General features: G+C 41.8%; 2 protein-coding genes across 3 annotated transcripts; one reads left to right on the top strand and one right to left on the bottom strand.

The window, feature by feature from the left end:
- Window positions 1-6,726: 6,726 nt before the first annotated feature.
- On the bottom strand, window positions 6,727-30,521 carry LOC123773884 (MTOR-associated protein MEAK7). Its single transcript, XM_045767814.2, has 11 exons — window positions 30,500-30,521; window positions 29,448-29,844; window positions 26,784-26,934; window positions 24,971-25,180; window positions 23,581-23,727; window positions 22,575-22,745; window positions 21,620-21,754; window positions 20,392-20,494; window positions 16,018-16,139; window positions 13,647-13,826; window positions 6,727-9,404 (listed from the first exon to the last, which is right to left on the bottom strand). Exons 3-11 carry the CDS (start codon window positions 26,907-26,909, stop codon window positions 9,282-9,284), a joined length of 1,317 nt encoding a protein of 438 aa, XP_045623770.1. The 5' UTR covers window positions 26,910-26,934; window positions 29,448-29,844; window positions 30,500-30,521; the 3' UTR covers window positions 6,727-9,281.
- A 6,375-nt stretch (window positions 30,522-36,896) lies between these two features.
- Window positions 36,897-54,640, top strand: LOC123773883 (mucin-17). 2 transcript variants are annotated; one of them, XM_045767813.2, is made up of 5 exons: window positions 36,897-37,077; window positions 39,190-39,252; window positions 40,816-40,884; window positions 45,083-45,321; window positions 53,601-54,640. In XM_045767813.2, the coding sequence occupies exons 1-5, from the start codon at window positions 36,987-36,989 to the stop codon at window positions 54,507-54,509; spliced, it is 1,371 nt and encodes a 456-aa protein (XP_045623769.1). In that variant the 5' UTR covers window positions 36,897-36,986; the 3' UTR covers window positions 54,510-54,640. The 2 variants fall into 2 exon arrangements, with proteins under 2 accessions (XP_045623769.1, XP_069174707.1); XM_069318606.1 differs by lacking the exon at window positions 39,190-39,252.
- The last annotated feature ends 496 nt before the right edge of the window (window positions 54,641-55,136 follow it).

The following is a 55,136-nucleotide window of genomic DNA, read 5'->3' as shown; positions in this document are numbered from 1 at the left end:
ATATACATTCACCATCAACACTCAGAATACTGCGAGTGTGCGTGTGAGCAGCAACACCCAGCCAGCCCTCCCTCACTCCAACATCTTACTTAGCCAACATTGCTCCTCCCACCATACTGTTATTGTAATTATTACACAATTTACACACGTTATATATACCTATCTACATGTTTTATTTACCAGAACTATGCAAGTAAGCCGGTATTGTGTCCAAACAGTACAGTGGCCACCATACACTGCATGACAAATCACAGAGCAGACAGCAGACGACGCCACGATTACAACGTCACCTCCCTCACCAAAATAGCTCCTCACAACATACTCCTGGTGCTGTTATTACACTATTCCACACACACTGTATATACCCATGTACATGTGTGTTCCCCATAGCGAACCACGAAGCTAGTATGGTGAGCAAAACAAGAGTTATTGCCACACAGTGAGGCTACCTCAATTCTCTTCCTTCCTCACCAAAATTTCTCCTTCCTACGCACAACGCTCATTATGACCACAATCCTGGTCACTAATACCTGTAAATGAATAATTGAGCACAAGTTTATTTTGAAAAGGAACCTAAAAAGTCGTTTGAAGATTCCTAGATGGACGAAATAATGCTGTGGCTAACGATATGAACATCGTGAACATCATTGAATCACTGATATTTGAACATTGTACCCAGTCATTATCACACTCGGGCTCTTCTATAATACTATCATGGCTAAATAAAACAGATTATATATAAATTTTGACAATATTAGGCAATGCTGTGGTCACACGCTGAACAGCAGTGCTGTGCGCTCATGCTGCGAGCACCAGCCTTGGTTGCTCACTCACTACTGAGGCTCTGACACCCGGCAATGTGGACCATGATTTTTTTTTAAGATGGCATCTGTTTACAAGACCCCTGGGTAAGCTGATGTGAACCCCATGTAGCCGCAGGAGTTTTGAATGGAACGTGAAAAATAAAAACACCCGGGGGCGCATTGCGCACCCTAAGCCTGGGCCTGCAGGCGCGTTGCGCAGTTAAAGGGTTAATAGGACTGATCCTGACCAGCCTATGTCCATCCAGTACCCCAGACTATTTGACCTGCAAAATTAGGTGAGCCTAGTAGCCCCAAGTGTCTAGCCTCCAATCTTGGACACACACACACACTTATACAGTATACATGTACAGATAAGTATTGGAAACTTAATTGGTGAAGTAGAAATTAATATAGTATAGATGAGATACCGTATATGTAGAAATTATTAGAGAGAGAAAGGAATGGCATGGGTATAGAGAAGTGGTCAGAAAACATAAGAAAGTACAGTGTAGTGTTATGCTATATGATTAGAAATAAAAATGATCCGTGGTTGTATTTTCATTGAAAACTAAAGTTGAATATGGCATGCGTTAAACTATAGAGCCATTACTCTAAGTGTAATGGACTAGGTGTATAATTGAATAGTGAATGGAAGACATTAGATTTTATGGTTTGCAGTTCGAGGCTACTATGGTCCAAGTGAATTTAATGTTATTATCCATGATATAGTGGTTAGCAATTTATATGACTAGGATGTGGATCACCTAATACCTTCATGCTCAAATAGCACCCCAGGGAAGGTCTAAAGTTCCAGTTGCATTCCTTATGGTGGGTGCATGTGGCCTAGTTGGTAGGATTGCAAGCTGCTGCTTTTGTGGTCCATAGTTTGAGGCTCCAATGGTCTAAGTGAATGAAATATTATTCATGATATGGTGTTAGCAAAATATTATACAGTATATTTATATATTTATATATATATATATTATATATATATATATATATATATATATATATATATATATAATATATATATATATATATATATATATATATATATATTATATATTATATATATATATATTATGTCGTACCTAATAGCCAGAACGCACTTCTCAGCCTACTATTCAAGGCCCGATTTGCCTAATAAGCCAAGTTTTCCTGAATTAATGTTTTTTCGTCTACCTAACCTACCTAACCTAACCTAACCTAGCTTTTTTTGGCTACCTAACCTAACCTTACCTATAAATATAGGTTAGGTTAGGTTAGGTAGGGTTGGTTAGGTTCGGTCATATATCTACGTTAATTTTAACTCTACTAAAAAAAATTGACCTCATACATAGAGAAAAGGGTTGCTTTATCATGTCATAAGAAAAAAATTATAGTAAATATATTAATTCAGGAAAACTTGGCTTATTAGGCAAATCGGGTCTTGAATAGTAGGCTGAGAAGTGAGTTCTGGCTACTAGGTACGACATATATATATATATATATATACACACAGTATATATATATATATATATATATATATATATATATTATATATATATATATATATATATATATACATACATACATACAGTATATATATATATATATTATATATATATATATTATATATATATATATAATATATATATATTTATATATTTATTTATTTTTTTATTTATTTTGTACAGTTGGGTTTGTTCTTGACTCTCAATTGAGAATTCCAAGTTCATACCCCAGGCAGAAGTTTTGGGGCGCATTTCCTATCACCTGTTCACCTTCTTGAGGTTATCTTGAGATGATTTTGGGGCTTTTTTTAGTGTCCCCGCGGCCCGGTCCTTGACCAGGCCTCCACCCCCAGGAAGCAGCCCGTGACAGCTGACTAACTCCCAGGTACCTATTTACTGCTAGGTAACGGGGGCATTCAGGGTGAAAGAAACTTTAGCCCATTTGTTTCTGCCTCGTGCGGGAATCGAACCCGCGCCACAGAATTACGAATCCTGCGCGCTATCCACCAGGCTACGAGGCCCCTAAACCTAGCAGTAAATAGGTACCCAAGAGTTAGGTTCTTGTGGGGTTGTATACTGTATCATGTGTGTATATATATATACACAGGTTTCCTACCCCTGAGAGACAATTAAATTATATTTGGTGTATGGAGCATACACATGTGTCCTAACAGGAAATGTGGAGATAAATTTAAGTTATAAATTTGGTTCATATGTGAAGACATCTAGAAGTGAATGCGGACAAAAGCACAGTAATGTAATGTAATGTGGTGGAAAGTGGAAGAAACTGTGAGAATTAGAAGACTTTCTGGAAATGGTTAAATTGTTTAAATACTGTACCTGATGTCTGCATGAATGAGTGGTAGAGCCTAATGCTTGTAAGGCATGAGCATCAACACTCAACGTATGTGCCATTAGTAAAATATTTTATTTTTTATAAAATGTACAAAATGTTACGGAAACTATTATCGTGGTATAAAAAGTGGAACAGAGCCCTAATTGCCCCAACTGAAGGAATAAAATCAAAGTAAAAGTTGCATCATTATGTACAGGTACAGTCACTGATCTATTATTTGGCCAAACTGGACTGAGGTGCCTGGGGGAATATAAACCTTATATTTAGACACAAACTGATAGAATAATGGGAGACATCACTCGTTTCTATTGTGCTACTGAATGTTAATTTAATTTAATAATAATTTTCTAATATTGTACTCATAATAGAGGAACTAAATTAATTTTACTATATACAGTAACAAAACTATATATACAGTACTGTAACTCATAAAAATTAGAATTAAATGAATTTTTCCTTTGTGTACCTATAACTTGGTAGTTGGGTGGGAAGGCTAATATCTGATCATTGTCAAGGATCCTTGTATCATAACGGAGAGATGGTTTCTTTCTTCAGTTTCTCATTATGAGTACTTTTTATTTATTTATTTTACAGCATTGTTCCTCCAATTTGTTATGGAATCACACGTTACAATGAAATATTGCAAATACTTAATCGTCTTCAGGTATTTTGTACTAGTTATATAATTAAACAGTAAATTTAGCATGACTCGTTTTGCTTGTCACAAATAACTTTTTTGTTTATGATGGCTGTAAGCAAATTTTTATTAGGTCTTACTAATATTTGTTTCGTACAGTTCATTTAAATACATAACTCATTTGCCTTGAATACAACCAAGAAAATATATGATATTTTTATGTATACAGTTTGTAAGTTACAAATTATCCAACAATTTTTATTACATGATTTTAACTTGACAACCCATGTTAATTATAATGCAAAATAAACATTTAATTTCTGTTCATATTACTATTATTCTGACCTAGGTACTGCACATAAATTTTTTTTGTTAAATTTGCTTTCTTGTCATGGGTGTAGGTGGTGTTTCTGGAGAGGCTTAATGGAGGCACCCTGTGGATAGCTACAGAGAGATGGCTCCGCACACAAGTCAAATCAGCCACATCAGCCCAGGATCCATAATAACCTACACGAGACTATAATCAGAACCTGGCAACCCCTCACAGAGCCACAGGGAGCAGGGGATTCTTTACAATCATCTTCGCCAAAGGAAACATCAGGAAAGCAAGCGAAACAAAACATTCAACTGCTAAGTTCACACAGACGACTCTGCAAGCAATCCACCAATTATTTAGTTCCAACTCCTCTGGTTGGTAACCACTCCTTCTCCCCGTCCCATCCCAAATCCTTATCCTGACCCCTTCCAAGTGCTATATAGTCACAATGGCTTGGTGCTTTCCCTGTGATAATTCCCTCCCTTCCTCCTCAAGTTGTAGCTGTTAGCCATCAGGTGGCAGCACCCCAGGAGCTTTTGGCTCTCATGTCAAATTTAGTCAGTCCTTCATCTGTGTCTGAAGTTACTTTTCTTGGATCACCTCTGTGTACAATAATGGCATTGCAGTATGGCCACTCACAGTACCGTATCAACAATACAGTAGTGAAAAGCTTAAGAACAACAACACGGCAATCAAAATTAATTATACCATATGATTTCTCATGTCTAACTCAACCTGTTAAGGAGGGAACTAGGGTATCAGTTCATTTAAATTTTATTTTGACTTATGGCTAGTAATGATATGGTTCCCTTTAATGGGAATGACAGTTTTATATTTGAAGTACGTATCATTGATACAATCACGTGTCAAAGTACAGTAACTAGTTTCTCACCCTTAATCCTACGTACATGGTTTGGGAACCGACTTTATTCTATGAAGAATTATATACAAAACTAAGCTCATCCTCAAACAAAAGGCCAAAGTCCATTCCCATGCACCCGCCAAACCCCGTTTATGAATGAAAAATGATTTACACACGACTCAACTGATGAAGTTCGAACACTTCTCGAACAAGTGCTTCGCTGACGACTTTTGTTCAAACCACAACGCTGTAAATGCTTCACCCACTTACTGCAACTACAGTACAAATAATCACCAATAGAACAGAAATGTGTACACATGATCAGTCTACATCACTGTACAGTATAATGAAAACACACATAACTTTCATACTTTTCCAGCAGGTAATTTGCAAAGTAATGACTACTCTCAGTTATCTGGATTATATAGAAACCACCTCTCACTGTATAAGCCAGACATCTGGATAAGCAGGAATACTTACTGGGAAGGTCCATAAATGAATATATTAAAACATTTTTAATACCACAACTAACATAATTCGTATTTCTATACACACCATACATAGTTAGGGGAGGATTGAAAGATTGTAATGACAACAAAAATCTCATCTTACCTTGTCGGAGACCGTCTGCTTCATTGATGGAGATCTTGATAATGTTCATTTATGTAACCTAATAACACTAAAATTCAGAGTTTTTTAAAATAAAAAATGAAAAGATGACAAATTTACCACAACTCTACAGAAAACAAGTCCACAATTTCAGACTCCATCAAAAATTACAAGGGTAGCTGTAGGAGGCTGAGATTTCTTAAACGGAGGCAATGTGGTCGACTTCGGACCAGCCTATGACAGTCACATACCACCCACAGGTCATCTTGAAAAGTTAGGTATTGCCAGCCCCGAGTATCTGGCTTCCAATCTTGACAGACAAGGCTGCTTGGAGAATGTATGTACTGTACTGTATGAAGGTTTCCCATCTGTTCCAATGCGGTTTTTCTTGCAAATTTGAGGTCAAGTGTTCCATTACTTTTTGCATGTATACTTCCAAGTAAGCCTCTGATGACGTATTGTTGAACATGATAGCATTGAATCATTCTTTGGGGTTGTTAATGAGGATGTTTACCTGGTTTTCCAATTCAATTTATTGAAAATGTAAAGCCATGAAGATTTGTCGTTTCCGGGGATGCAATATGAGATTAGAACACAAAAGAGGTCAGTTAAATGGTGGCATTTCAAAAGTTATGATAAAATTATCTATTGATAGACCATAATGTGTTGCAGCTAGATTATGAGACTATTACTGCTTTTGACTGCAAGAAGCATGTACAGTATGCTGTTTTCATGCAAATATGCGCACACTACAAAGATCCTGAATAAAACTAAATATAAAAACAATTGACAAATAAATGATGGGTGAAATACAAAATAAAAACCTTACTGCATATATCCTGGCACAGCAAAGAAATAATATGCCAGGAGTGGTAAAATGTGCATGTAGTACTATGCATGCAAAATCTTCTATGACATCCCATGAACTCAAAACACTGTACATATACTATAGCATACACATAAAAGAAACCATTTATAAATCACGACAAACAGGAAAACGTTATGGTTTGGCACATTGACAAATTAATAATAAAGGACTATGACAAGGATGAGTGTATACAAAACGTAAAGGTTCTATGACCTTGTAATAACCAGAGACCAGGAGAATAATTGAGAATCAAATCTGAGAAGGTTGGAAACATAAATGCAATGCAATAAAAATGCTTTATTCAGAACATGTCGTTACAAAGAGTTCCCACGGACAAGCCTGGTCTGAACAACAATGCAGCTTGAACTTATAATGATCACACCTCTGAGAATTTATATACAAAAGACAAAACCACTAGAGATGCACCTTTGATACTTTGAAGTTAACTTGAGTTTACATTGTACTGTAATGTCTTCACATCTTCACTAATAAATAAAAACTACCTCAGCAGTATTCATATTTCCCCCCATGACTTGCCAACTCCAAGTATACACTTACATATAAGTATACAGTTACATATACCAAGAACAGTATAAACTCACTTTTGCCTGGAATACATTCATATACTGTACTGTATGCCAAGCATACACTACATACACCAAGTACACACTCTACATACACTAGTATACAAGCACACAGTTGTATAAACCAAGTACACACTTGTATATACCAAGTATACATTTGATGTCCAAAAAAGACATTAGAAAATGAAGAAATAATGAAGTTAGAGTCCACCCTGGACCATTATCAACTTGTGTAATTATCATGACATGATAATGGTCCAGGACAGATTGAAACATCGTCGTTTCCTTGTTTTCCGACGTCTGCTTTGGATATCATATCTTTAGCCGTGTTATTGTGACTCGATGTCTGCAAGTACACACTTATATGCCCTTGCACATACCAAATATACATTAATATACACCAGGTATACAGTTACACTTACCAAATATGCACTCGCATATCACAAGTATACATTTTAATATTCCAAGTACAGTACACTTTCACATAAAACAATACAAGCTACACTGTTTAGAGCTTGACACTAGTAGTACAGTCAGGTTCTTTCTCGACTCATAATTGGGAATTCCGAGTTCGAATCCCGGGCAGGACAAATATATTGGTGCATTTTCTATCATCTAATGCCCATGTTCACCTAGCAGTAAATTGGTACCCAACAGTTAGTCAGCTTGTTGTGGGGTTGCATCCTGGGGAGAATCAGTAATTTGACCTTGAACAGACCTCAACATAAGCATAACATGTACTTTATATATATACGCTGGCTACCCGTCTCCTGACACGGTAAATTATTATTATAATAATTGTGATACACACAACATAAACAACATTGAGGTTATGTCTACAACATCTACATTGCTGAGGAACAACATGTTTGGAGTTATGAATGAGCACAAGACTGGCAGACTCACGAGGAGAGAGTAGCATCCTAGTAATGTCAGACATTTCTCTAAAGCAGCGATACTTAACCTTTTTTTTCCTTGTTTACACCCCTTCTAAACTGCCTAGCCATTCTTGCACACCCTCCTTCTGGGTTAAAAGAACATACTGTTATGAGGATTGATGGCAGATCCATCACGTTTTTTTTTTAATATATAGTAGTGACAAATGTTGAGGAATGCCCTCTTTCAGGCATTCCTCCAGTTTCCCATACTGGCAACTCTGCACATGACTGAGGGGTGTAGGTCCATCTCTTGGAAATGAAGTCCAGGCATTTACTGTGATCAATACGGTAGTCACATGTACACGAATCCTATGTATTCGGCTTTGTGATGACATCACGCCAACACGTCTCCTTTATAGTGCTGCTTCTAAAGTAAGTCTGCCATAAAATCTCTGCACTTTCTTGAGCATTGCTAATTTTGCCTTTGATATTATTCCTGTCTCATTTGTGGCTCTCTTTTCAAAATGACTCCACCTGCTGAACAGATTGGTATTGAGGACATTGCTCCTTCTGGTTTTCTCATCAAGGACATATTTATATCTTAGGATGAAAGCAGAAGACTCCACTTTCCCACATGTTACCAACACAAGGCATCACAAGTATTTGACTTAAACTTTTCTCTTTGATTCCTGCAATTTAGTTCTCAATTCTGCACAGCCGAGAGAGGATTTGGAATGTTTTGAGCTTTTATGAATGCACTTCTGTTTGACATTCTTGACCATATTGTGACCCCTGTATGGATGATTTAAAATACCATGAGGTGCTGGTGTACAAATGTTGTCCTGTTTGACAACTCATGATCTGCATAATGCACACTGTGAATCTTGACATAAAGGGTAACAGAATGTGATAGTTCAGACAGAAAATTTCTTTGAGATCTCTGGAACACATTCTCAATACACTACAGTACTGCAATTTTTAATTCAACTGTGTGAATTTTACATTTATAGATGGTTTACAGAAATGTACTCATCAAATATTCAGGCCTTACTGTAAATATTATCTTATACCACAAAAGTACATAACCTTGTGCCTATGTGTAATTTTTGTGCCACATGTATGCCTCACTTTGCACGTGTATGAAATATCCATTCGACTACGTGATATTTTTATGAGACACGTAGACAACTCAGTTGAGGATACAGTTAAAGAGAATCTAAGAAATAATATATATACGGTAAATAAATCCAGAGATGACAGCAGTATGCTCTACCTCTATCTAGCAGTTTGAAAGCTGCTCCCATGACAAAAACTATTAACATCATTTTACTTATACTTTAGATTCTTGTTCAACACCCAATATAGTCTCAACATTTTAGTCTGAATCATCTGGTTTTTCCCTAAGGCCCTCACTAACTCTCTCTTTGCCCATAATGTCCAACATGGCTCGGGCCTCAGGATGTGCATCTAATGCACTTTTCTTCTTTCGGGTTCCTTCCTGAAACCATAAGAGAAAACAATAGCATAAAAACTTACACATTATATAATTTCATTGATATAACGGCTTCTTGTACTCTTTCAATGCAAAAAGCCAAAACCTGAATATAACATTAACTTCTCAAAGCTATACAACAACTTTGCGAGCAAGTTAACCTATTTTGCTCAAATTTGTGCAATAAACATTTTGCTAAACTGCACATGCAAATCCTTTAACCATACTAATGTATGATTTTTACACAACCTTGTTTATGCCCTAATCAAAATACAGTACACACAGTATACTTAGGTATACTGTATTTAATTTCTGGGAAAATTCTAGCCAAAAGAATAGTGAGCAAAAACAGCTAGTTAATGTGTCTGCGAACACTGACCTTGGCATGCTATGTAAAACAAGCATGCCAATCCCAGCACACTTCAATCAACTGAAACATTCGGGCCTAACCACAGGTGTAGACAGGGGATTTAAAAGGACCCTTGGAATACCCAGGTACAGTAAGGCATCCCACTGTAACGGTTCTATTGTTACGTAAAGTATGGTGACAAATAAACACAGACACTAAGATACTATATATATATTTGGTCGAATATACAGAAGTACACAGGTGATACTTTGGTGTGAGTTGAGCGCACTGAGTACAGTATCTCGCAAGTGTCTGCTCTAGACCACACTTGAAAGTTGACTCTGGTTAATGTGATGATGATGAAGATTAAGCCACCCAAAAGGTGGCACGGGCATGAATAGCCCGTAAGTGGTGGCCATTTTAAGCCATTACCAGTATCAAGAGCTGATACTGGAGATCTGTGGAGGTGCGAATGCACCCTGCATGATGGGAGATGTCTCCCTTGTGAATGTGTTAAGATGAAGATGAAGCCACCCAATAGGTGGCACGGGCATGAATTGGTAAGTGGTGGCCCTTTTGAGCCATCACCAGTATCAATAGATGATACTGGAGATCTGTGGAGGTGCGACTGCACCCAGCGTGACGGGAGATGTCTCCCGTGTTTTAAACAACGGACGATCCTGTGCGACCTCCCACCCTACGACCCCAGTTAGATGACATCAGCGAAGAGGAGGAAGTTAACTTTGATGGTTATGTAACGCGAGCAGGGCGTACAATTCGCCGACCAGCTAAGTTCCTTGATCAAGTATTTTTCCTTTCATCCCCTGGGAGGGGGAGTTCTGTAGCGAGTAGATTATCCCAATAATATACTCGCTCCAAATATAGTGTTAATGTTCCTGTCAACCTTTGGAGATGAATGAGGTGAGGCGTTGCCCGGGCAACATAGCGAGTAGATTATCCCAATAATATACTCGCTCCAAATATAGTGTTAATGTTCCTGTCAACCTTTGGAGATGAATGAGGTGAGGCGTTGCCCGGGCAACATGGTGAGATGCCCGAGCAATATAAGCAGCGGTGTAGCGAACATTAACTAGTCTACTTTCAAGTGTGGTCTAGAGCAGACACTTGCGAGATACTGTACCGACGCTCAGTGCGCTCAACTCACACCAAAGTATCACCTGTGTACTTCTGTATATTCGACCAAATATATATATAGTATCTTAGTGTCTGTGTTTATTTGTCACCATACTTTACGTAACAATAGGACCGTTACATTGGTGACCCAGTGAGTGACAAAGAACACCTAGTCACAAACTAGATCTTCGCCATGGATTTATCTACCAGGTTTCCAGCATACAACGCAGATGAGCCAGAATTTTGGTTCATGCAGATGGAGGCTATTTTCGACCTTCACGAAATTTCGACTGAGAAAGCCCGATATGCCTGTACCCTGCCAACACTTACCTCGGAGGCTATGCACACTGCCTCCGCTGTCATCACCGCGCCATCACCGGACACCAGGACGTACACTGCATTGAAGGCCGCTCTTCTACGGGCAGCAATGAAACGCCGCATTCAACAAAGGGACCAACTCCTCACTGACAAAAGGTTAGTAGACAAAACACCAGCCCAGCTTACGACCCCAGTTAGATGACATCAGCGAAGAGGAGGAAGTTAACTTTGATGGTTATGTAACGCGAGCAGGGCGTACAATTCGCCGACCAGCTAAGTTCCTTGATCAAGTATTTTTCCTTTCATCCCCTGGGAGGGGAGTTCTGTAGCGAGTAGATTATCCCAATAATATACTCGCTCCAAATATAGTGTTAATGTTCCTGTCAACCTTTGGAGATGAATGAGGTGAGGCGTTGCCCGGGCCAACATAGCGAGTAGATTATCCCAATAATATACTCGCTCCAAATATAGTGTTTAATGTTCCTGTCAACCTTTGGAGATGAATGAGGTGAGGCGTTGCCCGGGCAACACGGTGAGATGCCCGAGCAATATAAGCAGCGGTGTAGCGAACATTAACTAGTCTACTTTCAAGTGTGGTCTAGAGCAGACACTTGCGAGATACTGTACCGACGCTCAGTGTGATGATGATGAAGATTAAGCCACCCAAAAGGTGGCACGGGCATGAATAGCCCGTAAGTGGTGGCCATTTTAAAGCCATTACCAGTATCAAGAGCTGATACTGGAGATCTGTGGAGGTGCGAATGCACCCTGCATGATGGGAGATGTCTCCCTTGTGAATGTGTTAAGATGAAGATGAAGCCACCCAATAGGTGGCACGGGCATGAATTGGTAAGTGGTGGCCCTTTTGAGCCATCACCAGTATCAATTAGATGATACTGGAGATCTGTGGAGGTGCGACTGCACCCAGCGTGACGGGAGATGTCTCCCGTGTTTAAACAACGGACGATCCTGTGCGACCTCCCACCCTACGACCCCAGTTAGATGACATCAGCGAAGAGGAGGAAGTTAACTTTGATGGTTATGTAACGCGAGCAGGGCGTACAATTCGCCGACCAGCTAAGTTCCTTGATCAAGTATTTTTCCTTTCATCCCCTGGGAGGGGGAGTTCTGTAGCGAGTAGATTATCCCAATAATATACTCGCTCCAAATATAGTGTTAATGTTCCTGTCAACCTTTGGAGATGAATGAGGTGAGGCGTTGCCCGGGCAACACGGTGAGATGCCCGAGCAATATAAGCAGCGGTGTAGCGAACATTAACTAGTCTACTTTCAAGTGTGGTCTAGAGGCAGACACTTGCGAGATACTGTACCGACGCTCAGTGCGCTCAACTCACACCAAAGTATCACCTGTGTACTTCTGTATATTCGACCAAATATATATATAGTATCTTAGTGTCTGTGTTTATTTGTCACCATACTTTACGTAACAATAGGACCGTTACACCACCCTGGTGGTCTGGCCTCAAAAGACCAAAATCCGAACACACCAGAAAAGTAACACCGTCACTGCAAGGGCAGTGACACTTGGCACAGTGTCTGGTTGGCAACCTAGGAGCACTACAGTGGACAATCAGAGTTGATCACATCAGCAACAAAACTGACTCGATGGTTTGGGGAGCTCTGGGGCTTGAGGCACCTGGTGGGGGAAGTTTGGTACTAACAACTTTGAGCTAATTTCAAGTGTCGATCATTTGTTTATATGTACATAGTTTAGGGAGTTTGTTTGGCAATTTTTGAGGCTTTGGTTCTTTTGAACCCAGCAGTGGTCTGTACTGGTGCACTAACTTCTGAATGCTTTCAGAGTGGAGTGGCAGTGTCACCCACTCTGCATCTCTGAGGGGGGGGGGGGGGGCTAAGTTCTGGCTCTGGTTCCCAGTAGGTCAAACAGAATTCCGCAACTGATGTGACCGAGTAGTTGGGAGCAATCTTAGCAAGAGAGCTTCAGGGAGCCACAAGAGGGCTTCCCCAGAAAAACCAGACAGTAATATTTTAAATCAATGTGTGATGATATCCAAAGTACCCCATGAATCAACACATGAAGATAACCACATTATAAGGGGTTAATGGTTAAACATTTTGTATTTGCTATCAAAAAGTCATTTTCCTTGTAATTCTCACAAGTAACATGCACTATTATGCCAAAAATGGTCACAAAAATTTTTCCAATAATTTTATCTGTGGACATCTACCATATTAGCATAGGTCTTTTATGCTATACATGTAGATGGTCTGGCGATTTATTTTGGTGTGGTTTGTTGAACAATACTGGAATTTATGGTTTTTATAATTTGCTGATGTCCAATGACCATCGACTGTGAGTACAGGTGCCATAAGCTAGGGAAGCTACCGAAGTGCTCCTCAGAAAGGGAGCGTTATTGCACCCCCTTGAAAATGAACATTTTAATTTAAAAATCTATTATACTGTACCTCTTCATCCGAGTCCTCTTCCTCAGGTCCTAGTGCCCAGACCTCTATACCACGCACCTCCAGCTTCTGGTGAGGGGAAAGTGAAGGGCTGCGAAAGGTGGAACATGAAGGTGCCACTGACCCTTTACCAAAGTCATAGTCGAGCCAAAATCCAAATAATTCCTCTCGGCCTCCCATGCCCTGCAAAGAAAAAAATGAACGTGCTACAATATTCTTGCTTAGTTTCTCTCAGACATACACACACACACACACACACACACATGACTATATCTTGACAAGAGATATAGAAGCCACGCTACTTTGTGATTTGTCAATAATCTAACTGTTTACAAATTGAAGACTGACAGGACAAGTGGCACTTTGAAGAGCAACTTCAGAAGGACAAGAGCCACTGCAGAAGGACAAGAGCCACTGCAGAAGGACAAGAGCCACTGCAGAAGGACAAGAGCCACTGCAGAAGGACAAGAGCCACTGCAGAAGAACAACAGCCATCTTGTTATGAAAGGCTCATTTTTTTCCATTGATCATGTTACAACAATAAAAAAAGAGAGAGTAATTACACTAACATGACTGTATCAGTGAGAAAATTCGAAGGAGCCATGATGAGGGTTCGAGCCTATATGGTGGGTGTTCCCATGCACTCTCTCTAGCGATAGATCACGACTAATATTAGACACAGCTTTGTGTCATCCTTTGCAGACGATACAAAAATCAGCATGAAAATTGGCACTGTAGAAGACACCGAAAAACTACAGGCAGATATAAATAAAGCATTCAATTGAGCAACTGAAAATAACATGATGTTTAACAAGTTCCAGGTACTAAGGTATGGTGGAAACAAGGAACAAACAAAACACAGGGTACAGGACACAAATCAGACCTACTCAGAAGAAGAGCAACATGTAAAGGACCTATGATGTCTGATAACCTGACATTTAGTGAACACAACTATGCAAATATAATGGCGACCAGGAAAATAATAGGATGGATTATGAGAACGTTCAAATCCAGAGACCCCACAGCAATGCTAACACTACAGTATTTAAATCACTAGTGCTGTCCTGTCTTGAGTATTGCTCGGTACTCACTTTCCCTTTCAGAGCAGGAGAGATCTCTGAAATAGAGGAAATATAGAGAACATATACAGCATGCATAGAAATGATAGAACATCTAAATCATTGGGATCATCTCAAAGCTCACAAAATGTACTCTCTGGAAAGGACATGAGAAAGGTATCAAATATATACATGGAAGATACTGGAAGGCCAGGTCCCAAATGTGCACAGTAGAATAAAAACATACTGGAGCGAAAGATATGGAAGGAAATGTAGAATAAAACAAGTGAGGAGTAGAGGTGCCATAGGCACAATCAGAGAACACTGTCTGAACATCAGGGGTCCACAGCTGTTTAACACCCTCCCAGCAAGCATTAAAATATTGCCAGAACGAAGGTGGATGTATTCATGAGACACTTGAACAGGTTCTTGCAAGAAGTGCCGGACCAACCAGACTGTAGTGGATATGTGGGGCCTGCGGGTCATTCCAAACAAAAGCTTGTTGGACCAAGTTATCAAGTTGAGCCTGGCCCGGACCGAGCTCGAGGAGTAGAAGAACTCCCAAAACCCTCTCCAGGTATGGTATAAAGATTGAAACCTGGAGTTCTACTGAACACACAAGGATTTCCTGAGGCTTCTACTGAAGCCAGAACAGACTTTTCACACAATCCCCCCATGCACTTTGGCTCTGTCATCTATTTTCTTACTGATGCACTCATGTTAGTGTTATTACTATCTCTGTATTGAAAGAGGAGCATCAGAAGTAGAAAATTCCTAGATCAGTAGTATTATTCGTTAAAAGAAAACATTTACATTTATAATTACTGTAAAAGAAATCTCTTCACATTTACGTCACTAACAATTATAATGGTAACTAATTCCTGAAAAGGAAGTAATTATTCCTGTTGGATTTACACCTCCCACATTGGGTGATGTTTTCCTTTGTCATCACCAAATGCATGCAACTACCATGTCCAAACTTCTTCTGAATGTCAGATGTACAGACAATCATTTCCGAATGTTGAAACTGTTTCTTTGATACAGTTGGCAATCTCGCAATTTGCAGTGAACACTTTCTTGTTGCTGTTCGACCGTACCCACGAATCTCGGGACAACAGTTAATCAACACACTGTAAATCCCATTCTTGAAATAATCATAACATTGTATTTTCATTTCCTGTCCAATCCCCTTACTCCTTTTTCTTTTGTCTTACCATGTCAGATATTTATTATCAAAAAATAATTAAATTAACCAAAGAATTTTGGTCAAGACAAAAGAATTACTTATAGAAGTTACACTCAATTTAAAGACTTACCAGTCCATTGGGCATTGTATTTTTCTCCAAGTAATTTAAATACATAAAGTTCTTATTATAGCCTGTGCTGTGGAAGATTCCTGCCTGAGGCTCCAATGCAAACAAAAAGCATTCAGGTGTACCTGCAACATAGGGAAATTAACAATTATTAACAACTAGCATGAAAGTTTTTATGTAGACTATCAATAAACTCACTCTCTCTCATATATACACACACACACACACACACCTAGGTAAGCTTCTAACATGGATGAAAAATTTTCCGATACAGAAAAATGAGGACAGTAATCAGAGGCACTGTATCGGATTGAAGAAATGTCATGAGTGGAATACCACAGGGTTCAGTTCTTGCACCGGTAATGTTCATTTTCTACATAAATGATCTACTAGATGGAATAAAGAATTATATGAACATGTTTGCTGATGATGCTAAGATAACAGGGAAGATAAGAAACTTAGATGATTGTCATGCCCTTCAAGAAAACCTGGACAAAATAAGTGTATGGAGCACCACTTGGCAAATAGAATTGAATGTGAATAAATGCCATGTTATGGAATGTGGAATAGGAGACCATAGACCCCACACAACCTATAAATTATGGAGAAATCTTTAAAGAATTTTGATCTAGGGGGGGTGGTTCTAGATAGAAAACTATCACCTGAGGACACAAAGAACATCATGTGCAGAGCCTATGCTACATTTTCTAACTTCAAAACTGCTTTTAAATACATGGATGGCAAAATACTAGACTTGTAAAGTTCATGACTTGTTAGAAGACCAAAGCTAGAATATGCAGCAGTTGTATGGTGCCCATATCTTAAGAAGCACATCAACAAACTGGAAAAGGTGCAAAGACATGCAACAAAGTGGCTCCCAGAACTGAAGGACAAGAGCTACGAGGAGACGCTAGAAGCATTAAATATGCCAAAATTTGAAGATTGAAGTAAAGAGGTGATATGATCACTACGTACAAAATAGTAACAGCAATGGATAAAAATGATGGGAACAAATTCTCAAGACCTGGAACTTCAAGAACAAGAGGTCACAAATTTATAACTAAACAATGCTGCCGAAGAAATATAAGAAAATTCACTTTCACAAACAGAATGGTAGACGGTTGGAACAAGTTAGATGAGAAGGTGGTGGAGGCCAAAACCGTCAGTAATTTCAAAGCGTTATATGACAAAGAGTGTTGGGAAGATGGGACACCACAAGCATAGCTCTTATCCTGTAATTACACTTAGGTAATTACTGTACAAGTACAACAAGGCTAGTAGGTGGGCATAAAGAACTAGACCTCACTTCCCCATTGCCACTGATATTTAAGTACAGATAGGTCAATATACTCAACCTATAAAGAAGGAAATATACAAGAAACATATTTTTATAACGTGAGGAACAATAAATGTGTCGAGTTATATTAAAGCGTGTAAGCAAGAGCGTGTAAAGCAAGAGCGTGAGCGAGAGACGGCGAGGGAGGGGGGGGGGGAGAGAGAGGCTCTTGCTCCTCCCTTGCTGCTGAACAGCAGTTGTAAATATACCGACTCATTAAACTAACCATGCTTTTTTAAAAAATGATTTATTAATATGAAAAACAAATACTGAAAGTACCAAAGGCCCTAAAAAGAACAAAGCTGGTTTTGGCAAGTACTTTTTCCTTATTTGTACAAATTTGGGGAAGGGAAGACGATGCTCTCTCACTGGTTGCTGTTTTCGTTCAGTCCTATCCCAGAGGGCAATGAATGTTATATCTTTGACTGTATGACCCCCCTCAGGATCTGGGTCTCTGGAACCAAATAATTTGTTTTTAAGAACTTTGACACAATGATTTATGATTCAGAGAAACTTAGATGATTGTCATGCCCTTCAAGAAAACCTGGACAAAATAGACATCTTGACAATTCAAGATGTCTGCATTAACATAACTTCACTAACATGCATCAACCTTAAGATTAATGGAAGAAACACACATCATGAAGGTTAAAATAATAGCCCAATACTTGTACAACATTTAACACCTTGAGTTAGTAACTTTTCTGTGACTATAAGCGAGTTACCTGCCTATTTTGGAATCTTAAAATATTTATGGTGGACATGATATTTTTATTTTCCTGGTTGTTTATCCTCATTAGCTTCCCTGAGTTTATGGTAATGGCACACTAGCAACATACTGTGTATGCCAGGCCCACATGACTTTTCTCTACTCACAAGGATCACCACCTAACCTAACCATCTTGTCCATTTCACATGGCTTGGAGAGCACTCATCAGTGAACCCACTAACAAGGCAAACTGTCCGCTAAAAAGTAAAGAAGAAGTCACAACAAACTTGCCGCAGTTGGTTAACATCCACAAAACCTTGATTTAATTCCCACAGAGGATGGAGATTATGGACACATTTGCTATAGCAGTAAGTGATTGTGCTATCATTCAGCTCAAGCAAATGGTGAAGCTCTGTAACCTTTGCCAGAATTTCACTTGTGATAAGTGTTAAATAATAAATTAATATTTTTTCCATGACTCCTTTCACCCTTCACCAAAATACTATGGGGGTTGGGTGTTAAAAATATGCTTGCCTTACCTTAAGCCTTGTTCAGTGTAGACATCCCAGTTTTCCTATGCTTTAAGGAGGTCATTTACCTCGTTTCTATATAGGTTGGGATGCAATGGTTCTCATACCCAGTTCATAGCCGAACTCCAGCCTACAGCTTTTCCAGGTGTTATACGGTGTACTGTATTTTAATGCTGTTGGACACCCGGGAATGCCTCCACCCTTCTGCAAATGTTTTTCCCATCATTGGTTGTGCACTGTGTGTTTCATTATGTGGCTGGTGTGCTGGTCTTGCTGCTTTCTTGAGTGTTTGCCTTTCAGGCCACAGCATAGCTCTGAGCTCAGACCAAGCATTTCACTCATTTGCAGACCTGAGCTGTTATTGGTATAATTATGGAGAGCAGTACTCTGTACATGATAGAGGCTTTGTGGTAATAGTCTGTCTTTTTTAGCCGTTTCTTCTAGTTTTGAAAAAACTTGGGATGATACATCCCAATCTAGATGTGGATCCTTTGCCGGTTCAATATCCGTGTTCCCTGGTTCCTGTCGGCATTGGTCTTTTTTTGCTCAAAAGATCTGGTAAGAGTTGGCAGAGATGCTCAATTTCTCTTAATATGTTCTGGAGTTTTATGCTGCACAGCTGCATGCTGAGTTAGTGTGTCTGGCTATGGTCACCGATTGCATGTACCACTAGTTCTTTGCTCAAGCTGTTCACACTTTCTGTGGAAAACTGTCAATATTCTGTGTGGCTCTCCATGATTGCAGGCAATTTGGTAATTTGGCACTTATCAAAACACTTTTGAAAGAAAGTCAAGGGTTTTGTGGCCTACTTTTGATGCTTTTATGAGTGGTTCACTTCAGTATTGGGTTTATCTCAGATTTGAATGTAATATTACCATGTAGAACGGGCATGGGGAATTTGAAATAACCCTCGTTTCTTTGGTTGGTAGTGTGTTTAACAGATGCCTGGCATGCTAGATTTGTCTAGTGTGTAAGCTGAGGGAAGCTACTCAGGGAAGCTGTCAAGAAATACTTGTGCACAATGCAGGTAGTCAAAAAAAATGAAATGCACCAAACAAAGTTGTTGTTGTTAAAGAATCTCCATCCTCAGTTTCAATGCAATACATTTAAAAGCAGTTTGCATGTATCTTCTATATAAAACTCAAATTATTGTATTGTCCAGTAGAGAAGATGAGAAAGAAAATTATTCTATGTCTGCTTTTGTGCCATGTCTGCTTTTGAGCCATGTCTGCTTTTGAGCCATGTCTGCTTTTGTGCCATGTCTGCTTTTGAGCCATGTCTGCTTTTGAGCCATGTCTGCTTTTGTGCCATGTCTGCTTTATTCATACATCCATAGGTCTTACATTCATACAAGTTGGTTCCAACATAATCAAAATGTAACCAAGTCTCAAATGTTTATATGACCATGAAATTTAAATTTTAAGCGTATTTGTCTTACTCTCGGACAATTATGGGTGCAAGCACCACTGTCTGGTTTAGAGTGGAGTACATATAACAGGTATGCTCCAATATCTAAACTTTGTTGTTTATGATGTCAGTCTAACAAGTCTGGCAAAATGTCTGAATAGTCATGTTTCCTTAAATGTTATCACTACACATTGCATTTATGAATGGGTTTAACCAGCCAAAATTGTTCTATGGTTACCAAACACCACTCTGGAAACATGTCTCTTCTGTCATGCACAAGTCTGCTAACAAGGGCTCAAGAAATACGAAAAAAATGTGTAGGATTTCACAAATGGAGATAAAGGAAGAATTAACAATATATTACCAAGCACAGCATACTGTTCACATCTACTCACCCTGAAACTGTGGTCTGACCTCCCATGATACTGCTGCAAAACCTCCAAATTTATTTCTTGACTGATCCTCCACTATGATGAGTGTGGGACCTTTTCCCATAATCTGAAATAAGTACATCATTTCAATTAATATTGTAATCTCATTACAGTGGACAATATACATCAAGAAATGAATGTGATGAAATGGCTTTTTCTGGTCGACCCCACAGTACTTTCCCAGAACTTACCTGGTTGATGGGGTTCTGGGAGTTCTTCTACTCCCCAAGCCCGGCCTGAGGGCAGACTTGACTTGAGCATTGTAATCACTAAGCCTTCAGGTTGTACCAGGCCTCCGAGACTTATACAGGCTTTACGGGAACCAGGACCAGAATTTAGTTCTCTTGGCAGGATGTGGAGAATGAAGGATCAGAGACCGACTCAGAAAACTAAAGAAAACCAACCAGAAAGTCCAAACAAAATGAAACGAACCACTGCTTAGAAGAAAAAGAAATAAGGAAAACAATGGAAAAGATAGTTTTGCGGCGGGGTGAGCAATTCATTCAGTTTATTCAATGATTCATTCCGCAGCCACCAGACAGCAGCCCAGGCAAACTGGGATCCTGATGCACCAACCACCTACTTCACAAGCCATCAGAACCGAACCACAAAACCCAACAGGAAGGAAGGAAAGAAATGGACAGGAATGGAGTTTGAAGGAGTTGACCAGAAAGTTTGTTTAATTACATTCTCCGAGCTTACTCACAGCAGCTTCTTTGAATGGAAGATAGCACTGCTTAAAACTTAATATTGAGTGGTCCCCACCCCAGGATTAGGAGCAGCTGATAGCTTGTTCCAAAGCACTTTATTTTACCAAATGAGTTTGTAATGAAAATGCATAGGAAAGAATGTTCAATTGCATGTACAGTATTATTTGTATTGTACAGTATTATACAGTATTTGTCTGAAATGCTATGCGTACTAGTTACTTTAGGTATTGTATGTACTACCTCTATCTTTAAATCAAACAGAATGTTTGTACTGTAACTCTGCAACTATGTATGTACTTTTCCTAAATAAATTGTTATTATTATTATTATTATTATTATTAAAATAATGTTAGGTATATTGGTACAAAACTGAAAAAACATTAAATTTCAAAAGCAATGGGACCCCCAGTTACAGCAGAAGGATCTGCGTATTCGAGTGGGAGTACACTGCATTATGTAAAATGCTTAACAATCTTACGTACCTGCTTCATAAATATACTGAAGCTCCACCCATGCGTGACTGTAGAAAACAAGAATCTCCACTCTGATTGCATGAGCGGTGGCAGGGCATTGTTGAGGAAGAGTACTTGGGCAGCAGTCAACATGCAAGGAAATGACTGAAAAAAAATAAAATTCTAAATGAAAATTCTATGTACTGTACAGTATACAAACTATGATAATAAATTTAAGACAACAACAGAAAGACCAGACACAAAGATTGGAGGAGAAGCTCTGACTGGTACTGGTGCCAGTGTCTCCCCCCTGCCTGACTGTGGTACTGGTGCCAGTGTCTCCCCCTGCCTGACTGTGGTACTGGTGGCAGTGTCTCCCCCCTGCCTGACTGTGGTACTGGTGCCAGTGTCTCCCTGCCTGACTGTGGTACTGGTGCCAGTGTCCCCCCCTGCCTGACTGTGGTACTGGTGCCAGTGTCTCCCCCCCTGCCTGACTGTGGTACTGGTGCCAGTGTCTCCCCCTGCCTGACTGTGGTACTGGTGCCAGTGTCTCCCCCTGCCTGACTGTGGTACTGGTGCCAGTGTCTCCCCCTGCCTGACTGTGGTACTGGTGCCAGTGTCTCCCCCTGCCTGACTGTGGTACTGGTGCCAGTGTCTCCCCCTGCCTGACTGTGGTACTGGTGCCAGGGTCTCCCCCTGCCTGACTGTGGTACTGGTGCCAGTGTCTCCCTGCCTGACTGTGGTACTGGTGCCAGTGTCTCCCTGCCTGACTGTCCAAGAACACAATGTGCACTTACTTTTAGGAGCAGAGAAATGTGTTAGCTAAAAATACAAAATGTTCGATAATTGCATTATTAATTAATTAAACACTCAAATATGTATTTCTGAAACAAAATAATATGCCCCAAGGAAGATTAAATGATGACTCCACCACAGTTTATTTTGGAGAAGTAACAAGTATTCATATGGCAGTCATCATGTTTACCTTAGGAAGTTGAGTAGGTTGAGGCATGAGTGCATTATAGTCAATAGGAGAGAGGGAGAAGCAATTCTTGAGAACTTCTGTCTCCAGTGTGGTAAAGATCGAGTGACCCAAGCACCACTTTTCAAAGTTGTCATAAGAAAATCGAACTTTAGGAGGAGGCTTGCCCCATACCTAGTTGAAAAAGTAGAGTATAATAAAATTTGATTAAACACAAACATTACAATAATAAAAGATAGGCCAATTTTATAAGCAGCTGCACTCTTCTATAAGCAAGATATATTAGAAATATTAAACTATTAATAACTCAAAATGTATGCATATTATATTTTTGAACAAGTTATTGCCAAGTTGCCCACTCAGCATTGCATAGCCCCAAGAGAAGAAAATACCAGCATTGAATGTAATGAAATGCCATTTTTCTGGGTGAGCCCCAGAGGCTTTGTGGAGCTATTCAGCTAATGTGTGATATATTAGACCAGGGCATTAGTCTATGGAGTTCAACCTACCAGGGACCACTAGCCTAGAACCTGGCCCCCTCAGAGAGGATGCAAGGAGCAATGGCCCTGGAAAAAACCCATGGTTGGGGGTCTTCCTTATCTGCCATCGACTGGGGTTAGGCCCCCAGAAAGGTAGGCATAACAAAAACACCACATGGTAAGAAAAGTACAAAGGAAAACCAATGAGAGGTAGAACTCCCTCCAATCCCAAGGAAACAAGCAAACGTCACACTCCACGCTGTGCCGCTCGTCTGCGCAGCTCTTCCCTTCCCAGGAATGGTTGGGGTGGGGGGGGGGGAGCCCAGGACCAAAAATTCTGTAACTTATGTGACTTGTAGTATGGATCAATCTCAGCAAGATAACTAGAGAATGCCACTGGAGCTCTTCCAGAAATAAGCATTTCATTATATTCAATGCTGGATTTTTACCCGACATAATAACATTGCATTATCATCCATCACACACGAGCAAATGAAGTTCAATACAAGGTAATGAATACAAACTCTTACCTCCTTAGGACTCTCACCAGCATGCATCAAATCATGTAATAAGGCTTGTGATACAGCTGCTTCAGTACTTGCTGATGACTTCCACCCTCTGTATCCAGGCTGACTGGTTATCATACGCAGGTATGCACACACAATTACCTCAGTATACTGAAAGACACAATTTTATTTATTTCTGCACTCTGGAAGTAAAATGCAATACATGTACTGTATAAAATGTTTTATGTCCAGTGTCCCTTAAAGTGTAGGAATGTGGTGACCAAACAACTAACAATGGGATGATATCTGCCCTCCATCTTTTGCATTAAAAAAAACAGCGTTGAATGTAATGAAACACCATTTTCTGGCTGAGCCCTGGAGGCTCCCTGGAGCTGTCGGGCTAACATGCAATCTTTAAACCAGGGCAACAGTCAATGGAGTTCTGCCTACCGGGGACCACTAACTAGAACATGGCCCCCTCAGAAAGGCACAGGGAGCAATGGCCCTGGAAAACTCCAGGTGGTGGGTGCACCAGAGACTTATACAATTGAATGACTACTGTACCTTTTTTTTCTTCAAGGTGAGCCCAACCACTTGGGCTGGATGGGTAAGTGACAGTCTTGCTTCATGCAGGTCGCTGTTCATTCCCCGACTGTCCAAGTGCTTGGGCACCAATCCTTTCCCCAGTCCCATCCCAAATCCTTATCCTGATCTCATCCAAATGCTACATAGCCGTAATGGTTTGGCGTTTTCCCCTGAAAATTCCCTCCCTCCTTAAAGGTGAAGGTATGCTTGATTATTTCCAGAGTTTGATTAGCTTTTTTTTTTTACTGCCACAATTGCTTGTTGTGCAAATTTTAGTGAATGAATGATTCTGACTCCAAGGTCCTTTGCATCATCTATCTGTTGCAAAGTGGTGCTGTTAATTTGGAAATTGTGACGTGGGTTGTTATACCCCACGTGCAAGGTCTTGCATTTATCGACATTAAAAAGCATTTGCCAGTCATCTGACCATTTATGGAGTTCATATAGATCTCTTTGTAAGGTCTCAATATCTCTCTCACTTCCCACTTTAACACAGATCTTTGTGTCATCTGCAAATTTGATGATGTGATTTGTAACACTCATCTATATCATTGATATATATGACAAAATAGGTTGGGCCCCAAAATGGACCCCTGTGGCACACCACTAGTGGAGGCGTAGTGGTAACAGACTCCTCAAGCACCTTTAACAGCTCTGCAGAGACCATTTTAATAGTTATCTATGGTGCTGGTGTCTAGATGTCTCCTGCTTGAATGTCCAAGATGCTTAGCCAGAGGACAGAATGGTTCCTACCTTAATGGTCAACTGAATGCCAACTTCAAAACAATGCTCTGCATTACATAAATATAAACTGATAACATATGCTTACCTTAATAATACGATCACAGTCTACTCCTTCTTGGCCTCCACCAGCTAATGTTAGGGTCAAGAACAGGTGCTCTTCCATTGAGCCTTTAAGAAGAGGTCCTAAGCTGTCCACTACTGCTGAACATGGCAAGGATGGAACACTTCTGTTTTTCGTTAAAATTCCGACAAATTTTGTCGTCATTTCTGCATTAAGGTGACTGGAGATATATTTCTGCAATATATTGCTATAATTATTAAGTATTCACCTAATACAATGCATTCAATTAATATATTTAGATGGGCCTAACCATAATATTCCAGAAAATTATAATTCATAAACTATCCTCATTCCTAACTTAAACACATAACACAAACAAAGGCCTCTATAGCAGTGTGAAATATGTAGAATCTTTCCTACATATTCTCATTCTTGTCTGGAATATCATAAAGAAATCAAATGTTGAATGTAATAAAATGCCCTTCTCTGGTGGGCCACTCAGTAGGATACTGCAACCCATCCTCACACTAGCTGAGGTAAACAAATCTCCTGGAGGCAAAGGGAACTGGCTGCCCAAACCATTATGCTAACTAATAGACAAGGGTGTTGTTAGTAAATTGCAAACCAAACCATATCCTAGCATGTGAGGGACTGCATACAAAGCCATGAAAAAAATTAGGAATCAATGTTACAAGCAAACACCAGGAAAACACGCGCAAGAAATAGGACCAGGGGCGTCATGAACAAACATACAGCTAATTGCTTCAACTTTACATCAACAAGCCTCACTGTTGGAGAGCATGTCCCATGTGCTACCTGTAAACAAAGTGACTCAAGGTGAACCAATTCAAAGAATAGAAATTAGAACACATCAAACAGGTACAATATCTATGGTGGAGCAACAAAAATGCTAGCCAGCCACCAGGGAAGAGCAATCTGACTCACTGTTAGAGCAAAATTCATGTTCTTTCAAGCCAGGGAACAGCGATGCGAGTTATTCAAAGCACACTTATTAAAACATAAATGGAACAAAAACAAATGGCTCTTCATGGTACAGATGTTTCACGAATAACAAACACTACAGTTGACTGACATATTCCATACCTAACTTCAGCATCATCATAGTTGATATGCTACCCTGGGCCACCTTTTCAATGTCTTCTTCCTTCCCATCACCCTTGTCCCTGTTTCCATGGCATGCTGTTTCCACATTTTTATATGAGGTCTGTTTTTGTCACCAATGAGGCTTTGCTTAAAAAATGATATCGAGTGGAATATTTTAACCCTTTCTGAGCAGCACCTTGGTAGCTCCCAATTCATGCCCTTTAAGTTCATTCTTACTGAAGTTCACTTGGGAGAGAAGGGTGTCCTAGTGACAGTCAATGTAGTTAGCTGATGGGTGCTTAGTAGTTAAAACAAAAAAAATTGTTCTGAAGTTGCCAAGGATTATTAGGAAGGAGTTTTAGAGTGATTTAAAGAGGTTCTGTACAACAGCGAATGGTTAATTCTGGGTGGATTGAGGTAAGCTTTCCACTAAACTCACTGCCTCTCTGTTCAGGGGGGACGGGGGAATAAGAAATTCTGAAAAGATAGGAGTCCTTCTGAGGATTAACATCACTCAGAGCCAGGTGCACTGCCAGTGTCATGGATGGCTTCAGTGCCAAAACAGAGAAGTTACTGAGGTCCTGCTTACAAGGCAGGACAGCTTAACTTGTGGCTCTATCTTGAATTCTACAGTATACGAGTTTGTATTTACATCTGAATGAATACAGTAACTCCAAAACAGTAATATTTCTTCTTTACTGCTTGAAATTAAGAAGTAAAATTAAAATCTTACCTCTAATGCAGCAATAGCCACAGTATCACCCCCTTTGGCAAGTTTTTGTATGGTACGCAGAACACGCTGACGCTCTTCTCCAGTAAAATATTCCTTTCGGATAGTCTTGCTGGTTTCTGCTCCCATTTTTGGTTTGTGTGTGTGTTGTACTCTATCAATGAAAGCCAAAATAACTATAAGAAATTGATCTAAACAATAAATTATATTGAAGCAAAATCATAAAGCAAATATCTTAAATGTATAGAAGGGAGGGGGGGGGGGGGGGGGGGGGGTGGAGGAGGAGGAGGAGGAGGAAAAAAAAAAAAAAAAAAAAAGAGAGAGAGGAGAGAGAGAGAGAGAGAGAGAGAGAGAGAGAGAGAGAGAGAGAGAGAGAGAGAGAGAGAGAGAGAGAGAGAGAGAGAGAGAGAGAGAGAGAGAGAGAGAGAGAGAGAGAGAGAGAGAGAGAGAGAGAGAGAGAGAGAGAGAGAGAGAGAGAGAGAGAGAGAGAGAGAGAGAGAGAGAGAGAGAGAGAGAGAGAGAGAGAGAGAGAGAGAGAGAGAGAGAGAGAGAGAGAGAGAGAGAGAGAGAGAGAGAGAGAGAGAGAGAGAGAGAGAGAGAGAGAGAGAGAGAGAGAGAGAGAGAGAGAGAGAGAGAGAGAGAGAGAGAGAGAGAGAGAGAGAGAGAGAGAGAGAGAGAGAGAGAGAGAGAGAGAGAGAGAGAGAGAGAGAGAGAGAGAGAGAGAGAGAGAGAGAGAGAGAGAGAGAGAGAGAGAGAGAGAGAGAGAGAGAGAGAGAGAGAGAGAGAGAGAGAGAGAGAGAGAGAGAGAGAGAGAGAGAGAGAGAGAGAGAGAGAGAGAGAGAGAGAGAGAGAGAGAGAGAGAGAGAGAGAGAGAGAGAGAGAGAGAGAGAGAGAGAGAGAGAGAGAGAGAGAGAGAGAGAGAGAGAGAGAGAGAGAGAGAGAGAGAGAGAGAGAGAGAGAGAGAGAGAGAGAGAGAGAGAGAGAGAGAGAGAGAGAGAGAGAGAGAGAGAGAGAGAGAGAGAGAGAGAGAGAGAGAGAGAGAGAGAGAGAGAGAGAGAGAGAGAGAGAGAGAGAGAGAGAGAGAGAGAGAGAGAGAGAGAGAGAGAGAGAGAGAGAGAGAGAGAGAGAGAGAGAGAGAGAGAGAGAGAGAGAGAGAGAGAGAGAGAGAGAGAGAGAGAGAGAGAGAGAGAGAGAGAGAGAGAGAGAGAGAGAGAGAGAGAGAGAGAGAGAGAGAGAGAGAGAGAGAGAGAGAGAGAGAGAGAGAGAGAGAGAGAGAGAGAGAGAGAGAGAGAGAGAGAGAGAGAGAGAGAGAGAGAGAGAGAGAGAGAGAGAGAGAGAGAGAGAGAGAGAGAGAGAGAGAGAGAGAGAGAGAGAGAGAGAGAGAGAGAGAGAGAGAGAGAGAGAGAGAGAGAGAGAGAGAGAGAGAGAGAGAGAGAGAGAGAGAGAGAGAGAGAGAGAGAGAGAGAGAGAGAGAGAGAGAGAGAGAGAGAGAGAGAGAGAGAGAGAGAGAGAGAGAGAGAGAGAGAGAGAGAGAGAGAGAGAGAGAGAGAGAGAGAGAGAGAGAGAGAGAGAGAGAGAGAGAGAGAGAGAGAGAGAGAGAGAGAGAGAGAGAGAGAGAGAGAGAGAGAGAGAGAGAGAGAGAGAGAGAGAGAGAGAGAGAGAGAGAGAGAGAGAGAGAGAGGAGAGAGAGAGAGAGAGAGAGAGAGAGAGAGAGAGAGAGAGAGAGAGAGAGAGAGAGAGAGAGAGAGAGAGAGAGAGAGAGAGAGAGAGAGCACAAAGGAGAAAGTGAAAGAGAAAAAATGCAATGCTAAAAACTATTAACCATAAAACTAACTTTGTACATACTTTCTAATGACCTGTATTTAATTAATCTCATTATATATTTAGTTTTCATAGAAAAAATATTTTCTATGGTTATCAGTGAAATATTAAATAAATACTTAAAATGAGTCAATTTCTTTCAACTGTAACTTAAAACATAGGTAAAACGCTAGACATTTTTATGGTACAAAATGGCAAAACTCTCTGGAATACAAAAATCACATTTCTTCTACACATTCTACATTCTGGATTAAAAGTGACCAAAATATTTAATAACTGTGATAGAGCAGACACCCATTTTCTGTACTCTAACTACAGGTGCTCATGAATAGTACAATAAAAGGCAGAACATTACTTTGAAAGCACATCAACTAGCAGATACTTTTATGCACCTATCATATCACCTAGGGAGAGAGTGGGGAGTCACAGCGGCTCGAGTGGGTGTGTGCACGTGACAACGAGGCTAAATGTTGGAGCCGCATCCCCTAAACGTGTGACGTTGAGCCCCTCTCCAAGAGCCAGAAGCGCCAAGGGTGATCTCCTAGTATAAGCACTCTACCGAGTTGTGGGTTGGGTTGTCCGTAGAGAAGGATCAACGACGACAACACCAACCAACCCACGAGTCTATAAAAATATATACTATAAAAACTCACTTCCCTCCTCTTGTGATACAGGCACAAGTTATGTACAGTACCTGTGGATTTCAAAATCTACCCAATTTAATCCAACCTAACTTAACCCAACCCAGCCTAACCCAACAGAACCTAACCTAACCTAATATAGTCTAACAATATAGAATATTGTAATAATTAGAAAATGATCTTTGTACACCTGAAGCACACCAACCTGGTCTTAGGTGCAGGTCTTAGGACTCTGGTCCTAAGTATAGATTTGGCACTTTGGTCTGTGGCAGGGTCTGGTCCTCTGGTCTGTGGCAGGGTCTGGTCCTCTGGTCTGTGGCAGGGTCTGGTCTTCTGATCTATGGGAGAGTCTGGTCCCCTGTCTGTGGCAGGGTCTGGTCCCCGGGTCTATGGCAGAGTCTGGCCCTCTGGTCTGTGGCAGAGATGGCACAAGTCTATAGAGTGTGGCACAGGTTGGGCACTGTACACAGACGGCGGGAATGTCACTCAGGTACTTGGTCTTCTCTATGGCGGTAATGTCGCGAGACGCATCACTGTGGCGCATCAATTTTGATGATTTGACATTCAGGTACTGCTGCTGTTGTTGTTGTTATTCCGCTCAGCTGTTCACATTCGAAGATGACAAAATGTAAGACCGTAATTATCTATTATACGTCATTTAAGAAGAAAAAATAACAATTACCTTCTAGAAACTGTAAAAAATATCAAATTAGTAAATATAAACCTTTTTGCAGCTGCTCATTGGACTTTTAACAATTGTTACAATACACTTTTTTGTTATTATTATTATTTTTTATATATATACAAAAGCTCTTACATTCTTGTAAAGCCACTAGCATGCATAGCGTTTTGGACAAGTCTTTAATCTTAATTTTCACCGGAATACGACCCGCCAAATCGATTAACAGTACCCATTCACTGCTGAGTGAACAAAGGCTACAGTTAAGGATTGGGGCCCAGTCAATCCTCCCCGGCCAGGATACGAACCCAGGACAAATCGCTCTCGAAGCGCTGGGCGAGTGTCTTACCACTGTGCCACGGGGACTGCAAAATTGAAACTCTTATCTAATTAAAAATTGATTTCATTGAAACTTAAAATACTGAACAAGTTAACAAATGTTGATCCGGACAATTTCTTCAAGAGGTCAGCTGTAACACAAACAAGGAGCAACTGTTTCTAGTTCAACAAGCCACAATGTAGGACTGAGAACAGATGCTTTTTCACCCAGAGGGTGAAAACTCTATGGAACCGCTTACCCGCCGAAGCCTTAAATGTCAAGACGCTGTTACATTTCAAAATCCAACTGGAAAAGATTATTAAGGAAAATCGTGGGGGGGGGGGGTGACCAAACCCCACATTAGACGAGGACACGACGACATTTAGGTCCGTCCTGACCATTATCACGTTGATTGTCTTAATAATGGACTTGATAATGATCCAGGACGGACAGACGCGTCGTGGTCTCGTCAGCTTCTGGTGTGTGGGGAGCACAAGCGACCACTTACCAATAATAATGACGCTATCAACTAACCCTATTCAGAAACCTTCACCACCAAGACTTCAATACACTAAAACTGACTGGGAGGCGTTCAAAAGCAGTGCACAGCAAGGAATCAGTGTCACAGACTTTACTGGACACGAAACATGATGCATAAACACAGAGCTAAGTACATGGATTAGCACCATAGAAAACTGCATGAACGATCATATCCCCGTAGCTCACCACACAACGCTTCAACACCCACTGACACACTCACAACGTTGTTATGCTGTTATAGATTCAGCTACTCGGAACAAGTTCCAAGTAGCACGGGCTATGGTGAGCCCGTAACTTACCTGGTACAAGAGCGGGCAAGTAGCACGGGCTATGGTGAGCCCGTAACTTACCTGGTACAAGAGCGGGCAAGTAGCACGGGCTATGGTGAGCCCGTAGGGGACTTACCTGGCACAGGAGCGGGGCTTTGAATGTAAGAACACTTGTATATATAAATAAATACATAAAAATGTGGGAGGTGCTCCTCCGGAACCCCCAAAGACTTCCACTTGTGGCTGGAGCCTTGGTTTACACAGCTTGATTAACTGCTTTAATTCATCTAGCACATAATTATTTAATACCATGATTATAATGTTTACCAAGCACACATTCACTGCACCAATGAGTTAGGACGAGAATCTACGCTGGCTGGGTACATGCAGATGGCCAAGACACTGGGTATATATAATTGTACAACCCGTTCTCGCACTTTCTTACAGTCAATATTGACTTATTAAATGCGTGCATATGTGACATACTAAACATACTAGTTTACCTTGAAAAGCTTTTTTTAGCTTTTCTTTTTAGAAAAAGCTTAATTACTGATGGTAAATTCATTCAAGTGTAAATTTAAATAAAGGAACATTTAATTACTAATTATAAATGTAGTTATTATTTGTAATTGAATTAATAAATTATTATAGATTTAATAAGTTATATTATGATTATTATTATTATAATAATATTTAATAATAATATTAATAAATTATAATTTTATTATTAAGTTAACCCCCCCTAAGTTGAGGAAGGGAAGGGAACTATCAGGGGTAAAGTGCCAAGCCATCACGACTATATAGCACTGGGAAGGGGTCAGGATAAGGATTTTGGATCGGACGGGGAAGGGAAGGAATGGTGCCCAACCACTTGGACGGTCGGGGATTGAACGCCGACCTGCATGAAGCTAGACCATCGCTCTACCAGTCCAGCCCCCAGTTGAGGAGCGGGCAGCAATTGAGGGCGATCAGAGGTCGTGACCTCCGCTGGCGTTACCCTTAAACGCGTGCAGCTTTGAAGCTACTTGTTAGTCAGATGTTTTCTTCCCACAGAAATTTCACCGCTCTTGTCAAGCAGTGTCAATATCCCCCAGTACCACTACACACCATAAGAAAACTAACATGCAAATACTACAAGCAGTACAAAATAAGGCGCTAAGGAGAGCAGCAAAACACCGTCCACCATACAATCAGACAATCCAGGAGCACCAAGAACTCCTGAACAGCCACTAAACATCAAATTGCAGCACCAAGCCATCAGGGTGTGGAACACCATCGAAATATTAGAGGACCCAATGTTAGAAAGATTACTCCAAGATAAGACGCCCCACTCCCACAGCTGGTGGCCTAAGATGAGACGCCCCACTCCCACAGCTGGTGGCCCAAGATGAGACGCCCCACTCCCACAGCTGGTGGTTCAAGATGAGACGCCCCGCTCCCACAGCTGGTGACCCAAGATGAGACGCCCCGCTCCCACAGCTGGTGGCCTAAGATGAGACGCCCCACTCCCACAGCTGGTGGCCCAAGATGAGACGCCCCACTTCCACAGCTGGTGGCCCAAGATAAGACGCCCCACTCCCACAGCTGGTGGCCCAAGATGAGACGCCCCACTCCCACAGCTGGTGGCCCAAGATGAGACGCCCCACTCCCACAGCTGGTGGTTCAAGATGAGACGCCCCGCTCCCACAGCTGGTGACCCAAGATGAGACGCCCCGCTCCCACAGCTGGTGGCCTAAGATGAGACGCCCCACTCCCACAGATGGTGGCCCAAGATGAGACGCCCCACTTCCACAGCTGGTGGCCCAAGATGAGACGCCCCGCTCCCACAGCTGGTGGTCCAAGACGAGACGCCCCGCTCCCATAGCTGGTGGCCCAAGATGAGACGCCCCACTCCCACAGCTGGTGACCCAAGATGAGACGCCCCGCTCCCACAGCTGGTGGCCCAAGATGAGACGCCCCACTCCCACAGCTGGTGACCCAAGATGAGACGCCCCGCTCCCATAGCTGGTGGCCCAAGATGAGACGCCCCACTCCCACAGCTGGTGGCCCAAGATGAGACGTCCCGCTCCCACAGCTGATGGCCCAAGAGCCGCGATTTATTAGATGCAAACCCCGCCCCACAGTACATAATTCCCAGATGAAATACTGACCAGAAATCCTTCCCCCAATAATTGGAAAAAATTGAAAATAATATATATATATATTAGTGAGGGTACTGGGTATATAGGTGTGAAGGTACCACCTCTGGTGCAATTGTAGGGACCCATAACCTCGGAGAAGAAAATAAAGAGTATTCAGAGAAAACCGTGTGGATTCTCACTGAACACCAATATTTTCTTCTCTTACCACCTTACCTTACCCTGAGGTGACCTTGAGGTGTTTTCGGGGCTTAGCGTCCCCTCGGCCCGGTCATCAACCAGGCCTCCTCGTTGCTGGACTGGTCAACCAGGCTGTTGGACGAGGCTGTCGCAGCCTGACGTATGAATCACAGCCTGGTTGCTCAGGTATCCTTTGGAGGTGCTTATCCAGTTCTCTTGAACACTGTGAGGGGTCGGCCAGTTATGTCCCTTATGTGTAGTGGAAGCGTGTTGAACAGTCTCGGGCCTCTGATGTTGATAGTTCTCTCTTGAACACTGTGAGGGGTCGGCCAGTTATGCCCCTTATGTGTAGTGGAAGCGTGTTGAACAGTCTCGGGCCTCTGATGTTGATAGTTCTCTCTTGAACACTGTGAGGGGTCGGCCAGTTATGTCCCTTATGTGTAGTGGAAGCGTGTTGAACAGTCTCGGGCCTCTGATGTTGATAGTTCTCTCTCAGACCTATTCTTTTGTATAAATATAAATGTATATTTGTTTTATTTAAACTTTGTTACAAAAAAAGGAGTTACATATGGGGTACAAAGATGATTATCATAAGTTGTCGAGTTCCTCCAGCTCCTCAGATGGCGGGCAGGAACCCTGAATGCAGTGTGCATTTCCCCTCTTTATTGCCACGCTGAGGCGCTGGAAAAGGAAGCTGGCAGCTCTAGGGTCTCTCGTTGTTTCAATTAGCCTAGAACCCAGTTTCTTAAAAAAATATTATATAAATATATATATGTATATATAAATCAGTAAATAATAATAGTCTTAAACAGACCAACATTGCATGTGTGGAAGCATCGGAGTGTATAATATATATATATATATATATATATATATATATATATATATATATATATATGAATGCTACACAGTATTCATCTATAGACATCCATATATGGTGAAACACATGTGAAGAATCTCTCTCACACTCACAGCTCCCTGACAAGAGGGAGCCAGCTTAGCTTAGCTGCCAACACCCACACATGGTGTCAGCAAGGCGGACAGCCCGCCTGCTTTCATACTTTCATAACTCTCACTGTATTTCCCACTTTTAAACTTTCTTTCACCTATGCCTCTCCATCTTTACTCCCCCTAAAAAAGGAGAGGGCGCAAGAGAGAGAGAGAGAGAGAGAGAGAGAGAGAGAGAGAGAGAGAGAGAGAGAGAGAGAGAGAGAGAGAGAGAGAGAGAGAGAGAGAGAGAGAGAGAGAGACAGAGAGAGACAGAGAGCGAAAGACAGACAGCAAGAGAAAGAGATAGAAATTAAGAGAGCAAAGCTCAACGCCTTAAGCCATATTGATGCTCTGTCCACAGAGCATTCTCTCTCTCAAATTATATATACTGATGGTTCCCTACACCGCACCACGGGTGCAGCTGGAAGTGCAGTTGTCCTGACAATGGGCGATGGCCTATACTTTGAGTGGGGAGTCCGTATAAACAACTGGGCCTCTACCCTTCAGACTGAACTATTTGCCTTGATCCTTGCACTGAAATGTGTACAAGTCTCAAAACTTGATACATTAATTGTAAGTGACTCCTTATCATCCTTAAATGCTCTCAACTCTTTAAGACATAACTGTAACATGCTCGTGTCCGAAGCTAGACACAAATACAACAAAATTATTAAGGATGGTAACAGAGTCCATTTCATGTGGTCTCCATCTCATGTTGGCCTCCGAATGCATGATAGAGCTGATAAGTTAGCCAAAGAATCTGCCTTTAAAGGAGCCGTTGAGTGTAACCTTGGATTGTCAATGAGCAATCTGAGAGCAGCTGTACACCGAGAACTTCAACAAGATCTTGTAGATCTGAGGCAAAGTGAAATTGACACCAGTAATTCCATCTATCATCATACTATCATGCAAGAGGAGCCACACATCTATGGATCATCCAATAAAATCAGCAGACTTCTAGATGTTACTACTGCTCGGCTTAGACTCGGTTACAAGTATCTCTGGGAATTCTCATTATCTGCTGATGTAGACCTGACCAAATGTAAACTGTGTCAACAAAATTATTCGCACACCCTCCGTCACTATGTGATGGAGTGCGAAAAGATACGTGAATTTAGAGACAATTCTATAACCAATGTTCCAGCGATGTGTCAATATTTCATTCAAAATGATCTGTTACCAGAAATTTTAGCCAAATATCCCCAGTTTGCTAACTGTAGGTAGTAACTAAGTGATTGTAACCTATCCACCGCTGCCCACTGGATGGGGGGCGGTGTGCAGGACAAACATATAAATTTTGACACTAGCTCTCCACATATGTCAGTTGCTTAATTTAGAACCTGTACTTGAGGTCGATCTCGAACCCATTGTTGATGTGATGACTTATATTGAATTTTGTAACTAGCTCATCAAGATTGTAACTTGCTTAGCTAAATGAATTGTGGGGTTCAGTCCCTGAGCCCATTATGTGCCTCTGTAACCCTTTCCACTACCGCCCACAGGATGGGTATGGGGTGCATAATAAATGAACTAAACTAACTAAACTAAACAAGAGAGAGAGATGGAAAGAGAGCAAGAGAGAGAGATAGAAAGAGAGCAAGAGAGAGAGATAGAAAGAGAGCAAGAGAGAGAGAGAGATAGAAAGAGAGCAAGAGATAGAAAGAGAGCAAGAGAGAGATAGAAAGAGAGCAAGAGAGAGATAGAAAGAGAGCGAGAGATACAGAGAGAGAGAGAGAGAGAGAGAGAGAGAGAGAGAGAGAGAGAGAGAGAGAGAGAGAGAGAGAGAGAGAGAGAGCTAATAGACGAAGGGTAACCGGGATAAAAGAGGGGCGAGGGAAGACAAAGGCAGAGAGGGAGAGGAGAGCGTGCGAGAGAAGGGAAGAGAAAAGGAAAGAGAGGGAGCCGAATTAACTATAAAGAGAACTGGTTCAATGCAAAACATGTTCAATATTACCTTGACTACATATATATATTTAACAATTATAATAGTCTTTAAATAATGCGGTACTATAGACCTATGTATATATTCGTCATATATTCTCCCGCCTCTATTTTTCTAGTATTGAAAGGGTGGAAAAAGTCTCAGCTCTTTGTCCCAATAAGGAATTTAAGAGGGGAAATATAGAGCTGTTCCCGGCACATACTGACGTTTTAATTTAATTGAACTCAATTGCTGTACATAGACAATTAATTTAAACAAATAATGTAGCAAATGCAAGCTATCACGAATTGGTTATCGATGCATATACAATGTGTTTAGCGAGTATGGTGTATAGTGGCAACTGTGGCGAGCAGCTGCAATGATCGGGGAGTAGCGGATGTCTGGCCACTGGGGGGGGGGGGGACGAGATGCCATTTCGTGCAACATTATCAAATACACAACATATATATATATGCATCTTTGAGGTAAATATGTATATAAAAGATTATTCTAAATATCATTTAAACCTGGCGGGTATGTGTACCGTGTACATGACGGTCCAGAGGAGGTTTGTAAGGGGTGTGATGATGTTTGAGGTGGGGAGAGGTGGCAGGAGCGCGGGAGGGTGAGGAGTTGCCTCGCGTGGTGAGGGAGGTGAGGCACGTCCCTCACAACACACCAGCGGCGGGAGATAAACAAACTGCCAGGATGAGCTACACCCGCAGGACGGTCCTCTCAGACGGGCTCACCAACGTTGTCGTCGATCTCCCGGAGAAGGAAATCGAGCGGATCCAGACAGGTGGGTAGGGCGAGGCTGGGCCCAGGAGACATGTCACAGTACTTTAGTGTGGCTCTGGTCACTGGGCGCTGGTTCAGCCCTCCCAGCCCCCCTCCCACCAAACGATTATCTGATAATTAGTTAAAAATGGCCTTTATTGAAGCTACCGATTGTTTATTGAAGCACAGATTATTTATATTTAAAGTAAAACATTATATAATGGTATGTAATATGGCAGGATGCTGATCTAAGAGGGATAAACCCTACAGTTGGGGGCCTCAAACCCCCCTGATGACATGTTAGGCAGGCCACACTCCGCCCCCCCCCCCTCTAGTGGTCTGCCACCTCCTCCATGGCTCACTTGTCTCCATCTTTAATCACAATTTACTATTCTTTCAATCTTCTATTTTATATTATCTTATTTTATCTTTAGTTGTCACATGATAGGCTGGGAAGCTGGGATTTTTTTTTTCCATGGGGTATAGTTAGAAATAAATTGACACCAAGTTTAAAATGTGTACTTGCCATGTTGAACCAGAACTTTATGGTATATTTTTGAAGTGTGGCTGAAGATAGGTGGAGGATGGCAATCCATTTATGTTACAACATAAGAATCTGTCATCAACAAATCTATCTGTTTGCGGTTTATTAATGTCTACAGCAAACAGCTACAGATAATACTGTACAACAAACAACAGTGGGGCACAACAAAAGCCATTTACTATAGTACACTCTCTGATATTTTAATTAACAGTTGTTAAACCTCATTTGTACTGGGATCGTAGAGCCTTAGGAATAAATCGGAATTTACATGTAAACAGCTCTCTTATCCCTGATCCAGAAAGTGATATTTGTATGTGTGTGTGTGTCTTTACAAGAATTTCATTTTGTAAATTTTTCTACAAAAGTGTAATTTTAATTTTCAACAGAATGTCATTTTCAGAAATTGATTTTGGACATGCCAGTGAATACACTGTACTAACATAAAATGCAATTCACTTTATAGCATGTTTAGTTTTGGACTGTTAATAGATATATTGTAGTTTTATTTATAATACACTAAAAACCTATAATACAGTACAGCATATTGTAAAAGTTAAATATACTATAATAAGAAAAAAAGACTAATAATTTGCATATTATTTTGTGAATTAGTTTTATAATTTTAATTTTGTTTATCATGCACACCACCTTGCTGGCCACTAGATGGGAGAGGGCGGGTCGTGTGCATGATAAACAAATCAGATTATATAACTAGCTCAGCACAAATATAAGCCGCTTAGATTAGAAACTGTACTGGTGTTCATTCTCAAACTTATTATTGATATAATAAATACATTAACATGTGAAACTATTTTCTCAATATTGTGACTTGCTTAGCTAAATGAGTTTTGGAGCTAAATGTTCCTGAATACATTGTGCCCTTTTTTTTTCCCTTTTCCTCTAACACCCACAAGATAGGTATGGGGTGCATATTAACTGAAATATACGAAAAATTATACGCTGATGAATTTAATTACATTGTTTAACTGTTAAATTGTTTCACAGATTGCACAGTAATTTTTATACATTTATAAAGTTCCATTTTTATTGCATTTTAAATTTATACATATTTTTTATTTTCATTAATTTATAGTACAGTAATAATAATACTAATTTATTAATATTAAGAAAATCAGTAGGAGCCATGATAAGGATTCGAACCTATGCTCTGGGTGCTCCCAAGCAAATGCCTTAGACCAATAGGCCACGACATGGTCATCACAGCTCCTGATTTTCTCATTGATACACCATGTTAATGTGATTTCTCTGTGCAATATTATTATTATTGCTGTATTATTATTATTATTATTATTGCGGCTGTATTATTATTATTAAATCTATATTAACAAATTTAGCAACTGAAAACCAGGCTTAAGTAATTTTCAGTAAATTTCCTGCATAATTTAGCATTATAGTCCATTCTACTCATTGTCTGTGGTGTTTGAATGAAGGGTTCTTATAAAAGAGGCAGTTCATGTAAAAATTGTATAATGTATGTAAGTACTGTACAGAAGAATATAAATATTTATTGAACAGCTGATAGTAGTTATTGTTTTCCTTATTTGTATTTAACAATTTGGTGGCTTTCAGATGCAGTGTATTGTCAACAAGTTTTTGACAAGCATGCCAACAGTGATGGGTCCCCAGAAGAAGGTAATGAATAAAAGGGGATTCTGAGTATTTTATCATTTACTAAGTCTTCAAAAACCAGATATTGAGTGTTACAAAAATCTGTATTTTACATTATATTAAATGTTTAAATAACTAAAATGTTACTCAAAGTGTAGAATGTTAATGCATGCTTATGTTCATAATACAGTATACTCACTTGTAGCCCGAGATGATAATTTATTTGCAAGAAAGTACAATGGGTTTGTGAGATTACACATTAATGACATTTTTACATTCTTGTAAAGCATTTTGGGCAGGTCCTTAATCTTACATTTATTTCATTTATTTATTTATTAAATAATATGACCATTTATTAAATATACGACCATCATGATCTCATCTCTTAACCAGCTTCATGGGAAAATCCAGTGTCTTAGTTGAAGCCAAGAAGGTACAGCAACTTTATGCAAATTATATAACATACAGTAAAGGCATCAGTTCTTGGCTGGTCACCGGTTGTAGGCTACTGGTGACAGACAAATCCTTGTAGCATCTGCATTGTTGGATAAAACTTACTACAAAAGTTCCACAAACTTCAAGTATAGTATAACAACTTCATGAAATATAAGATATCTAAAAACATCAACTGGATTAAAAATAACATTTATGTAAAGTTCTCTGTGTATACTGTACTTATAAAAATAATGGAAAATACAGAGGCTTGTGGATGGTGGATTGATTTGATCAAGATCCTTTGATGCTCCTGTGGCCAGCGTCTATGTCATCTGTGTCAAGTGTCTACTTCTGGCAGGTCCCTCAGTAGCTCCTCGAGCTACAGCCTAGGTAATGTCCAAGTAAACCACATTAGGCCTCTAGTGAATCCAGCTCACCAAAATCCAGGACCAAAATCTGGCACTGTCAGAGACTAAGGGGAGCCTGGGAATCTGGGATCACCACAGTACAATGAGAATTAACCACCAGAAAGGAAGTGCGCTCCAAAACAAGCAACTGTATGGAAAAACTTGTAACCCTGCTACTATGCCAACACTCATTATCAGAACAAATATACTGCTTAGCTACACCAGTTCACAACTTAATGGCAGTCCCAGTAGCCCAGGGCCCTTGTCAGCCAAACAGCTCTGTCTCGTGCCTGATGTAATCTAAGTGAAACAGCTCTACTGGGCCCTCTATCTACTGTTAACACACATGGAGTTGCTATGTGGGAGCCTGTGCTTGTTCCTCTTATGCTTCATGCATATTCTGAACTCCCACTTTGTGGGCTCTGAGACCTAGTTTGAAACCGGATAGGGTTTGCATCCCTGTTAGTAAGATGTATTTAACCAAGGCTTGGCAATACTAGAGCTAAGTTTAGAGAGCTATTTGGGGCCCACAAAAAAAATTTAGGTAATAATAATCAAGCATTGAAATTAGTGATAGTGTAAGTACAGAATTTAAATATGCTGCAGATTACTTGGATAGCTCATGTTGCAGTTTTTTAAATCTCAACTAGAAGGCTGTGATGTGCTGTGATTTTTTTTAGTTAAATTCATAACTATTATTGCACTTGGGCTATACAGTACTCTATTAAGAATAATTATTTTACAGAAACAACAAGTGAGGACATGCGAAGTGGTTCCGAGGGGCCATTTGATCGACGTCGAAAGTCTTTTAAAGGTTTGTAGTAACATTTCACGTGATATTCATTAATATAGTATTATGAACAAAAATATAACCAGTTTGCACTGATTTTTATGAATGATATTGGAAATAATGTGTTAAATATTCATTTGGAATACGGTAGTAATATATAATAATAACAATAATAATAATTTTTATTTAGGCAAAGGTACATACATAAAGAGATTTTACAAAGTTTGTTGGCTTTATAGATAAGAGCTAGTACATACAATGCCTAAAGCCACTATTACGCAAAGCGTTTCGGGCAGGAAAAAACACTACTGACTAAAGCTTAAAACTAATGGGTAAAAAGAAAAAAATGCGTTGAGTACAAATAAAAATAGAGGTAAAAGAGGGGGGAACATTGTTGAAAAAACAGCACAAATACAATTACAAATTATTACAGAAAATTACATTAAAACAGCGTTGATTTGAAAAACAAAAAAAAAACAAAAAACATACATGGTTTGACAATAGAGGGGTAAGGTAGGTTACAGGGAATTTATTAGGTATAGCTTCGTTTTTAACTTAAACTGGTTGAGAGAGGTACTGTCCTTAACATGGTTGGGAAGGTCATTCCACATTCTGGGCCCCTTGATTTGTAGAGCATTTCTGGTTTGATTAAGTCGTACTCTAGGAATATCAAAACTGTATTTATTTCTGGTGTGGTGCTCATGGGTTCTGTTACAACCTTCTATGAAGCTTTTGAGATCAGGATTGGCATTACAGTTTAGCGTTTTATATATGTATAGTACACATGAGAGAATGTGCAGTGACTTAATGTCTAACATATTCAGGGATTTGAGTAGGGGTACCGAGTGATGTCTGGGGCCAGAATTGGATATTGTCCTAATAGCAGCTTTGTGTTGAGTAATTAGAGGACGTAAGTGATTTTGGGTAGTAGAGCCCCAAGCACAAATACCATAGTTGAGATATGGATAGATAAGGGAGTAATAGAGAGTCACCAGGGCAGGGCGTGGTACATAATATCTGATCTTAGAAAGAATGCCCACAGTTTTTGAAACTTTTTTTGATATGTTTAGAATGTGTCCCTGGAAATTCAGCTTGTGGTCAATGAGAATGCCAAGGAATTTGCCATCTAATTTGTTACAAATTTGGGTATTGTTTATTTTGAGATTTATTTGATTAGAGGATTTATTGCCAAACAGAATATAGAAAGTTTTGTCAATGTTAAGGGTGAGTTTGTTGGCAGTTAGCCACAGATGGACTTTATTTAGCTCAGTATTTACTGTGGCATTTAGAGCAAGGGGATCAGGACTGGAGTAAATGAAGGTTGTGTCGTCAGCAAATAGGATTGGTTTGAGGTGTTGGGAGACATTTGGAAGGTCATTAATGTAGATGAGAAAGAGGAGAGGGCCAAGTATGCTGCCCTGGGGAACACCAATGTTGATGGGTAGGGTGGGAGAAATTGTATTATTCACAGAAACACATTGGAGCCTGTCAGTAAGGTAGGATTTGAGGTATTGTAGGGAGTGTCCTCTGACACCATAATGATGTAATTTAAGAAGAAGGTTTTGGTGGTTGACAGTATCGAAAGCTTTACGCAGGTCCACAAATAACCCAACAGGGAACTCATTTTTATCAAGAGCTGTATGAATCGAGTTAAGCATACTAATAAGTGCATCGTTAGTGCTTTTTTTGGGCCTGAAGCCATATTGGCAAGGGCTAAGTATATTGAGTTTGGCTAGATATGAGTAAAGCTGCTTATAGATTAGTTTTTCAAAAATTTTTGACAAGTTTGGCAGGATTGATATAGGTCTGTAGTTGTTAACATCTGTGAGATCACCACATTTGTGGACAGGCGTTACTCTCGCTTTTTTTAGAATATCTGGAAAGGTTTGGAGTTCAAGTGACTTGTTGAAGAGCAAAGCAATAGCAGGGGCTAAAGATCTGGAGGCTTTTTTGTAAAGTTGGTATCTCCTCAAGGGCACCAGACTTGGTTTTAAGGGAAAGGATTTTCTCATTGACGTCAATGGAATTAATAGGCTTTAGGTACAGAGACTGGGGATAGTTCCCTGTAAGATAGTCCTTAATGTCAGTACTGGAAGATGGAATATCATTAGCAAGGGATGAACCAATGGAAGAGAAGAACCTATTGAACTCAATAGCAGAATCAGAGGCTGAAAGCTGACCATCGTTATTAGACAGGAGAGTCGGTTTGTTATTTAAAGACTTCTTTAATCCCAATATTTGTGAAATTGTTCTCCATGTTTGTTTAATGTTGTTCTTTATTTGGGTAAATTTATCTTCGTAGTATTTAGTTTTGGCTCGTCTAATTATCTTAGATAGCAATAATGAGTAATTCTTTGAGAATTCTTTGGAGACAATTCCTAACGTATACTTTTTCTCAAGGTCATATTTTTTATTAATAGATTTAAGTATTCCCTTTGTAAGCCAGGGATTGTTAAGCCTTTTGGTTGTGACTTGTTTTGTAAGCATAGGACAGTGGGTATTATAAAGGCTAAGAGTTTTTTGAAGAAAAGATTGAACTGCTAGGTTGATGTCCTCTATGTTACCTAACTCGGACTCCCAGTTGACATTATCAGTAGCAGTTATAAAATTGTCTATAGCAGTTTCATTGTGTAGTCTAAAACGTATCTCTCTTGACTCAAGAGGTGGTTTGCTAATGTTAGTCAAGAGAAATGTGGGGTAATGGTCTGTAGCGCTATCGGTGATTATACCTGAAGTAAGCGGAGAGGTTATATTTGTCCAGATGTGATCTAGAGTCGTGGCAGTGCTATCAGTAATTCTAGTAGGTCTAGTGATTAAGGGTATGAGGAAGCAGGAATTCATACAGTTGAGAAGCAGGAATTCATACAGTTGAGCCATATAAGATGCTTGGAGCCTGTCTTGCCCAACATGAAGCTTGTGGGGTATGGGAATGCCATAGACCCATTGGGGTCAGCTCCAATGCCACACTTTAAGAAACACTGAGGTCTAACCAAATCCTCTATTGGTTGTGTTCTTCACACTTATTTCAGTTTATTATATACTTTTTCTTTAAGAGGGGGGGAAAGAGGGAAGAAGGGTCAAAATGGGGGATACTTGAAGAAAGGAAACGAGAGGGGAGGGGAGATAGCAAAAGAGAATTGAGAAGAGGGGAAAGTGGGGGGGGGGGGGGGAAGAGACCCAGGTATAGCTGGGTACTCTAGTGTGTATGTGTAATTATACACACAGTATATACACACGTATGTATAATATGTCATATATATATATATACAGTATTACACAATGGAGTGAAAGATATATTACACAAAAAGTCTAGATATACAAAAGACTTGTATGCCAATACAAGATCCGAATTTTGTAATTTTTTGGTGTGCACAAGAAGCATTCCAAATAAGCGTGAGACCAATACACAGTGAAAACAGTCTTAAAGAATTAATACAAGTCACATAACTAAATTCTGATCTCCACCTAGCATTCTGACTTGGGGCAGTCAAGAAGAGTGAACAATAAAGAGGTCCGTGGCAGAAAACCTGATGGTATTATAGGTGCTGCAGGTGGAGGCAGTAGATTGTTCACTACAGTGCCACTTGGCAGTCCCTGTGATCCTGAGTTTGGCTTGAAAGCAATTTGTGTGTTTATAACCGGAGATAACTCTGGGGTAGAATAAGCTTTTGTCCAGTTCTATCCCTAATGGTAATATAACCCGACAAACATTTGCTGGTGTCCATTGTCACTGTCCTGACTGGAATGATCAGGTCAGAAAATACTTTTGTATTTTGTCTACTTATTAATGTGTCCTTTGAAGGCCCACTTATTAAAGGACACACTTCAGGAACTTCAGGGGAGCCGGTCGGCCGAGCGGACAGCACGCGGGACTTGTGATCCTGTGGTCCTGGGTTCGATCCCAGGCGCCAGCGAGAAACAATGGGCAGAGTTTCTTTCACCCTATGCCCCTGTTACCTAGCAGTAAATTAGGTACCTGGGTGTTAGTCAGCTGTCACGGGCTGCTTCCTGGGGGTGGAGGCCTGGTCGAGGACCGGGCCGCGGGGACACTAAAAATGCCCTGAAATCATCTCAAGATAACATCACTATCAATGGTTACAGAGAGCAAGTATTCTCTATTAACACATTGAACCAAGTTTTGCTCTAGAGTATACAGTAATGTAAATATAGTATTTAAATTTTTTCTTTTAGCAAGTAAACTCTTATACCTCTATCTTTCCAGCTCCTTGGGATGCAGAAATGACTCGGTTTTTCATCACTGAATATCGCAGTGTTAGAGGAATCATGACTAAGAAGAGAGAAGCTTTCTTACACATTTCCGACAAGATGAACCAAAGAGGATATGATGTTACGCCATACACTGTTGAGAAAAAATGGCATAACTTAATAAAGACGTACAAAAATGTGTTAGATCGTGCAATTCATAAGGGAGAGGAAAAAATATGCTGGGAATTCTTTGAGGTAATTATGGTACAATAATACTGTATTAAATATAAACAATTTCTGAGAAATATTTAGTAAAGCAGCTGTGGTATTGTATTGTACTGTATAAGATGCTCATTACAGTAATTGGTATTCTCATCTTATCTATTTTCAATGGATTTATGCTGTATGTCTCTCAAGCATTTATTTTGTATTTTAATTGAGAGTACTGTAATTTGTTTTCAATTTTGGTTCATATTGCTACAAGGTCAGACAACCGAGTACTTTTCCAAATTGTGCCACTTAGTTGCTTCCTTAGGTAGTGTCCTGCTCGTTGCATGGACAGGATCATTTAGTCAGGGTAGATTGACATTCCATACCGGTGCAGCTAGCATATTTTCAGATATTCCTACTGGGTCATAAGAGATGTAATGGAAACACTGGAGCATACTCAGTCCAGGCCTGAATGACCTGTAGCCGGTTCATTCATGTAAACGCATAGCCCTTCATCTCCCTACTTGGCATCACAAGGACTGCCAAGCAATGCTCTCACCATTTACTGTACTTATTGGCCTGACAGCTACTACTACCCCGGACTACCAATCAGGTAGCACTTCCAACAGACAAACAGGGTTCCCTCACTTACGGTATTTCACATTCTTCCTGACTGGTCCTTCATGTAGTCTGGCAAACACACACAACAAAAAAAAAAAAAACACCTAGGCTGAGTGTTTATCCTTAGAAACATTTTTCATTGTACAGTGAACTGCTGTTAGTGAATGCATCTTGTATATATGTATACTGTACAATAATTCTTATTCCAAAAACATGCAAACAAATTCTCTCAGGTTTTGTTTGTGCTAGGCACAAATATTTGAAGTACATTTGGCTGTTACATTATTGAACTGTGGTGTCATGATATATTCTGTTTATCCACAGGTCATGCCTAGGCCAGTTTTTCTTTTTCCTAGGGGGATGCCCTCGTCTATCCTTGTCTTAGGATTAGGCAGGCTTAGATTAGGGTACAAAAGAACTCATGTCCTAGTACCCGGCTGATCTCTCCTTCATACTCAAGACTGAAGGCGATTTCATACTAATTAATACTCACAATCAAGGCAAATGGGTGGACCTTCGACAAGCCACTGGCTTCCTGTTCTTGTCGAGGCCACTAGGATTAGTGGCCCTCGGGTAAAAAATCGGGTAAATACTGTGGTCTGGGGCATTGCTTTTCAGTGCCATGGTTACTCAGATAACCATGAGTATATAAAAACTCACCCAGATAAAGCTGTAGCAAGCCATTGCATTGACCTTTTAAATGACAATGTGATGTTTCACTACAGACAAGTGTTAAAATGTAGGGAAAACCAAGTGTCTTTAGACAGATTCTTAGTAAGACAAGCAAGCATTGAGCCAGAGCCAGAACCAGATCCCAGTGGTATGCAGGCAAAATGTAGGAGAGTACCCCAGAGAAGTTATCACTGTCTGATGTTATAATGGAAGGGGCTCCCCTTCCAAACACTAACACACCTCTCCTCCTCACCACCTTCCATACACCAACAAGAGTCATCAATAAAGGTAAGCTATAACTTATACTATAGTACAAAATTGTGTGTATTATGTATGAAATGTATTTTGAAGTTAATATTTTTGGGAGTGTGGAAGTAAGTAAGTAATTATCAAAAGAAGGCACCAAACCGGGAAGGCTATGTAGCACCATCAAATACGCAAAATAATCAGAGGGCGCTAAATATCACCAAGGATGCCAACGAGAACAAAAACGCATAAGGCGAACGATATCAAAAGTATCCGAGTCACCAAGAATTCTATCGAGGGACAGGTGACCGCGAGGGGCGGTCGGAAAGCAAGACACACGCTCGTCCTGGAAGTCAGGACATTCAAGAAGGACATGCACGACCGTAAGAGGGACAATGCAACTAGGACAATAAGGAGCAGGGCGGCGCTCCATCAAGTGACCATGGGTTAAGCGAGTATGGCCAATACGCAACCTCGCCAGAGCTGTTTCCCACCGCCGGTTACGGTGGAAGGAGGACGGCCACGAGGAAACACAACATTTAAGAGTACGTAGCTTGTTACCAGTAACAGACAACCAAGAAGCCTGCCAACGGGTAAGGACTGAGGAATGGATAACCGGGTAAAAGTCGGAATACGGAATGCCTTTACGAGAGATGGGACAAGAGCGGACAGCTTCCTTAGCGGCAGCATCCGCACGCTCATTTAAAGACACGCCAATATGGCTGGGAACCCAACAAAACTCAACCGACTTAAATTTACTGTGAACGAGAAACAGCCAATGCTGGATCTCGACAACTACCGGATGAACTGGATTAAAGCACCCGAGAGCCATGAGGGCACTACGAGAGTCAACAACAACCACAAAGGAAGACTGACAACGAGAAAGCAGGAGACGAAGAGCATAGAGAATAGCATAAAGTTCTGCTGTAAAGATGCTAGTCTCCGGAGGCAAGCGACACATATAAGTGCGATCAGGAAAAACAACAGAGTAGCCAACACCGTCCGCTGACTTAGACCCATCGGTGAAGACAGAAACGGAGCGGGAGTGAGAAGAAAAGTGCTCGAGGAAAAGGCGTTTTAGAACTGTAGGAGGGGTAAAAGCTTTAGTGATACGAGTCAAGGATGTACAAAACCGCGGAAGAGGGACCCTCCACGGGGGCAAAGAAGGAACAACACGAGGAGAAACATCAGAAATACGAATGGAAAGAGAATCCTGGAGGCGAGATAACCGGACAGAAAGAGGGAGGTGGGGAAGAGGAACAGGAACCGCAGGAGGGGTAAAAGTTAAAGCACGACAGAGGCGAGAGGAAGGATGTTGCAAGGACCGCGCAAGATAGCGAAGACAGTAGCGATCACGGCGGTCCTGGAGAGACAGGAAGCCAGTGTCAACATACAAGCTAAGGACGGGAGTCGAACGAAAGGCACCAGAACTGAGGCGCAACCCAGTATGGTGCAAAGCATCAAGACGGCGAAGAGTAGAAGGAGAAGCAGACGAGTAAGCAGGGCAACCATAATCGAGCTTAGACAGGACGAGAGAGGAATGTAAAGCAAGGAGAGTGCGCCTATCTGCCCCCCAAGAAGTATGGGACAAGACCCGAAGGAGGGTAAGGGACTTAGAGCACTCAACACGGAGGTAAGAGATATGGGGAGACCAAGACAAACGAGTGTCAAGGAATAACCCCAAAAGCTTCGCGGAATCTTTGTATTCAAGGGGATGACCATAAAGTGACAAAGAGGGACGAAGAACAACCCGTTTCCGCGTAAAAGTCATGGCACAAGTCTTAGAAGTAGAGAACTTGAAGCCATGACCTGTGGCCCAAGACGACACGGCATCAATCGCAAGTTGAAGCCGGCGTTGAAGGAGAGGCGAATCATCACCCTGACAACAAAGGGTAAGATCATCGACATAGAGAGCGGAGAAGACACCAGAAGGAAGAGAGGAAAGAAGACCATTGAGGGCAACCAGAAAAAGAGTAGTGCTCAGAACACTACCCTGGGGCACACCTTCGTATTGCTGAAAAGAGGGAGACAGAGCGGTACCAAGGCGCACCCGAAAGGAACGACGAGAGAGGAAGCTGCGGAGAAAGAGAGGGAGATGACCACGAAGGCCAAAAGAATGAAGTTGAGATAGGATATGATAACGCCAAGTGGTGTCGTAAGCCTTTTCTAGGTCAAAAAGGACGGCAACAACGGAGGTCTTCGCAGCAAAAGCAGTACGAATATAGACCTCCAAGTTCACCAGGACATCTGTCGTGCTGCGGCACTTGCGGAAACCAAATTGAGAAGGGGAGAGGAGGTGATGGTGTTCCAGGAACCACATCAGACGAACGTTAACCATACGTTCAAAGAGTTTGCAGACACAACTTGTGAGAGCAATAGGGCGAAAGTCCTTAGGGGAAGTACCCAGAGACCCCGGTTTGCGAACAGGGAGGACAACGGCATCGAGCCAGTCCTCAGGGACTGACGACGACTCCCAGATCCGATTATACAGACTCAGTAAATACTGAGACGTGCTCGGAGGGAGATGGCGAAGCATCTCATAATGAATACCATCGGAGCCCGCCGCCGTAGAACCGCAGAGGGCCAGGGCAGAACGAAGTTCAGAGAGAGAGAAGGGATCATTATAGGGAAGCTGAAGATGAGTGCAGAAATCTAAAGGACGAGACTCAAGGACAGGTTTACGAAGAAGGAAAGATTGGGGAAGATGAAGACCAGAGCTAACAGAAGAAAAGTGGGAACCCAGTTCGGAAGCGACCTGCAACGGGTCCGCCACAAGAGTATCATGGAGGTGAAGGACCGGTGAAACATCGGGAACGAACTTACCCGCTATCTTGCGGATACGCTTCCAGATCTGGGCCAGAGGGGTTTCGGACGTAATTGTCGAGACATAAGATGCCCAACATTCACGTTTAGCCGTACGGATGGCCCTACGGGCCACCGCACTCGCTTTCCGAAAGAAAAGAAAAGAATCGGTCGTCTGCCTACGGCGGTGCTTCTTCCAGGCTGCACGCTTACAGCGGACAGCCCGAGCACAGTCCGCATTCCACCAGGGAACGCACTTCCGTGGACCCCGAGAGGAAGAGCGAGGAATAGAGCGGAGGGCAGCGTCGAAGACAGTGTCATGAAAAAGGAGGAGAGCGCGAGAGAGGGGCAGAAGGGAGAGGTCAGAGAGAGTAGCACTGAGGGAAAATAGGGTCCAGTCCGCCTTAGCAAACTGCCACCTAGGGAAAGAGAGGGAAGGGCGAAAAGAGAAAAAGGAAACAAGGATGGGGAAATGATCACTTCCATGGAGGTCATCAAGAACCTGCCATGTGAAATCTAAGTAAAGAGAAGAAGAGCAGAGAGAAAGATCAAGACAAGAAAGGGTGCGAGTTCGAGAGTCCAAATGAGTGGGCTCACCAGAATTCAGAAGAGACAGGGAAGAAGAGAGGAGAAACGGCTCAAGGAGGCGACCCCGGGTATTCGTCAGAACGTCACCCCAAAGAGAATGACGACAATTGAAGTCACCCAGCAGGAGCACAGGCTCCGGCAAGGAGTCTAGGAGGTGTTTCAAATCAGGAAGAGAGAGCGGGACACTCGGGGGGAGATAAATGGAACAAACTGTGTACCATTTCCCCACAAAGATACGAGCAGCAGAACAATGGAGAGGCGAAGGAAAAAGTAAAGGAACAAAGGGAACATCAGCCCGAATCAAGAGAGCAGAAGAATTAGAAGCCCCAGCAATGGCTGGGGGGGGGGAGAGAAAGGAATAGCCACGAAAACGACCAGGACGAGCACCAAGCATCGGCTCCTGGAGACAGACACAAAGGGGCGAAAACCGCGAAACCAGAAGTTGGAGTTCGAGGAAATTGGCGTAATAACCTCGAACGTTCCATTGAAGAATGGACAACGACGAGAAGAGAAAGGACAAAAACAGAGAACAAGGAAGAAACAAAGGCGAAAGACCAACAGAGCACGTTAAAGAATATCAGGGTCGGGATCAGGGTCAGCAAAGTCAGGGTTAGGGGGCATGGGTAAACTGAGCAAAGACGGAGGGAAGGAAACGGGAGAACAGATCAGAGGTGGGCGGGCAGGGTCCGGAGGAGGAGGAGGAGGAGACAACGGAGAGGAGCAGTCAAGGACAGCAGCAGGAAGAGGGGGAGTAGAAAGAGAGGAGCGCACCCCAGCAAGAGCAGCAACCGAAAGGGAAGCAGGGGCCAAAGAAACCTCCATAGCAGGAACAGGGGGCGCAAGCACTGAAACGGGAGGGGAAGGAGCAACAGAGCCAGAAGGAGGAGCTGAGGAAGAAAGCGAAGCCTTCTTACCCGCCGGGGAAGAGGAAGGAGAGGAGCCAGGCTTACGCTTCTGACTTAAAGAGACCGGTGTCCCAGCAACTACGTACCGGGCAACGGATTCCAGTGTCTCAACAGGAGAAGCCGAACGAGAGCACACACGACGGCCGTTAGGAGAGCGATGGACATCCGCCCGCACCGACAGGCGGCGGGGAGAGCCGATAGATGGAGGAAGAGGATGGGAAGGAGGATCGGAGGGGGACGAGGAAGAAGACACAGAAGACACGACAGACCGGGTAGAAGGAAGGGGAACCCCAGACAGAGGACCAGGAGGAGGATCCTTCGGGAGAGAACCCAAAGGGACAGAGGAGGGGGCAGTGGGCGCATCAGGGTCCAAGGCCTGGAAACGGTTGCGAGTCTGAGGAAGGCGGGAAGGACGAGGAGAGGAAGAGCGCAACACGCGAGCATAAGAGATATTAGCATAAGGCGGGAGCCGGCGAACCTGGCGCCTCGCCTCAGGAAAAGATAAACGCTCCCGGTGCTTCAAGTTGAGGACGGCTGCCTCAAGCTTGTAATGGACACACGCACGGGAGAAGGTAGGATGGGCCTCACCGCAGTTGAGGCAACGAGCCTGGGGAGAAGCGCACTCCGACTTAGAGTGACCTTCGCCACCACACAAAGGACAGAGAGAGACAGTCCCGGAGCAGCGGAGGGCACCATGCCCAAACCTCCAGCACTTGTTGCAGAGCCGAGGAGAAGGAATGTACTCCTGGACAGAGCACCTGGCACCAGCAAGAATGACAGAGGGTGGAAGGGTCCTACCATCAAAGGTAATCTTCACAACCCGGAGGGGTTGACGGCGACTACCACGAGGGGGACGAGTAAACGTGTCCACCTGGAGAATAGAATGGCCCTGGGCAGCGAGGATATGTCGAATATCGTCGTGGCAGTCGCGTAGGTCCCGAACACCGGTCGCAACATGGGGCGGGAGCAAAATAGTGCCAACACTGGCATTCAACTGAACGTTCTTCGAGACCCGAACGGGGGTCTCGCCAAGGCAGGATAAGGCAGCCAAGCGGGAAGCAGCATCCTGAGAAGGAGCAGCAACGACACGTGTACCGAGACGAGTGGGGTTGAAAGTAATGGAGGCATCCACGGAATCAATGAGATGTCGATGGAGGGAGAAATCGTCAGGAGGCGCAGAATCAAGAGGGAGGAGATCAAAATATTTGGCCCACGAAGCGGGACCAAACAAGGCTTGATAGGTAGCAGAACTGGAAGGAATCGAGCGAGGGCGGCCGTGACGAAGACGGCGGTGAGAACCCCCAGAGAGAGAGGGGTTAAAAGGCGCAGTAGTTACAACTAGAGAAGGAGCCACGCCAGGGGACGAGGTAGTCACCACTGGGGGCTTGGGGCTCGACCCAACCACAGAGGAGGGAGGGGAGCCAGAGGAAGGAGTCAGAGAGGCCAAAGGAGGAGCAAGGTCGGGGCCCAATGCAGCGGAGGCTACAGAGCCCGGTCTTCCAATACGGACCGACTCGGGGGCTTGGTCGCCCACCCCACGAGCCTGAGAAGGTAAACCAGAAGAAGCCGAAGCAGGGGTAATCATCTAGACGAAAGAAATAATTCACTCACGAATGTGCCCCCACACCCACCATGGAGCCACAATTAGAGGCAGGACACCCAACAAGAAGCTATCGCCGATCTTGTCGGGGCCTCCTAGGGGTGCGTCGCGAGTATACGCCCCACAAACGCCACCTTAAGAAACCGACAGTCCGTCGAGATCGGGTTCAGTGACGAAGTGGGGATTGACAATAAAAGGTTCCCCTCGCTCTCGACGTCGGGTACTGCAGTTCTACGGGTGCATGAGTATGCCTCCTCAAGCACCCGGGCGTCAAAATAGAAGAAGTCCAAGGGAAGAACCAGAACGAGCAAAAGGTCGGCAGGAAACGGCAAGCAGATAGGAGAAGAGGGGGGAGAAAAACGAAACAGAAGGAAAAGGAAAAGATGCCCAGCAGAATTGGAGAGGACGGCAGCAGGAGCACAAGGCTAGAAAAGGACAGAGGACTGTCCCAAGGAGCATCACACTCCGGCAGCCGCCCACTAAGCCCCCACACGGCGACAACGAGCTGAGCGGGGAGGGGGTGGGAGTGTGGAAGATATTAATTCAATTTACATTATTTCTTATGGGAAAATTTGTTTTGAGTTACGAATTTTCAAGTTACGACCCGACTCTGGGAATGGATTCAATTTGTAATAGAGGAAATGGTATACTAAATGAATTAAAAGCAATAAAAATGAACCATTTCTCTCTCAGGAAGTACTCAGTGTTTATAATATTAATTACAATGTAACATTTTCAACATTATGCAGAGAATAAGTCACAATAACGTGGCTGAAATTTAGCAACTCAACTCACATGTATGAAAAGAATTGAAAGTTATGGTGTGTGGACTGGGTTATTAATATTTATGTTTTGTGAACAGTAAACATTAACATTTAACAAAATTTCAGGATATGGATGAAATTATCAAGAACAGCACTCCTGCACTGCCAGCACCTGGCAACCTGCAAGCTCTTGCCAAGTCCAGAAAGGTGTATCCAAATTCTGATGTCTCGCCTTCAACTGTTCCAGAAACCATATCAGTGTCTCCAGATTTCTTACCATGTCCACCATCTCCAGAGTTAATTATTACAACATCTCACTCCTCTTCATCGCCACCACCTACAGTTGAAGGGGCTAACACATCCTCTCCAGCCTTTAATATGTCAACCCTGTTATCATCGGCACCATCTAGACCTCATGTGCTAAATAACTCTGTTTCTTGCGTAGGTGTCTCTTCACATTCTTCTTTGCACACTACAGAAACTCAAAATTCTTCCACTGCTCACTTTTCGTCAGACACTTCATCACAAACTCAAACCACATATTCTCAAAATCAAATCGTCTCCACAGCATCTTGGCCAGTGCATGCATCCCAGCCACAAACTTCCACCGTCACAAATCTTCCGAACAATACAACTCATTTGACCTCCACATATATGCAGTCATCAAATATGACTCCTTCCTCACTTTCTAATGGTTATGCCTCACACATTCAAACATCTACATATTCTAAGGCAATTGAGCCACATCAACAGCCCCACACACAAGCTGCAGGCATAATAAAAAATGAATCTGACAATGAGGTTTTTGTACATAACTCTTGTAAGAAAAGAAAGTGGGAAGAAGGTTTGTCATGTCACACTGTTGAGTCAGAGGGAAATCTATTGGCAGTTCAAAGAGAAATGAATGCTCATCTCAGAACTTTGAATTCAAATATTTTGGCAATGGGACATACTTTAAATGAAAATATTGTTGGACTCAAGCGTGCTGTAGAGAGTATGGTATCAATAATGCTGCAAAATAAAGCTAGTGCATAGAATATCACAACCTCACAAACAGAATATCACAAACTCGCCAACAGAATGTCACAAACATTGAGCTTTATAGTAGTGTGCTGTATCTAAGCCCTGTACTTAACCTAAAAGAGAAACAATGCAGATTTTTATGATGTTGGATTTTTTTTCTCCAAGTTTAATTTTGTGTGTGTGGTATAGAGGTTATATAATAAACATGTGTATGCGCATATTTATATATAGTGTGTGTATTATATATATATATATATATATAATATATTATATATATATATATATATGCGAACAAGCTTGAATGGTCCCCAAGCATATATGCCAATGAAAACTCCACACCCCAGCAGTGACTCGAACCCAGACAGCCAGGAGCACTATGCAACTGGCGTACATGGTACCTTAACCACTTGACCAACTGTGACCATACAAAAGACGTTGGTAGCCGAGGCTATTTCACCAACATTCTGACGGCACTTGGTGGTAAGCTTGGGCATAGTTATTTCATCGAATCGCCTCGCTTTGTGGGGCCATGTGAGCAACACAAATGCGAACAAGCTTGAATGGTCCCCAAGCATATATGCAACTGAAAACTCCACACCCCAGAAGTGACTCGAACCCAGCCAGGAGTACCATGTACTC

This window comes from Procambarus clarkii, chromosome 91 (assembly GCF_040958095.1).
Source record: "Procambarus clarkii isolate CNS0578487 chromosome 91, FALCON_Pclarkii_2.0, whole genome shotgun sequence".
NCBI lineage: Eukaryota > Metazoa > Arthropoda > Malacostraca > Decapoda > Cambaridae > Procambarus > Procambarus clarkii.
The sequence above is the reverse complement of the archived record's forward strand: the minus strand, read 5'-3'. Positions and strand labels throughout refer to the sequence as shown.

Bases quoted from the DNA above. Each gene is read 5' to 3' on its own strand.
- LOC123773884 (XM_045767814.2), bottom strand. From the start codon at position 26,909: ATGGGAGCAGAAACCAGCAAGACTATCCGAAAGGAATATTTTACTGGA. The intron at 23,728-24,970 runs GTAAGCATATGT...TGTGTCTTTCAG, and splicing joins ACTGTGATCGTATTATTAAG to TATACTGAGGTAATTGTGTG. The intron at 16,140-20,391 runs GTGAGTAGATGT...CCTATGTTGCAG, and splicing joins GGTCAGACCACAGTTTCAGG to GTACACCTGAATGCTTTTTG.
- LOC123773883 (XM_045767813.2), top strand. From the start codon at position 36,987: ATGAGCTACACCCGCAGGACGGTCCTCTCAGACGGGCTCACCAACGTT. The intron at 37,078-39,189 runs GTGGGTAGGGCG...GGTGGCTTTCAG, and splicing joins AATCGAGCGGATCCAGACAG to ATGCAGTGTATTGTCAACAA. The intron at 45,322-53,600 runs GTAATTATGGTA...ACAAAATTTCAG, and splicing joins TATGCTGGGAATTCTTTGAG to GATATGGATGAAATTATCAA.